Below are 72,089 nucleotides of genomic sequence, written 5' to 3'. Positions count from 1 at the left end.
GTCTGTGCTGAATTCATTGTTCATGAATACTCAAAAATTCTTTTTTTGTGTCTGGCAATATTTACTCCTCTATATCTTTCAAGTATTTGTATATTACCTTTTGTAAATGTTGCTGTTGATGATGTGTCGTATTTGTAGGATTGCCGTATAATTTTATGTGCAGTAGATCGTTTAAAACTTAAATAAACTTTTAAGTGTATTCCTTTTTGTTTGTTTGTTTACCACCAATAGTCTGTTTGTGTCATTTTGACTGAAATTACAACTGGTTTCATTGTGAACAAGCATGACCTTCATGTGAATTAAAAGGAAGATATCTAACCCTAACTAAAAAATAGATTCATCTAGGGGAAAAAAAAAAAAAAAAAGTCTTTTACTTTTATGGTCTCTGATGGTTATGGTGGTCTCTTATTAGGTCACATAGGAGCTCATGCGGTATGGCTTGCCATTGAGATGACCATACAAGGTTTTTGTTTTGTTTTGTTTTTAGATTAAGAACATATTCCTTAAGCCATCAAAAAATTCAGAGTGGCTTTAAAGGTTTAAAACTTAAAAACAATTTTGGCTCTTTTATTTATTGTTATATATATATATACCAACTGTTTTAGAGATGTCTTTTTTTCTTTTTTGAAAAGGTAGTTTATCATGATCTTTAGGGTTCTTTCTACCTTGTAATTTATTAACTTTTTTACTTCTAATTAGTTTTTAAAATCCAATATAATGGTTTACTATCTTAATTCTTATATCTACTCACTAAAATACTCACATGAATACTTTGCTAATACTGTAACTTCAGACTCATTTTCTATTTGACAAAATAAAACAAAACCTTTGTGAAGTTGGATTTTTTATTCAGTAATAGTCTTAAAACTTGCCTCCTCCCCCCCCCCCCGGGGCAGTTATTGACCTTTCTTACAAGAGATTATTAGCTAAAGGTCACTGCCTTTGTATTTTGTTACCTTAAAGCTAAAGAATTTATTATCTCATCCTTAATACTATGGCAGATCATTTTCTTCATGGGCTGTGTAGTACATAAATAATGCAAGATTTAAAGTCTCAGAATTCCTTTATCAGCAGATAGCAGAGTACTTAAAAAAAATTCTTTTCTGGCTTGAGGTAACAGCCTACTTTTATGCTGAATCCACTCAAGGATTTGTGAACTGCTTATGTATGGGAGGCAAGCCACAGATTCCAGGCGGATCTGAGGAGACACCCGCCACAGATTGAATCCACCCTCCATAAAATTCTCCAGAAAAGAGAACTTACTGAAACACAATTTCAGTTTTTAAGATTGTGAAAAATGACATAGGTAGAGACATTTTTAAAATAGAGCCAGAACAGCCCTTTCAAAGGAGCTGCCTTGCCCTTCTATTTTGTAAACCTTCAAACTGGGCCAAACTGCCAACATTCCCAAGAAGTCAGCAAGCATGAGAAAATCCAGTGTGAAAAGACGAATAAAAGTGAACTTTTCCCAACTGACCACTTCACCAGACTAATCAGTGAAGAACTAATCTAGATCTCCTTGTCAGCACAAATATCCTTTTTCTTAAAAAACACTCATCTAATCTTTTTCTTTCTCCTCAAAACCCTGAGTCCACCTCCTGTGAGGTACACTATTCAGGTTATCACCTAAATCTGTCTACCCCTAATTGCAATTCTTTGATCCCAAATAAATGCAATGCTTTTTGAACAGCTTTCTGATTCTTAAGTTGACAAAAATTACTGGATGAAGTTGCTTGTTTTGTTTTGTTTACCCATTGCTGGTTTTCTGGCATGACTGCTAGAACAGGAAAGAAAGAAATTGGAAAGTGGAGATGGAACTGTGCAGTAAGAATGGGAAAAGAGACTGTATGACTGTGATCCCAGTAGAAACAGTTTTGCAATCTGAAACAGAATGGCCACATACACTTTTCCTTAGTAGATTTTAAATAAAATAGGAGAGAGAAAGTCCCTGACTGACAGAAATGTAACACATTTCTCAAATGTTGCAAGTTCCATTACCACCCAGAGGAGGAAAAATAAATGTCATTGTTACACTTTTCCCAAATGCCTGTGCTGGAATACTGCCAAATAATTAGGTGGCAAATTTTGACCTGTTTCAAGATGCTTATCAACAGAAAGTTCAAAAGACCAGCAGTTCTGCCTCTAGAAGTTCAGAGGCCTTATTAAACTTATTTATGTAGTCTAAAAATAATTTTTTATTTTTAAAGTACTATTAAAAATTCGCTTACACATTTGATTCCTAAGCCTTCCTAATTTTGACAGATGGATGTTAAACTGCTATAACCCGGAAAAAAAATAAAAATCTCCAATTAACCTGGATCGTTTTTTGTGTTAAATGTTTGAACATCAAAATAATTCTATTAGCTGGTATTGAACAGTAACAAGAAGGGGAACAAAATTTCAGTGTGAAATAGTATAAATTAAATGTCCTGCATGAACTATACAATGATTAGAAGTATTCAAACACAAAAATTTGTAATAAAATTTTTACAAAACTTTTTTCTTTGCTTGTTTTTATTTCATATCTCATTATAGATCCAGCTAACAAAACAATAGACTACTGCTGATGTGTATTTCAAAAATCTTCAAGAAATTTTAAAAATGAACAAATAGACTCTAGTAAACTGTAATTGAGACACAACATTCAACCAACAAAATATCACAAAGTGTAAGATGGATATGATACTTTGAATAATTTAATACAATAAAATTAAATTGATATTATGGAGACAAATGCTATGAAATCCACTGATACTTAATTTACTGAAAGTAATATAACAAAATAATTATTTAGCACTTAAGATAGGAAGACGAGGCCTGGCAGATAAAATAAGTGTTGGGGTTAAAAAATAATTCATTGATGACAGATATCTGTAATATTAGTAGGAGATAAATAAAGATACATATAATGTCCCTCAAAATTCCTGAGTGAGACACAATTTTATAGACATGGGCAGGCATGCATATAACTGTTCAAATAGTTTTGTGAATATTGACTAGCTGGGTATATTTAATTTATGCATGAAGAAGGAGTACACTATGGTGAAATACACTAAGGGACAAAATGATGGACTGAAATATGAGCTTTATGGTTTTCAGATAAACACATATGTATGTTTATTTAAACATGGAAATATTATCCTACCAATATGAAAATATCTCCGTGGGCCCATTAAAATTTATTGTGTCAGTCTTTGTTTCACACATTACTGACAAAATAGGACATAACCCCTCAGCTCTAAAGGAAATACATAGTGAGACCTGTTTAAAAAAAATAAAACAACAACAACAACAACATGATTTTGAATGTAAATATGCTCTTAAACATTCTGAAGAAACAGATCATTGACTTGGTGCAAAAGCTTTTCCAGCCTATCATGGAAATACATATTTAACGAGTTTTTAAATTTCAGGTCAATGGTCCGGTAGACCAAAAAGTCTTGGAGTTGTTACAATATATCCTGTGAATGCACATTTAGGGAATTTAAAAATCACAGATTGTTGACTTGATTATTGATGCAAAGTAGCCATTACAGTTAATCAGGTAATTAAATAACCTATCATAAGAAGTACATTTATAGGATGCAGTCATAATTTCTGAAGAGAATTAAATGTAATATTCCTTTCAAAATACTTTGATCAATTTTGATATTCTATTTTGGTACCTCTTCTCTTCTTCCTTGTTACACGTTTTCTTCCATGTGTAGTGGAGGAAAAGCTTTTCCTTGACACTCTTACAGTCCCTGCCTGGACCTAAAAATTAAACTGACAAAGACAAAATTAATGTGAGAAAAAAATACAAATTTATTTAACATTAATTTTACATGACACAGGAGACTTCAAAAGGAAATAAATATACCTGTTGTTTTGTTACATTAAGTTTGATGAAAAGAGTGAAGTCCTATATAAACAGAATAGGTTAAGTAGTATGATGTAAGTGCAGTAAACTGGAGGAAAATTAGTAAGGGTGTTTGGTAAGATTTTTCTTGGTGTCTTTTGTCTTTGGAGATAAGGATGCTCCTTTTCTTTGGGTGTAGAGACTGCGTCTCTCACATGTGGCTTTTTTGATCTGTTTCAGGGGAGATGTGCAAGGCAAGGTGGAGGTCAAAGCGACCTTCCTATTTCTGCCATTTTCTGACATTGCTTCAACTTAAATTCAATATGCCAAGATGCCATATTTCGGGGTAATATGTCCTGAGCCCTGTAACATATATAAATACACCTATCTCTAACAATGATACAGGTTTTTGAAAATATTTGTAAAATTTCCAATAAACTACACAAGCGAATACAGTAAAAAAATTTTCATTACATTGCGACTTTGTCAGTTTTAATCCAGGTCATGATTCTGAATGTATTTCTCTAATAAGAAATACTTTAAAATTTCAATTTTTCCTCAAAAGATATGTTTTAAAGTTAATGAAAGATTTGAGGCTGGGCACCTCTGTGGCTCTGAGGGTGAAGCATCTGCCTTCAGCTCAGATGCTTCATAATCCCAGGACACTAGGATCAAAGCCCCATGGGCACTCTGCTCAGCTGCTGGGGAGGAAGAGGGAGAGTCTGCTTCTCTCTCTTCCTCTGCTCTACCCCTCCCCCTTGCCAGTGTGTGCATTCTCTCCCTTGCTCAAATAAATAAGTAAAATATTTGAAATAAATAAATACAGGGTTTGAAGCTCATCACCTCTGTACTAGTTGAAACTTTGCTATGCTTTCCTATTTATGGCACCCATAACATTTATTTAACCCTGTCTGGATGGAAATATATATGTATATAGTTAGTGATAGTTGCAATTTTATCTGTTAAAAAAGATCTAATTCATACATTTGGATGAAAATCAGTCATTTAACTAGAAACCACAATATTTACCAGAAAACCTCTATTGGTAAAAGTAAAATTAAGGTGTGCTGTTTATCTAAAATGTCCTTTTAGGATAACATTTGGTATTCATGTAAATTTTATTTTTTAATCCACACTTAACTTTGGGACTATTGTGTACAAGCTCTGAATCATGCCATGTCTAATTTTTGTACATGTATTACATATATATATGTATTATATATATGTATATATTATACATATATGTATATATGTATATTATATATATGTATATCTATATATATTATATATATGATATCTATACATATATATATTATATATGTGTGTGTATGTGTGCTTAAGTATGACAAAAATTACTTTAGTCAAAAATTTGAATTATGTGTTAATCTACAAATGTTTCGTATACTCTAATTACACAAAAGGAAAATATTGGCATTTTCAAAACAAGGAACATCTTAAATGTACTTGTTAAACACTTTCCTGGACTTTAAAAATCAATTCTTAAAATTTCTATGTGTTCTACTTGAATCAATACTTGATAGTAAAATGGCACATCTTCCATTCCTTTTTTTCACACTTGAACTATAAATTTTTTTATAAGATTTATTTATTTATTTGAGGGAGGGAGAGAAAGAGAGTGTATGTAGAGGAGGGGCAGAGGGAAAGGAAGAGTCTTCAGACTCCCCACTGAGGGTGGAGCCTGACTAGAAGAAGCTGATCCTAAGACACTGAGATCATGACCTGAGATGAAATCAAGAGTCAGATTCTTAACTGACTGAGCCACCCAGGGGCCCCAGACTATGAGATATTTTTTTCCAAAGTTAGATAATCTGAATTGTTGCCTTTTGTTATGTTCAGGAAGGACTCCAAAACTTACAGAGGTCTCAATTATCTGAATTTCTTCAATAACTTCTTCTTCAACTTAGCTTTCCTGACTTTACTTCTTTACAGGTCCCATAAAACCTGTGCAGAATCAGCAGGTCCCTGAAGTTCCTTGCTCTCTTATGGCATCTGTGTCTGCCTGGAATAGTCTTTATTCCATTTTTCAGCTGAAGAACTCTTCTCAGATGTGCTAGACACTGATGATTCAAAATAAATGAGACACAATTACCATTCTCAAAAAGCCTTACTCTTCTTTCAGGGCTCTGTTTGGTCATATTTTCAAATCATTCTTCACATCTCAAAATAAAGTTAAGTACATCTTCTGAATCTTATAACTCCTTTCTTATGCCTCTACAGTAACTGCAAACTCTTATTATTCTGTAATGTAGTAATCTACTTATATCTTCCCATTCATTGTTCGTTTCTTAAAAACAATGGATGTTTTATTCCCTTCTGTATCCTAATCTGGCTAATTGCACTTTAATAAATTTTGGTAAGTGAATTGCTAATGAATTATAAATTCAAGGCTACTAGTTCTAAAATAGAAAATACATAGTAGGTCATGTGTAAAAGGAGCATTGTTTTATGTTTTTCCTATATTTACATTTATTCAAAGATGACTGTTAAAACCTCTTTCATCAGTTAGCATTTTTTAAAAAAATTTTCAATTCAGTTCTGTTAATTTTTGCAGTATACATTTCAGGGCTATATTAATGTCATACAAATTTAGCATTGTTAAATATTCTTGGTAGATTGATTATTTTGTCATTTAAAATTTTTTCTTTGTCTCTATTAATGCTTTCTGCTTTAAAGTTTGCTTTACCTGATATCACTACAGTTAAACCAATCATGTTTCTGATAGTGTTGACTGGTACATACCTGTTTATTTTCAACCTTTATTCTTAGTATTTAAGAATTTTCTTGTTTAAGCCGGATATAGGTGGTTTTGTTTTTGTATTCAGCCATACAGTCTTTGTCCTTCAATTGGAATATTTAATCTGTCTCCTTTTAATGTAATTGCTAATACATTTTGGTTTAACTCTACAGACTTACTACTGATTTTCTTATTGTACCAAATATTCATCATAACTTAAAAAAAAAGATTTTATTTATTTATTTGAGAGAGAAAGAGAGAGAACATGATTGGATGGGTGGGGAGCACAGGGAAAGGGAGAAACAGATGCCCCACTGAGCAGGGAAGCCTAACATAGGGCTCAATCCCAGGAACCTGAGATCATGACCTGAGTCAAAGACAGATGTTTAATCCATTGAGCTACCCAGGTGCCCCTCACCTTAACTTTTGATTCCATTTTTTATTTACTTTATTTCTGTTTTCTACTTTATTACTTTCTTAATGAAACAATATTTTATTTTTACTATAGTGAAAATAATAGGTATTATAAAATGTTATATAAATCTATTGAAGACTAATGATCTACTTTTACTGTCTTTCAAACAATATAAAGACCTTTGAGTATTTTACCTGTAATTACTACCACCTGCATATATGCTAATATTGACATGTAATGCATATATTAAATACAATGACATATATATATATATATATATATATATATATATATATATATTAGAAAGAAAGAAAGTGCAAGCAGGGGGAAGGGCTGAAGGAGAGGGAGAGAGAGAATTTTCAGCACACTCCCTTTGGCTTGGAGTCGAATGCAAGTCTTGATATCACAATGCTGAGACCATGACTGAAGTCCTGAGGTGGAATCAAGAGTTGAATGCTTAACCAACAGAGCCAGCCGGGTACACCTATACATATAATTTTAAAACAAAAAAATTCATTATTTTAGACATCCACTATCTACGTATTTAACTTCATTTTGTTCTTCATTTTTTTTTAATTTTATTTATTTATTTGACAGAGAGAAATCACAAGTAGATGGAGAGGCAGGCAGAGAGAGAGAGAGAGGGAAGCAGGCTCCCTGCTGAGCAGAGAGCCCGATGCGGGACTCGATCCCAGGACCCTGAGATCATGACCTGAGCCGAAGGCAGCGGCTTAACCCACTGAGCCACCCAGGCGCCCCTTGTTCTTCATTTTTAACTATATATTTCTACGTTTAATCTGTCTGATTTTTCTTTATGGTGATGGATTAGCTGTAGTATTTTCTTTAAGTTTCCTAATGATAGTATCTCTCCATTTTTATTTGTCTTAATGTCTAAAATATCATTATTTACCTATATATAAACATATAAAACTATATGCAGACATATATAAGTATTTATAATTTTTAATAATTATAACTTCTGATTTGAGTAGTGTAATTTTATCATTCATGGGTAGAATTTTGATTATATTAATACCACAATCCCAAGTACATTTCTATTCAATTGGTTTCTTAGTATCAATTTATTTGCTTCAAGGTAGAACCTTTCCTTTAGTAAATTCATGCCCTGACACCATGGTAAATAATTTTATCCTCAATATTGATAAATTTAACTTAGTTTGCAGTATTATTTGCAATACTCTTAGATCTTATACTTAAAAATTAATTTCCAATGTTTCATTTGAAACATTTTTTTAATTAGATGAAAAAGATCAAACCATTCTTGAAATTAACTTGACTGATTTTCTACTTAAAATATCAAGTGACACTAATAAAAATAAAATTGGTATAACTTAACTATTTGAAATTTCTTTCTACACATGAATCAAAACTGTAAAAAAAAAACTATTGCTTTACTTTTCTAGGTGCAAAAGAAAATCATTAAATGTACTCTCAAAAAACAATTCTTTAAATCAAAAGTCACTATTCATAGAGAAATATATAAATACATTTCCTAAAGCCGTAGATTATCATGTTCACTTATTTTTATAGCAATTATTTCATATAAATTATTGTGATGCTTTTAAGCAAAAATAGACATTTCCATTTTATGGTTTTCATATAATCACAAATACCATGAAGTCTCTTTGGTAGAAGGAAAATTCTGGCATCTAGTTTGTGTAAGTTACATATTCATCATCAAATTTGGAAAATGAAAAGCTGGTAGTTTTTTTTTTTTTCCACCGGACATGTAGCTTTAATTTTTGTTTAACAAATTGCTAATGAAAAGGATTATTGTATATTTTTAAAATGTACTGATAAAAATAAGGTATTAAATAGTAGTCTAAATTTTACACCATATGCTAAATGGCAAAGTTACCGTAGCAAGAGCCTTCAGACTATTCTCTCCAAACACTATTGTGGGAAGTCTCAGTCTCTGTTTTCTACCTGTTTCACATACAACTAACTAGTATCTACTCACATTTCTCAATGACCTTGCCAACCAATAGCCTAGCAACTTTGCATATGACAGACCTGACAATATTCATCTAGAGAATTCCAGAATTACTTTTGACCAATAATTACTATATCTATTGTATTTTTTTTTCATTCACAAACCTCCAGATCAAAAGAAGCCTTATAATATCTAGATTTCAAGTCTGATATCATGATGAGATAAAAGTTTTAGAGGTCTGGGGATGGGGGAATTAATAAGTAATAAGAATGAGAATAATTGTGTTAGAGGGTAGCTTGTATAGACTGTAAAAAATAATCTCATTCGTACCCTTCCCTGCATCTGTGAACTCTATCATGTAACTTTGTAGTAATCTTCCATGTGACTTAAGGTTTGTAAAGCACCAGCATGTACTCCTGTTCTTCTTCATCTGCCTTCACCATGAGAATACGCTTTAACAACCCTGCCAGAGAGGTGAGAAGAATAGAGCAGAGACCAGTCATCTCAGCCTGAAACCAGCTGATCCACAGATGCTTGAGTCCCAAGCCTTGAGTCAGCTGAATCTCAAACATATAAGGAAGCCATTTGAGACCCAAACCACCTAGCTCTAAGTCTTTGAACTTCAAACACATGAGCTTAAATAAATTATTGTTGCATGTCACTAAGGTTTTGTGATTGTTTTTCACACACAGTTATTGTTGTAATACATCACTGATACTGAAATAAGGAATGCCAGATAGAATTTTTCAAGTCAGGAAGCATGTAAAAGGTCTTCTAAATATGCCTAATTATGAAAGGAGAACTAGGGATAAACCAACATTCTCTTACCCCCAGAGAAGTGCTTTTTATTATTAAATGTGTAAGCAATCTTCTTGAATTTTTTTGTGAAATTATTTTAATCTATCCGTTTGATATTTAAAGGTAATTTTTCGGGCGCCTGGGTGGCTCAGTGGTTTAAGCTGCTGCCTTCAGCTCAGGTCATGATCTCAGGATCCTGGGATCGGGTCCCGCATCGGGCTCTCTGCTCGGCAGGGAGCCTGCTTCCCTCTCTCTCTCTCTGCCTGCCTCTCCATCTACTTGTGATTTCTCTCTGTCAAATAAATAAATAAAATCTTAAAAAAAAAATAATAAAGGTAATTTTTCTACAGGGACCTAAAATCACAACTTTCATTTTCCTTTCCTTTGTAAATCCCTTTTAAGTTCATGTAATTTTCACATTTCTTTCTTACCATTTCATTTCATCTTCTAGCATAATATAAGGAATAAAACCTGGATTAAAAAATTAAAAGATATTGGAAGAATAGGGACACTATTTCAACTGGTCCCATGAATTAATCTGGTTATCTACCAAACCATTCTGAACACCTATGAAACCAGTCTTACATGTAAGAAGACACATCTGGATCTCTACAAACAGAATATCTCCTGTGACGAGTCTCAGGGTATGAAGCAGGGAGCCCTGATTCTGTGGGCAGATATCAGAAGTTAAACAGAAAGGGGAGGGAACCTCCATAATCTTGTGCTGGGAAGGTGAGAGAACATCAGAGCACAAAAGTGTCCTGTGCTGGGACAGATTCACAGACTGGTAGTGGTGGGGAAAGAACTTTAAGGCAGCACCCCAAACAGGAACCTGGAGCTGTGTAACATGTGAAGGGGGGTGGCTTGTGGTTTTAGAAGCACAAAAGACAGAGATGTGCCTGGCCAAGGAAGTGACATCTGGGCCTGCTGCAATGGGGTGCATAACACAGGAGACTGAGGTTTTTAGCAGCACAGAAAGAAATGGAGACAGTGTGGCCTGGAGTGGTCAGAAGAGCAGACTGCAATCTATCTGTTCTGAGACAGAGGTTTGGATGCAGTCACTTCTCAGAAGAGATGCAGAAAGCTACCAGGGAAAGCTATCAGAGAACAAATGCTCCCAGAAAACAGTTTTCACTGAGTTTATCCCCCCCCCACCTCCCAACACACACACAGGTGGCAGGGTAACTCTGCCAAACAGGGTTGCCTGAACAACATAGTGGCAGGCCCCTCCCCCAGAAGACAGGCTGGAAGAACAAGAGAATGACAACTTTAAGGTCCCTATAAAACGGGTGCATCTTGCTTGGGTTGTAGTTAATACTTTGGATTCTGTACATTCCCTCACCATATATCAATAGAATGGCTAAAAAGAAGAACCCCAATAAAGAAAAGAATAAGAGGCTGTGGCCTCTGCTGCAGACCTATGGATACAGATATAACCAAGATATCAGAAATAAACTTCAGAGTAACAAAGATGAAGTTGATATCTAGGCTATAGAAAAATATTAATGACAATATAGAATCCTTAAAGGAAGAAATGAGATTTAATTTTAATAGAATTAAGCATTAAAAATGCTACAAATGAAATGCAGTCTAAACTGGATACTCTGCCAGGGAAACAAGGCAGAGGAATGAATTAGTGAGATAGAACATAAGATGATAGAAAAGAATAAAACTGAGGAGGCATGGGAAAAACAGATTAAAGCCAATGAGAGAGATTAATGACTCAATGAAACATTCCAGTATCAGAATTGTTGGGATCCCTGGGAGGGTGTGGAGTGGGGGAGTGGGGAAAGAGAGAGAGGTCTAGAAGATATATTTGAGCAAATTGTAGCTGAGAACTTCCCTAATCTGGGGAAGGAAATGAGCATTCATGTCCAAGAGGCAGAGAGGACCCCTCCCAAGATCAATGAGAACAGACTGATACCACAACATATAATATTACAATTCTCAAATCTTAGATCCAAGGAAACAATCTTGAAAGTGGTGAAGGGGAAGAGATTTCTCACGTACAGAGGGAGGAACATCAGAATAATATCAGACCTGTCCACCAGATAATTGGCAAACCAGAAAGGACTGGCAAGACATATTCAGGGTACTAAATGAGAAGAACATGCAGCCAAGGATACTTTATCCTATCATTCAGAATGATAGGCTATCATTCAGAATGGATGGAGAGACAAGGAGCTTCCAAGTCCAGCAGAAAGTAAAAGAATATGTGACCACCAAGCTGGCCCTACCAGAAATATTAAGGGGGTTTTGATAAAAGAAGGATCCCTGCAATGTATAGAACAGAAATTTACAGAGACAATCTATAGAAATAAGGACTTCCCAGGCAATATGATGACAATAAAATCATATCTTTCAATAATCACTCTCAATGTGAATGGCCCAAATGCTCCCATAAAATGGCACAAGGTTGCAGTTTGGATAAAAAGGCATGACCCATCCATATGCTGTCAACAAGAAACTCATTTTGAACCTAAAGATATATCCAGACTGAAAGTGAGAGGGTGGAGTACCATTTTTCATGCCAATGGACCTCAAAAGAAAAGTTGGGGTAATAATTCTCATATCAGACAAATTACATTTTAAACTAAAGACTATAGTAAGAGATACAAAAGGACACTATATCATTCTTAAAGGCTCTATCCAACAAGCAGATCAAACAATTGTAAATATCTATGCCCCCAATGTGGGAGCAGCCAATTACATAAACCAACTGCTAACCAAAGTAAAGAGATATATTGATAATAATACATTAATAGTAGGAGAACTCAACACTCCAGTCTCAGCACTAGACAGATCATCTAAGCAGAAAATCAACCAAGAAACAAGAGCTTTCAATGACATACTGGACCAGATGGACTTTGTAGACATATACAGAATATTTTACCCTAAAACAACAGAATACTCATTCTTCTCAAATGCACATGGAACTTTTTCCAGAATAGACCACATACTGGGTCACAAATCAGGTCTCAACTGATGCCAAAAATTTAAGGTTATTCTTTGCATATTCTCAGACACAATGTTTTGAAATTGGATTTCAATTACAAGAAAAAAATTTGGAAAAAATTCAAACACTTGGAAGATAAAGATGACGCTGCTTAAGAATGTTTGCGTCAACAAGGAAATCAAAGAAGAACTTAAACAATTCATGGAAACCAATGAGAATGAAAACACATTTCTCTAAAACCTATGGGATACAGCAAAGCAAAGGTGGTCCTAAGGGTAAGTTCTTAGCCATCCAAGCCTCACTGAAAAAATAGAAAAATCTTGAATACACAGACTAACTTTACACCTTAAAGAACTGGAGAAAGAACAACAAATAACACCTAAGCCAAGCCATAGAGGAGAATTAATTAAGATTAGAGCAGAGATCAATGAATTAGAAATCAGAAATACAGTAGAGCAGATCAAAGAAACTAGAAGCAGTTCTTTGAATTAATAATATTTATAAACCACTGGCCAAACTAATCCAAAAGAAAAGAGAAAGAACCCAAATTAATAAAGTTATGAATGAAAGGGGAGAGCTCACAACTAACACCAAGGGAATAGAAATGATTATTACAAATTATTATCAACAACTATATGCCTATAAATTAAACCACCTGGAAGAAATGGATGGCTTCCTAGGAACCTGTAAACTACCAAGACTGAATCAGGAAGTAACTGATAATCTGAAAAGACCAATACCCAGTAATGAAATTGAAGCAGTGATTAAAAACCTCCCAAAAAACTAGAGTCCAGGGTCTGATGGATTCCCAGGGAAATTCTACCAAACATTCAAAGAAGAAAAAGTACCTATTCTCCTGAAGCTGTTTCAACAAATAGAAACAGAAGAAAAACTTCCAAACTCATTCAATGAGGCCAGGATTACATTGATCCCAAAACCAGTCCAAGATCCTATCAGAAAGGAGAATTACAGACTAATATCCCTGATGCACATGGATGCCAAAATTCTCACAAGATCCTAGCTAATAGGATCCAATAGTAATGAAAAGGATTATTCATCATGACCAAGTGATGCAAGGGTAGCTCAACATTCACAAATCAATCAATGTGATAGAGCACATTAATAAGAGAAGAGACAGGAATCATATGATCCTCTCAACTGATGCATAAAAAGTATTTGACAAAATACAACATCCTTTTCTGATTAAAACTCTTCAGACTATAGGCATAAAGGAAACATACCTCAATTTCATAAAAAACATCTATGAAAAGCCCAGAGCAAATTTCATTCTTAGTGGGGAAAAGCTCTCAGCTGAGAGCTTTTTCCTTGGAACATGACAAGGATGCCCACTCTCACCACTATTCTTCAATGTATTACTAGAAGTCCTAGCAATAACAATTAGACAGCAAAAATAAATAAAAGATATTCAAATTGGCAAAGAAGAAATCAAACTCTCTCTTTGCAGATGATGTGATACTTCATGTGGAAAACTCAATAGACTCCACCCCCAAATTACCAGAACTCATACAGCAATTCAATAATGTGGCAGGATACAAGATCAATGCACAGAAATCAGCTCCTTTCCTGTGCACTAACAATGTAACTGTAGAAAGAGAAATTAGGGAATTTATTCCATTTACAATAGCACCAAAAACCACAAGATACCTTGGAATAAACCTAATCAAAGAGGTAAAGGATCTATACTCAAGGAACTATAGAACACTCATGAAAGAAATTGAAGAAAACACAAAAAGATCAAAAAAACATTCTATGCTCACAGATGAGAAGAATAAATACTGTTAAAATGTCTATGCTGCCTAGAGCAATCTATATTTTCAACGCTTCCCAATCAAAATACCATCGACGTTTTTCAAAGTGCTGGAACAAACAATCCTAAAAGTTGCATGGAACCAGAAAAGACCCCAAATTGCCAAGGAAGTGTTGAAAAGAAAAACAAAGCTGGGGTCATCATATTGCCTGATTTCAAACTTTATTATAAAGCTGTGATCACCAAGACAGCATGGCACTGGCACAAAAACAGACACATAAACCAATGGAACAGAGTAGAGAGCTCAGATATGGACCCTCAACCTCATGGTCAAATAATCTTCAACAAAGCAAGAAAAAATACCCAGTGGAAAAAAGACAGTCTCTTCAATAAAGGTGTTGGGAAAATTAGACAGCTATGTATAGAAGAATGAAACTCAACCACTCTCTTACACCATACACAAAGATAAATTCAAAATGGATGAAAGACCTCAACGTGTGACAGGAATCCATCAAAATCCTAGAGAACATAGGCAGTAACCTCCTTGACATCAGCTGTTGTGACCAGACAGCAAGTTGATAGGGTCTTTGCAGTCTTAGGGCCAGGTCAGGGACCATCCCTAACCACCACAGTTCAGCCCTAAAGCACTGTCATAACAGCACCTTGTAGAAGCACATGAACCACATGGCAGAAAGTAGGCATGGAAAAATAGATTTGCCCTTAAGCTAGCTGCTGACAGGATTCCATGTTGTTCTGATCTGATGTAATGTAGTATAACGGCCCAAAATGAGGAAACTGCTATTTAATCAGTAGATTGTCCTGTTGATTGTTCTATTGAATTATCTATGCAATGATCATGGTGACTCCCACATGATTGTATTGTGCTTGAATCATATAAAACTACTGTAAATCAATAAATGGCCTTTCAGAATTAGCTGCAACCCTCCCAATCCCATTCTTCATGTCTTTTTCTTTCTCATTCCCACCCCTAAACTCAGGTTTCTCTGTTCTGTCAAGACTGGTCCTTGGCAATTGACCATGGAAACTTTCTTTCTTTCTTTCTTTCTTTCTTTCTTTCTTTCTTTCTTTCTTTCTTTCTTTCTTTCTTTCTTTCTTTTCTTTCTAAAACATTTTATTTATTTATTTGACAGAGAGATCACAAGTAGACAGAAGACAGGCAGAGAAAGAGGGAGAAGCAGGCTCCCTGCTGAGCAGAATTCCCAATGCGGGGCTTGATCCCAGGACCCTGAGATCATGACCTGAGCTGAAGGCAGAGGCTTAACCCACTGAGCCACCCAGACGCCCAGAAACTTCTTTCAAGACACGTCTCCAAAGGCAAGAGAAACAAAAGCAAAAATGAACTTTTTGGACTTCATCAAGATAAAAAGCTTCTGCACAGCAAAGGGAACAGTCAACAAAACAAAGAAGTAACCCCCAGAATGGAAGAAGATATTTGCAAATAACACTACAGACAAGAGACTGATATTCAAGATCTATAAAGAACTTCTCAAACTCAACACCCAAAAAAACCAGATAAAGTTAAAAAATGAGCAGAAGACATGAACAGACACTTCTCCAGTGAAGACATACAAATGTCTAGCAGACACATGAAAAAATGTTCATCATCATTAGCCATCATGGATATTCAAATCAAAACCACACTGAACTGCCACCTTACACCAGTTAGAATGGCAAAGATTAACAACGCAGAAAGCAACAAATGTTGGAGAGGATGTGGAAAAAAGAGAACCCTCTCACTCTGTTGGTGGGAATGCAAGTTGGTACAGCCACTTTGGGAAACAGTATGGAGGTTCCTCAAAAAGTTAAAAAGAGAGCTACCCTATGACCCACTAATTGCACTACTGGGAATTTACCGCAAATATACAGACATAGTGGAAAAAAGGGGCACATGCACCCCAATTTTCATAGGAACAAGTTCACAATAGCCAAACTATGGAACGAAATGACATGCCCTTCAACAGATGAATGGATAAAGAAGATGTGGTACATATATACAATGGAATATTACTCAGCCATCAGAAAGGATGAATACCTGACATTTGCATCGATGTAGATGGGACTGAAGGAGATTATGCTGAGTGAAATAAGTCAAGCAGAGAAAGACAATTATCACATGGTTTCACTTATATGTGGAACATAAAGAATAGCATGGAGGACATTAGGAGAAGGAAGGGAAAAATGAAAGGAGGGAAATCAGAGGGGAAGATGAGCCATGAGAGACTATGGACTCTGGGAAACAAACTGAGGGTTTTGGGGGAAGGGGATGGGTGAGCCTGGTTATGGGTATCAAGGAGAGCACTTATTGCATGGAGCACTGGGTATTATATGTAAACAATGAATCATGGAACACTACATCAAAAACTAATGATATACTGTTTGGTGACTAACATAACATAATAAAATAAAATAAAATAAAATCTTTGGAAAAATTTCAACAGAGGTCTTATCTACTTTCCTCTAGAAATGATGCATCTTGATTTTACATTTAAGGATTTTAAAAACAGATATTTGAACTTACTATAAATTCAATGACTTCTTATGTTTGATGGAAGAAACAAGAAATAGTTCTTTGAATCCCCAAGGTGACTATCTTCATTTGAAACATTTGGACTTTAACTGAAAAAAAATTTGAGGTTATTTATAGGTACTGATGTTTAGTGACACACAATATTGTAACTTGGGCTGAACACTAGTTAATGCTGTACTACAGAGGATATCAATAATCATATTCAGTAATTAAGGTCTTTCATGCCACTTAAATAAAATAATAGCTTGCATTTTAGCTTGCATTAGAATCACTTGGGGGAACAGAGTCACCTATAATTGGCTTTAGAATTAAACTTGCTCAAGCTTCCCAAGTGGGTTTATTGTATGGCTAAAGGTGGATATAAACTGTTCAAATTTTTTTAATTGTATTTAAGTTAAAATTCTTTGTCACTTCGTGAAAAACTTTGAATTTGAACATTATGGCATTTTATAGCACTTTGTGAGTGGTTTTGCTTACTTCTGTCTCCAAAGCACATATAATACTTTGTACATAATGAATGTTCAATTAATTGATGTTGAGTTTAAAAGTTTATGAATGAATAAATGAATGAATGAATGAAACACTCATACTCAAGCTTTATCTGTGGTAATTATTCTAGCAAGTGACAATATCTCATAAAACATTAACAGTGTCATGTTTCATAACTTTGTGAATCGGTCTTTTGTTTGATTCCTTTAATGCAATGATTCTCAGTCTTCAGTACATAATCATTTGGAGCTTCAAGTTTTAACGTTCTTAAATATACACTACTGGGGTCCAACCTGAGAGTGTCTGATTCTCAAAGTCTAAGGTGAGGCTAGATAATTTGCATTTTTAACAAGTTCCCAGGGGATGCTAACACTGCCTGTTTGGGTCCAAGCTTTAAAAAAATTGTTTCTCAAATTTATAAGCAATCCCTCTTTCTAAAATCACGGCAGTTTATCCAAAGGCCTTTACAAAAGTCTAACATATCCATTCTGCTTGATATGCTGGCATCACTTGGCTCTTATCATATTGCCCAGTGTGAATTGGAATGCCAGGAACCTTGTAATGATACTCTGGTTACTGCTATGCTGTGACTAATGCCATCCTTTGTCTCTGACCCAGGGGTCTCATGTCTTCTGCCAGTATTCATTAAATTGTGAATTTGAAAGTAGGCTAAAATCTCTGATCAGTCACAATTCTTGACAGTACATATTAAAATGTAAAATCAGTTTCAGGACTTCTTTACAGCCTGGTGAACAGCAGTGTTCCTGGCATGCTGTAACATTGACATTGAAAAGATCTATAGCACTTTTGTATTAGAAGTCCTGAATAGAGAACTTCTCTTCAGACATTCTCAACTTTTCATTTAAGTGGGATTCTTAGAGCTTAGGGGGAAAAAGAAGAAAGAAAAAAGAAAAGAAAAGAAATTGTGAATTTGGTTCAAATTGAACCAGAATAAAAAAAAAAAAGTGCTATATCTGATTTTTTAAAAGCTAGTCATCCATTATTTCAGACTTTATTCTATAAACAAACAGTAAGAATAAAAATACATCAAAATTGTGTAAGTAGTCTTACCAAATGGCTTGGCATCCCCAAAGTGTTTATGGCTATCTTTATGGATATACTCAGCACAGAGTATGTGTATTACTATCTCTCAAGATTTAGATGAGAGCTGGTGTAATTTTTCTCCCTATAATTTTTAATAGACTTTATTTTTAGAGCAGTTTTGGAATCATAGCAGTATTGAACTAAGAGCACAGATATTTCTGATATACTCCTTACCCCAATACATACATATCTTCTCCTGTTGCCAACATTTCCCACCAGAGTGGTACATCTGTTACAACTGATGAACCTACATTGGCATATTATTATCACCCCAGGGACCATAGTTTACATTAGAGTTTACTCTCTGTGTTGTACATTGTATGAGTTTTAACAAATTTATAATGACATATGTCACCATTATAGTGACACACAGTAATTTCACTGTCATAAAAAGAAAGCCTCTGTATTTTGCCTGTTCATTCTTTCCTTCCCCTGACCAGTGGCAACCAATTATGTTTTCATTGTTTTTCAATATTTTTGCCATTTTCAGGATGTCATATAGTTGGAATCATATAGCACGTGGTCCTTTCAACATGGCTTCTTTCACTTAACAATATGCATTTAGGTTTCCTTCATGTCTTCTAGTGGCTTGTCAGCTCATTTATTTTTAGCACTGAATAACATTTTATTGTCTGAATGTACCACAGTTTATTAATCTTTTCACCTGCTGAAGGGCATCTTCAAAGTTTTGGAAATTATAAATAAAGTGGCTATAAACACCCATGTGCAGCTTTTTGTGTAGATGTTAAGTTTTCAGCTCTTTTGGGTAAATACCAAGGAGTGTAATTGCTGGGTAGTATGGTAAGTGTATGATTAGTAATTAGTTTTGTAAAAAACTTCCAGACTATCTTCCAAAATCCCTACATCATCTTCTATTCCCACAAAAAATAAACAAAAGTTTCTGTTTCTCCACATCCCTGCCAACATTTGAATTTATAGGTGTTTCAGATTTTGGCCATCCTAAAGGTGTGTAGTAATATCTCATTGCTGTTTGAGTTTGCAGTACCACAACGTCACGTGGAGCATCTTATTATGCCACCTATATATCTTCTTTGATGAGGTGACTGTTCACATATTTGACTCATTTTTTAAAACTTTTTTGCATGTAGATGTCCAGTTGTTCCAGCACCATTTGTTGAAATAACTATCTTTTCCTCTATTATATTTCCTTTGCTCCTTTTTTAAGAACAGTCAATTGTATTTATGGGACTCCATTACTAATCTGTTCTATTAATCTCTTTGCATATTCTTTTACCAATACCACATTGTTTCAGTGACTGTTGCTTTATAGTATGCCTTGAAGTCAGAGAGTGTTAGTCCTCCTTCTTTGTTCTCTTTCTTCGATATTGTGCTAGCTATTCTGGGTCTTTTGTCTCTTTATATAAACATTAGAATCAGCATGCCAATATCCACTAAGTAACTTTCTGGAATTTTTCTTGGGATTGCCCTGAATCTAAAGATCAAGTTTGAAAGAACTGACATCTTGACAATATTTAGTCTTTCAATCCATTGACATGAAATATTTTTCCATTTAGGTACTTCTTTTTTGATTGCTTTCATCAGAGTTTTGTAGTTTTCCTCTTATAGATCTTCTGTTTTCATAGATTTATGCCTAAGTATTTCTTTCTGGAGCATGCTAATGTAAATGATATCTTTAATTTCACATTCCATTTCTTCATTGTGAGTATATAGGAAGCGAATTAACATTTTACATTAACTGTATATTCTACAACCTTGCTATAATTGCTTCCAGGTGTTTTATTCAATTCTTTCAGATTTTTTACATAGACCATCATGTTATCTACAAACAGTGTTTTATTTTTTTGTCCCCAAGTTATATACTTTGTATTTCCTTTTATTGTATTAGTATGTTAGCTAGGACTTCTGGTATGATGTGGAAAAAAAGTGATGGGAAGGAACATCCTTGCCTTCTCCTAACCTTAGTAGAAAAGCTTCAAGTATGTATGTAGTTAGGTGTAGATTTTTTGTAGGTATGTTTTATAAAGATATGGAGGTTCCCACATGATTTATCTTTCTGTCCTTTCTTGGTATATTAGTATACTTCTTCTTTCATTTTTTTTAGTGGTAGCCCTAGGGTTTGTAATATACATTTATAAGTATCCACATCCATTTTCAGATAACACTATAACATTTCACAGGTACAGTAAGTATCTTTAATAACAAAATAGTCCTAAATCCTTCATCTTGTCCCTTATATCATTGCGGTCTTTCATTTCACTTATATGTAAGTATACATAAGTATACATACACTTATGTAATATGCTTACATACACATAAATAATTGTATATATTGTTGATACTATTTTTGAACAAACTGTTATCTGTTAGGTTAATAAAGAATAAATAAAAAATTAATTTTGCCTTTATTTATCCCTTCTCCAATGTTCTTCCTTTCTTTATGTAGATCCAAGTTTCTGACTTTTATCATTTTCCTTCCCTCCAAGGAATTTCTTTTTTTAAGATTTTATTTATTTATTTGTCAGAGAGATCACAAGTAGGCAGAGAGGCAGGCAGAGAGAAAGGAAAAGAAGTAGGCTCCTTGCTGAGCAGAGAGCCAGATGTGGGGCTCGATCCCAGGACCCTGTGACCATGACCCAAGCTGAAGGCAGAGGCATTAACCCACTGAGCCACCCAAGCGTCCCCCTCCAAGGAACTTTTATTTAGCATTTCTTATAAGAAATGGTGGCCAGTAGGCCAGCAAAATCTCTCGAATTTTTTTGTCCAAGGAAGTTTATATTTATTCTTCACTTTTGAAGGACAATTTTGTAAGGTGTAGAATTCTAGGCTGGTAGTTGTTTTTTTGTTCTGTTTTTGTTTTTCCCTCTCAACACTTCAAAAATTTTACTTTGCTCTCTTCTTTCTTACATGGTTTATGAGAGGAAGTTGATTATAAGATATAATTCTTATCTTTCTCCTCTATAGGTAAGGTACATTTCCCCCATCTTACTTCTTTTAGAATTATTACTTTATCTTTGATTTTTCTGTTATTTGAAAATGATATATGTAATTACAATTTTTTTTCTTTTCTTTTGGCATTAATCCTGCTTCATGTTCCCTGGCCATCCTAGCCTGTGGATTGGGGTCTTTAATTTGGGAAAATTCTCAATCCTTACTATTTCAAATATCTTTCTTCTCCTTTCTTTCTTCTCTTCCTGGCTTTCCCATTACGTGTATGCTACATCTTTTGCAGTTGTCCCATCCTTAGATATTCTCTTCTGTTGTTGTTGTTGTTTTTAAATCTTTTTTCCAGTTGCTAACCAATTTTAGAGGTTTCTACTAAGATATCCCAAACTCATAGTTTCTTTTTTCAGCCATCTCAGTCTAATAAGCATATAAAAGCATTCTTTATTCCTGTTATTGTTTTTAATCTCTAGCATTTATTTTTGGTTCTTTCTTAAAATTTCCATCTCCCTGCGTACACTGTCCATCTGTTTTTGTTTGTTTGTTTGTTTGTTTTTCCCATGCTGTCTACTTTAACCCATTAGAGCCCTTAGCGTATGAATCATTGTCTTTTTAAATTCCTGGTCTTAAATTCCAATATCCCTGTCATAACCGAGTCCAGTTCTGATGCTTAATCTATCTTTCCAATCTGTGTTTTGCCTTTTTCTGTGATTTTTTTTTTTTCCTTGATAGCCAGGCATGATTTGCTGGGTTTTTAAAAAAAATGTAAAAAGGCCTTTAGTCCTGTGGTGGTAATATGTAGAGGAGGAGAGACATTCTAAAGTCCTATGATTAGGTCTCCATACCTTTTGGTAAGCCTATGCTTCTAGACTGTGAACTTTGCATGTACATTTCAGTTCCTTCTTAGGTGGGGTAGGATGGTTAGAATGGATGGAATTGGGTATTCCCCTTCCTTCAGGTGAAAGGCTAGAGCTAGCTGGGATTGAATATCTCCATTTCCCCAGGTTGGTGAGGCTGTGATAAAATGCCAGCAGTTAGGCTCCGGTTAAATACTTTCTCTTAAAGAAAAACTTTCTTAAGAAAGAAGTAAAGATAGAAAGATAAGGAAAGAAGGAAAGAAAAAAAGAAAGAAAGAGTGAGTTCGGAGGTATCTCCAGTGCAGACCCATGAGAGAATTTTTATCTGATATTCACTGTGAGAACCTGATAGAACTCCAGGAGGTAAAATTCATAAAAGTGTAAAAAGTATCCCATAACTGCATCATCCTGAAGTTCTTAACTCTTAGAGTTGTCCACACTGAGCCTCCAGCAATTCAACAGTTACAGTTCAAGTTTCCCTACCCCTACACTGGTGCCCAGAGAGGTTTCAGGTCATGAATTTCTTTTCTAGTAAGTTGCACTTCTTTGTATTCACCTGTCTGTTTCCAATATGGGGACAGTAGCTTGCCCTTTGACCTAACTGTTTTTACACATCAAAAAATGGTTGTTGACTTTTTACTTTTTTAATTTTTTCTTTTCTTTCTTTCTTCTTTTCTTTTCTTTCTTTCATTCTTTTCTCCCCCCCCCCTCATTGTGTTGTTGAATTTTCAACTTGTTCAATGTTTATTTGTTGTTAGGATAGGATGGTGACTTCTAAGCTTCTTATATACCAGACCTGAGGTATTTCTTTTTGAAGTAAACAAACCATTTGAAGCTAAAAAAGATGGTGTCATTTTTCCCCTATTATTACATTCCCATGGTACATTCTAATAAAAAAGGAGATAAATCTCTTAATTTTTTTCTTGCACTTCATTCTTCATTTTTCTCTCATTAGCCATTCACAACAGCTGGCTTGATCAGCAGGAAATGTTGTAGCTGACAAATAAAAATGGTTAGACATATTTTCTTCATTATTTCCTTACTGGTCCCACCCCTTTTCCTTTTCGTTGTGATGAATGATCACCAGAAAAGCAAGTTTTTAACTCATGTTTAAGTATCCTTCTTGTGCTGTCTTGCTGATTTTAGGAAAATGTGACTTTGCTAATGGTTTTTCATCTCACAGTTATGCTAATATTTTTCATCCAGAAGTATAAACTTTTTACTCCAGGAGTTTTGAGTATTTTGCTCATTAAAAAAAAAAAAAAAAAAAAAAGCCTCACCATTTAGATAAATTGGGAAGCTTAGAAATATGAAATTATAGCATATATTATTTCTAACTTCAATGGAGGGACAGAGGGATAAGGAGACTTCTCTCTGAGCATGAAGTCACACACAGGGCTTGATTCCAGGACACTGAGATAAAGACCTGAAGCAAAATCAAGAACTGGATGGTAAGCTGAGCACGAAAGTGCCCAACTTCTCCTTTCAATACCAATTTCTCTTTTGTCTAGGAGTCTATATACTTATCTCTCTCTTCCTTTCTCTCTCTCTCTGTCTCTAAGCACGTTATTTCCAAGACTCTTTATTCAGGATTTTAAATACTTTGAGTTATTCAAGCACATGTCTTGAAAGAGTTTCCAGAAACTTTTTCTGCATTTTGAGCAACAAGAACAAAGAAAGGGGTCTGGCAAATAAGCTTCTATCAATAATAAATGTGGTTGAAGAAAATTTTAGACTTTATTTGTTGCCATGAATGCTATGATGCAGACCATTACAACATGTCTACCAATATGGTCATGTAAATTTGCATCCTTAATGATTCTGTTGCTACAGGTTGATAAATATTCCACAGTAAAAACTTTGTTTGCTTTGTAATAAAATTATAACCAGGCAAGATAAGAGCTTCTAGGGCAATAATTGGTTCACAGTAGGGGGCATCTACATCTCAAATTGCTCTGCATCTGGCCTCTAAATCATCTGTACAGAAGATAGTACTGCCAGCCAAGAAAACGGGAAAAGCAAAGCTTGTTTATCAACATACAGAATACAATGTATTTGGGGTATCTATAATTTATTAATATTTTTCTAACAAAACCAAAGGAAACTAAACCAGGCTTACTAGTTCTTTTTATTATTTTTTTAAAGATTTTATTTATTTATTTGACAGAGAGATCACAAGTAAGCAGAAAGGCAGGCAGAGAGAGAGGGGGAAGCAGACTCCCTGCTGAGCAGAGAGCCTGATGCAGAGCTCTATTCCAGGACCCCGAGACCATGACCTGAGCTGAAGGCAGATGCTTAAACCATTTAACCACCCAGGCATCCTTAGGCTTACTAGTTCTAAAAGGGAATGCAATTTATGAATCTGGGACTGTGCTAGAAAATCAAAGTGCTGTTGTTACTACAAGTAAATATTTCTGTCTTAGAAATTTTCTAGATGAAGGTAGTATCATAACAAGAATATATAAATAAGAGATAACCCATATTTTTGTCTGCCATATTCTAGGTCCTCAGTTATGAGCTTTAGGTTAGATATAACATTTTATTCTCACTCTAATTCTGTGATATTGATTGCTCAGTGTATTGCTCTAATTTATAGGAGAGAAAACTAAGCCTCCAAGAAGTAAGGACATTTGTTCAAACTCATAACTAGTATGTTGCCACTAGGGAAATCATACTGTTTTTTATCTAATACCTAAGTTTATTTCCTTAATGTTTGGGACATTTACTTTATTTCTAAATATGCATGAATTTTGGGTGGCTCAGTGGGTTAAAGCCTCAGCCTTCGGCTCAGGTCATGCCCCGCGTCAGGCTCTCTGCTCCGCAGGGAGCCTGCTTCCTCCCTTCTCGCTCTCTGCCTGTCTCTGCCTGCTTGTGATCTCTCTCTCCCTGTCAAATAAATAAAATCTTTAAAAAAATAATGGATGAATTTTATATCTATTCCAACATTGGCACAGCTCTCAAGAATCATAAACAAATAAACATATAACAAATTCAGCTCCAGTTTCAGGTTTTTACTGATATTCAAGGAAGAGTGGCCATTCCAGAATTAAGAAAGGCATGTTATTGGTCAGCATGCTTGTGCATTTGCAGAAATCAGCCGGAAGACGGAGCTGGCCAAGTTATCTTCAAAGCAGCATTCCCAAGCATCCGTGGACCCTGACACCTCTATACCAAACATTACCCTGTTTCATTCATCATTAAGTGAAATTGGTATGTATTGACTTATATTTTACCCTCTGTCTGCCTCTTCTTACATGTAAAGACCACGAGAACAAGGTTCTTGTTATGGTGTTCTCAGCCAAATCCTCATAGCTTAGAACAGTCATGGAAACATAACAGCCACTCTATAAATACATGCAGAATAAATGAATGAGTGAAATAATTCTTGGAGAAGCTATTGTTGTGTATATGGAAGTGAAGAGCGGTAAGAAATCATTTCAAAGGACTTACTGGGTATGTTAAACCTACTCAAAAAGTGGAAGGAAACAAAAGAATGTCAAGATATTGACAGAGAGGCTTTCTCTCTTAATTACTGAAATTCTATACCATCTAAAGATATTTCTACCAAGAGCAAATATAAATATGGCTTTTCTGAATACATAATACTTCATATTTCACATAAAAATTCAAAACTTTAGAAATTTGGCAAGGCTTGAAGAATACTTGTAAGAGGAGATCAAATATGAAGATTGCTCATTTCTTTTCCAGAAGCAAACAGACTCAAGGCTAATTGGTTGACAGGCACTGTTCTATTTTCTCAGAACATGTGACTAATATGTGAGAGAAATTTTTCCCAGGACTAAGAACAAAAAAGTCACTGACCTTTTACCCAATTGGGCTGAAACACAGGAGACTTATACTGGAGCTTAAAAAAACCCTAGAGTCTGTCATTACTGGTTTTCAAGTATTATGTAGGGAACTGAAAGGCATGGAGTCCAGGTGGTTGTTCATCTTTTCTCCCTATTTGAAGGTCATACCTTTGGAATAGAAATGCAGATATGAGAAATGAACAGCTGGTTGCATAAATGACATCAAAGAACAGGATTTGGTTCTTTAGAACATAATTATGCTAACAAAATCCCTAATTCCTGCAATTACAAAGAGTATTTCATGGGTCTTCAGAGGACATATTTTTCCGGACATTCATTGACTTAATCAAGATTCTTCAATCTCAAGAGGGAAAGCAATTGCCATGAGGAAAGGCCGATAATAAATAAAATGATGTATATCAAGTAAAATATGGAGAGGAAAAACAGTGGTGTAGATATCTATTATTTCTAAGGAAAAGCCAGTAAATGCATTTAGAGTTTAAGTTAACATCTTTATATTTCTAAGTAACAATACTGAGTTTAAGTATAATAAGATATATATATAAGATCTTAATGTAAAGAAGGCAAATATGACATAGGATGTAGATCTAAATTGTTATAATGAAAGCTATACCATCCCCAGGACTAACAATCCTAATGCCAAGAAAAGAGTAGAATTTTATGTCAAGATTATGAATAATTATTTGTAAATTCACCTAAACGGAAAATCACTTAGGAAAAAAATATTGAAATATATTTTATAATATACTTATATTTTATATAAGTATATTTTGAAATATACTTTATCTATCTGTCCAACCACAGTGATTTCCTACTAAAGGTTACAAAATAAGTGAAGTAGCAGAGGTCTTAGTAATAGGGTTTAAAAGGAATTCCATTTTAAGAAAACTCAATATATGATCAATTTTAATTGTTTTACTTTGATAATAATTTTCTCTTTAAAATATTTTAGGAAGGGGCGCCTGGGTGGCTCAGTGGATTAAGCCGCTGCCTTCGGCTCAGGTCATGATCTCAGTGTCCTGGGATCGAGCCCCGCATCGGGCTCTTTGCTCAGCAGGAGCCTGCTTCCTCTTCTCTCTCTGCCTGACTCTCCGCCTACTTGTGATCTTTCTCTCTGTCAAATAAATTAATAAAATCTTTAAAAAAAAAAAAATAAAATAAAATATTTTAGGAAGAAACTGGAGGATGTTTTTATGCAGATGTAATATCCTATAGAGAAAATGATATTGTAAATGAAAATAACTTTTTAAAAGAGTATCACACCTTCTGAAGACTTTTGCCAAAGAATAGAATGTGATTGACACTATCACCAGAGATCTGGGAACATTAGGAAAAAGAAAAAAGGTGTGAATTTTGTAAAACAGTGGTTCTAATCCAGGGGCAATTCTATTCCTAAATGACAGTCACCAATGTCTGAAGATATTTTTGAAATTCCCAACTTTGTGATGCTATTGGCATCTACTGAACAGAGGTCAGGAATGATGCCAAATATCCAACCATATACAGAATTTCCCCCTGGTCCCTTGCTCCAGCACAAAATCTCAATAGAATTCAACTTGAAAAGCCTGCTCTATATAATAACATAGTTCCATGAATATGTGAGATTAGTTTTTTTTTTTTAATTACAAATTACTACAAATGAGAAAAAGGTGAAACATCAAAACAGTGTATCATGGCTATATGTGAAACACCCTGTTGAAAGCGGAAAGTGATGCTTATACCTTAAAAATGCTGGATTTGGATTCAATAGGACTAGTATCTAGTTCTGTTTTAGCTACAACCTTTTATAATATTGAGATAGAAGAACTCTGGTAGTCATGAGTTGGAGTTACAGAATAACAAAGTGGGATTCAAATTTTCAGTTTACAAGGAAACAATGACTTTGAGTGACACATTGGACCAGATGGACCCAACAGATATATTCAGAATATTTCATCCTAAAACAACAGACTACACATTCTTTCATGTGCACCTGGGACATTCTCCATAATAGATCATATATTGGGTCAGAAATTGGGCCTCAACAAGTACAAAAAGTTTGAAATCATACGATGCACTTTTTCTGACCCCTATGAAACCAGAAGTCAACCATGGAAAAAACTTAGAAAGGCCAGGAATACACAGAGGTTAAACAACAAGTTACTAAACAATGAATGAATCAACCGGGAAATCAAAGAAGAAATTTAAAAAAATACATAGAAACAAAAGAAACAAAAGAAACAAAAGAAAATGAAAAAATACATAGAAAATAAATGAAAACGAATATCCAAAAGCTTTGGGATATAGCAAAAGTGGACCTAAGAGGGAAGTATATAGCAATACAGGCCTACCCCAAGAAACAAGAAAAATCTCAAATAAACAACCTAATCTGATACATAAAGAGCTAGAAAAAGAACAATAAACAGAGATTTAAGACATCAGAAGAAAGGGAATAATAAAGATTAGAGCAGAAATTTAAAAAAAAATTATCAATCTACCAACTACTAGATGATTACCTATGCAGGTTATCTTTATGAACCTCTTTATTTTTTAATCTATAAAAGAGGGATTAAAAATAATATCTGCTTCATAATATTTTTGTGGGTATTAGGTACTATAATAAAATTAAAACACATAATACATGGAATAGTAAGTGTGGGGTAAATAGCAATTTTTCTTTATTACTATTTTCTTGAAATGTATTTCCTCACCTGTAAATTAAGAACACTTGATAGGATGATCTTCAAGATAATATTTACGATCTAAAATTTCTTTTCAGATCTTAAATCCAGTGAAAAATTAGCTAAATTTAATAAAGTGGTTGATTCAAAAGATGCTATTTAAAATGAAGGAATATCTATTTAAAAGATCCTATTTAAAATGGAGAAATAGGGGCGCCTGGGTGGCTCAGTGGGTTAAAGCCTCTGCCTTTGGCTCAGGTCATGATCCCAGCGTCCTTAGATCGAGCCCCACATAGGGCTCTCTGCTCAGCAGGGAGCCTGCTTCCCTCTCTCTCTCTGCCTACCTCTCTGCTTACTTGTAATCTCTGTCTGTCAAATAAATAAATAAAATCTTTAAAAAAAATAAAAAATAAATAAAATGGAGAAATAAACTTGCAGTACACAAAACATTAAAATATAGTCAATTTTGAAAATAATGCAAAAAGAAAATAATTTTTACATTTAGTGCTGGATTTGAACATTAGAAAACACAAACTTGCAATTTGGGGAGGATTATTTCTACTCTAATTTAACTTTAAAAAAATCAATCATGATTAAGAAGCTAATGGAGTTTGAACAAAACTAAAATTAGTCTTTAATATGTTGAGCTAAAATCTGATGACCAAGGGACATTGAAAACCAACATAAGATACAAGATGCTAGACAAGAACCAGCAGACACCTTCTCAAAGTTTTGTTTCCAACCCTAGATGATAAATGGTTCAAGTTTACTAAGTAGTACTTCAGATAATTCAAAATGCAATTTTGAGAAACCTAAAGAAAGAAGACCTAAGAAGTATCATCCTGCTATTTCTAAAAGAAGAGGTAAGTTGATAGACTCTAGTACCCCAGAATACTACTTACTGGCTATAGGTCCATTGCATAACTGTCAGGACTTCCAGCCATTTCTGTGCACTATCTGTATTTGTGGAAGCAGAGTTAAGGGTCGCTAGAAAAAGACAGACACAACTTTCCTGACACTGGGAAGTCATCGTAGGCTGCCAGCTATCTTCTGTGGTCTATATCCTATTTGCCCAAGCACACTTCTTGTGGAACTTCCTAGGAGGTGTCAGAATTACAAAGAAAAGCAAAAATATCAGTAGTTAAAGATTTTAAGAGAACAAATGAACACAGAGACTGACAAAAATCTAGCTAACCATATCAGAGAGAGTAAATCAGTGATAAAAACTCCCAGTGCAGTTTCAAAAGTAAGCAAGACCTACAGTGCCTGCTGGCTCAGATGATTAAGTGACTGACTTGATTTAGGCTTCGTTCATGATGTCATTATCTCAGGGTCATGAGAATGCGGCCTGGCCCCTTGGTGGGTGTGGAGCCTGCTTAAGATTCTCTCCCTCCTTGTCCTTCTGCGACTCCCCCCAATCCTTTACCTTCCCCTCAAAAAAAAAAAAAAAAAAAAAAAAAAAAAAACTTAAGCAAGACCCTGGATTCCTTACCTGAGATAAGGAACCCAGGCTCTTGGAGCATGCCTATAGCCTCATCCCCTTGTCCGAAAGTTACCTTCACTTCACTATAATGTTAAAATCTCTGCCTAGGAGATTTTAGGCAGGATATATAATAAACATACGTATTTGTATACATGTATCTACATATTTTATATACAACGTATGCATATTCATGTTTCCTTAAGACGTACACATGACCTTATGCCCACCTCTACATTGATGACAAATCTCCCCTTTCTGAATATTCATTCTAACCCTGAACAAAAGAAATGCATTTGCTTTTGCTTGGGGAGTCACAGCTTTGGAAGCTATTCCTTGTGATCTACCAATTTACTGCTGATAAAATTTCCATTGTGTGACAACTCTACCTGGTTAGAGTCTGTACCTGCAATTCTCCAAGGAGTGAACTCATGTTAGTTTGGTCACATTTGTTTTATGAAGAGTGTTTTGATTACTTCTGCAGAGAGAAACCAAGTGTCACTACTATTAGAAATATTGTGATAAATTTTAAAACCACATTTTAAAACTCTTTCTAGATGCTTCTGCCTGCCAAAACTCTGTGTCCGAGATCTTCTTTTAAAAAAATAAGAATATCAGCAAGTGTTACTAAAAAGTGTTAAATAAACACTAATACCAAGTGGAGACATCCTTCTTGATGGAATATACTTTCATAATAGAAAAGGGAATGGTGCCTGAATGGCTAAGTTGGTGAAGCATCTGCCATTGGCTCAGGTCATGATCTCAGGTTCTGGGATCCAGCCCCAGTAGTAGTATGGCTCCCTGCTCAGTAGGGAGCCTGCTTCTCCTTCTCCTTTTGCCCCTCCCCCTGCTCATTCTCTCACTTTCTCTGTCTTTCTCTCTCTCTCTCAAATAAATAAAATCTTTTTTTTAAAAGAATTTATTTATTTATTTGACACAGAGTGAGAGAGAGATCACAAGTAGGCAACAAAGCAGGCAGAGAGGGAGGGAGAAACAGGCTACCTGCTGAGCAGAGAGCCAGATGTGGGGCTTGATCCCAGGACCCTGAGATCATGACCTGAGCCGAAGGCAGAGGTTTAACCCACTGAGCCACTGAGGTGCCCCTCAAATAAATAAAATCTTAAAAAAAAAAAAGAGAGAGAGAATGATTCAATATCTTTTAATTAACATAATTTATTTCATTAATAATCATTTAAGTTAGTGCATGACATGAAATAATTTGAAGTTTGGCTAAAGTCAACCAAAGGTATTGTGCTTTGCTTTGGGCAAACGTGCCCTAATAAACCACCATAATCACCTGGGGAATTTTTAAACTATATCAGTACTCAGGGCCCTCTAGCAAAGATTCAGATTTGATGAATCTGGATAGGCCTGGGCATCAATATATTCTCCAAACTCCCTGGTGATTCTAATACACACCCAGGATTGAGAAGTTTGTTCCAGAACAACACGCTTAATAGAGAATATTAGCAAATTTTTAGGGCATTTGGAAAATGAATTATCTAATACTAAGATATAACTTAATTTTGTGATAAAATTTGAAAACTAGTAATTTAGGCAAGATCACAGACATGCTGAATGCTGATTTCAGCTTGACATTTAATAAATCTTCATTATATTGCAGGAGATTTTTTAAATGAGTGCTGCATGGTAAGAGTAGTTTGAGTTTTATCTTTTTTTTTTTTTTTTTAAGATTTTATCTATTTGACAGACAGAGATCACAAGTAGGTAGAGAGGCAGGCAGAGAGAGAGAAGGAAGCAGGCTTCCTGCTGAGCAGAGAGCCCAATGCAGGGCTCAATCCCAGGACCCCAGGATCATGACCTGAGCCGAAGGCAGAGGCTTTAACCCACTGAGCCACCCAGGCGCCCCAGTTTTATCTTTTTCATAAAAGATTTCATGTATTTATTTGTCAGAAAGAGAGAAAAAGAGAGTAAGTGAGAGAGTACAAGCAGAGGCAAGAGCAGAGGGACAAGCAGGATCCCACCCAGCAAGGAGACCAGTGCAGGATCCAATCCCAGGACCCGGGATCATGACTGGAGCTGAAGGCAGAAGCCTAACTGACTGAGCCACCCAGGTGTCCCTGATTTCTATCTTGTTGAACTATTGCTCAAAGTATATCTAAAGCTCTGTGTGTGTGTGTGTGTGTGTGATGTTTTCTACACTGTCTAATTCTCCATTTTGGCAGTTTAAAAATTATAGTGTCATGATATTAGGAACCACATATAATATTTGGCATGCCAATAGTCTACTTTTAAAATAGTCTTATTACTAGAATAGTAGTGATAATGTTTAATAGAGGAAAAAGAGATCGCTCCTGGATCTTGAGTTAAAGATTTGACTATGAAAGTACAAGATAGTGGTCTTGTGTTTTAGCCATTTATGTGTTAAAATATGTAGGAATTTAACAGTTTGAATATACAATATAAACCATTGGAGTATTGTGGCTACTAAAAAACACTTTTTTTTTTTTAAACACACAAAAAACTCTCCAATGTAATTTTAGCTGCATTAAAGGTCTAGTAGTCACCATATCAAAATATGTGTTATTCTCACTCTGTTCAAATCATACTGCACTTGGAATTGCATATGCCAATTTGTTTTTAATACTGTTAAACAAGGAAAGGAAAGGATTTTGAAGTGTGGTGATATGAAAAAAAGATTCAATAAGTCAGAAACTTTTAACATGGAAAATAAATGTGTGTGAAAAATCCATGACCGCTGTCTATGATAATTGTCTTTAAATATTCGAAAGGCACTCATGCCAGAGAGTTTTTGATAGATTTTTGTGTGGGTGTAGTGAACACAGCTAGCGGAGATCTACCTTCAAATCAAGCCTCAGATTATTCACACCCAATGAATGGCTTGACCTTAAGATAAGAGTTCTCTTACAACTAGAAATTTTTAACCAAAGGAAAAGGGATCTCTTTTGAGAAATAGTGAAGATTTGGGTGCTGACAATGCAGTGAGCAGTGGACAATGTTTCCTCTTAGCTTCCTTACAGTTCTGCAATCTATTTAACACAGTTCAGAAGAGCAAGTAATTTAAGATTATGAAGGTACTTAATATCAGAAATGAAATTATAAGAAGGGCCTTCTAAACCTTCATCACATATGCCAATTTATATATTTTTATCACCATTCCCTTTCTAAATTCTATTTCATATGGTCACAGATGATGAAAAATGGAAAAATGTTTTCTGCCTTGCAAGGAGAACTTAATATACATTGTTAATTTTCAAATCATAACCAATTCAATCTTAACTACTGAACTTGAACTGAGAGTCATGTATGTATATATAAAGGGTAAAAAGTACATCTTACGCCATCTCATAACGGGTTATATTTGACAGTTGAAAGAGTGCTTTAAGTTCTATTAGAATATATTAGTCTGTCACAAAACTAGCTTTAGAAATGATAGCCTTAAGCAAGTTCTTCTTTCTTTGGATGAATTAAATATAATATTGTTGAAAAGAACTCCTTAATGACTTCCATTTGTTTTTGAAGTCTGTAAATATGTTGTGAAAGAGAAATAAGCTTTGGCATTTCCCTACTAAAACAAAACATACAAACAACAACAAAAAAACCCCCAAAAAACCCTCTTCGAATTGTGGGTAACTTCGTATACAGATCGCCTTCGTAAACTGAGCAGGAAATAGATGTTCTTTCCATGGCTCAGGACCTCCTGACCATAATCAAATTGAATGAGTGAAAGATCTATATCCCACATCAGATTTTAAGTCATCCAGCTCTCATAAAATGCCTGAGATGTGATTATAAAATGAATTAACCATAATCTTTACAGAGGTGTCAGTTGCACATATTTAGTTTTGCATATTTTTAAAGGCTAATAAATCAGGTGAACAGAAATATATGCCAAAAGCCATATCAATTTTTATGCACAGTTAGATGAGGTATTTTTTGTTACTTTAATAAACACTCATGTAGCCAAAGTTTTCTGCCAGTGAAACTCTATAGTTATGCAAACACCCTAAATAGAATAGTGACATTTCAGTATTTAAAGCTAACTGCACCTCTCAGATTGTCACTATATATTATTTAAAATCTTTTTTTTTTTTTTGATTTATTTATTTGACAGAGAGAAATTACAAGTACACTGAGAGGCAGGCAGAGAGAGAGAGAGAAGGAAGCAGGCTCCCTGCTGAGCAGAGAGCCCGATGCGGGACTCGATCCCAGGACCCTGAGATCATGACCTGAGCTGAAGGCAGCGGCTTAACCCACTGAGCCACCCAGGCGCCCACACTATATATTATTTAAATAAAAGAATGAACAAAAATAAATGCTGAAAAAAGATGCATTTTATATATTCACAAATATAAAATCTTTCTGTGGTTCTCTCTGTTATTAGCCAAGTGATTGGGCATGTTACTTTTTGTTCATATTTTCTCATCTGTAAAATTAGAATATTACTAATAGTATATTCTGTACTGGATCATTATGATAATTAAATAGAATAATGAATGTAAAGTGCTTAAGATAAGCCTAGCACATGGAAAGTGCTCAATAAACCTTAGTTACTGCTGCTGGCAGTGTCATTATACTATCATGTCTTCTTTTGACTCTATTTTAAAAGTTTAGAAGATACATATTTGGTAAAAGAGCCAATAAAGTGGAATCTCCCTTTGCTTTCTTACAAAAAATTATAGACCATTCTTCTCAAATCCATATCTTAAAACCCTAATCACCAGTGTGATGGTATTTGAAGGGGGGCATTTGAGAGGTAAAATAAATTTAGATGAGGTCACAAAAGTGGTGTAGTCAAGATGGGATCAGTGCCCTTATAAAAAGAGGACGAGACATGAAGAGTTCTGCCTGGTCATACGCTGAGGAGAAGCAAACTGAGGACATAGCGAGATGGAGGCACTGTCTATAAGGCAAGAGACCATACCTCAGGAGACACCGAATCTGCTCACATTTTGACCTTTGACTTTCCAGCCTCCAGAACTGTGAGAAATAGCATGGCTCTGAATATGTCCAGTCTGTGGTATTTTGTTACAGCAGCCCAAGTTGACAAAGACACTTTCATTCTCCCACTTACTTACACATGTACATTCTTATACTATACACAAAAACAGGTATCCAAAAGACCTAGAGGACACCTTTTGTAAGAACAACAATGATTCATTTTAGGTAAATGTGTCTTCCTCTGACAATGCAGTGTGATCTCAGGAACTATGCTTCTAAGACAGCCCTACCCTCAGGCAATATCCTAAAACATTTCTTGTTGTAGGGATGCTTTGAAAAAATAAAAAAAAGCAAATAAAAATAAGATTTTGATGTCAAATAAACTTGAGAAACAACACCTACAAAAATATTCTTGGGAATCCCATGTTTTAGTGAGCTTTCTTATATTTAAGGTTATCCAGAATTCCCTTCCTTTGGAAAATAGCACCTTGATTTATTTTCTGCAACGACTTCTCCTCTGTTATGTGCAGTCTTGATGGAATTGTAAATAAAAGGGTCCTTTTTTTTTAAAATTTTTTATGAAAGGGGTGAATAGGTAACCCAAACTATCCAAATGAAGCCTATCTCCTTGAGTTTAAAACTTAACCTGAATACCTCAAGGGCTGAAACCAAAAGACTATTGGAGCTCATGCATTTTGGTGGTTTCCTGACAGGATTTTTGACAAATCCCTACTACCCCAGTCCTAGTTTCTGTATTTTCCAAACCCATTCTCCGTCCTTGTCAATTCTGTGACTATAAGATATTTTTTAATTATATTCCAGATCTGCTTAATTTAAGGCAATGTCTTTCTCTTGGCTTGCAATGAAAGTAATCTAAATGACAAACTTAAACACAATGAACGAACAAAAAATGCAAATGCACAACCTGTCAAGCTTCCAGAAAAGAACTGGTGTGTGTGTGTGTGTGTGTGTGTGTGTGTGAGACGGAGAGAGTATCTATACATTTCTATCTCTACCATTCTATCTATTTTATTTCTCTCTGTCAACCTATCATCTATGTAATCTATGTTTTACCCAACATTTCTCTACGTGATCTGACCAAACAACTCTTTCCCCTCTGCCTCCCTGTCTTGTCTCCTGAACATTTTTAGCTCCAGTTAGCATAATTTGAGAAACATGTTCTTATGCATTAACTGTATCCATGAGAATGTGTTAAATCTGGGGAACTGACATTCCATAGTCGATTACTGCTTCCGTAACAGTCATTTCCTCCACCTCTTCATATCATCTCCATTGCATCAAACTGGTTGCATCATATTTCTAGGTATTGAAAAAGTCACACTTACACAAGAAAACTCATTTTAAACCATAGCATCTGGACTTTTGTACAGAAATGTAAAGAAGTGCTATCTTTCACTAGGTTAAAAAAATGAGATCAGAAACCTACCTAGGTTACTGTATTTTACCCCTGCTTTCATCAGTATTGGCTTAAAGCAATTAATCAATAAGCAAGGACAAGAGGTGAAAACATATGGTCTTTGATATTTAATAAATGAATTAGTGGTGTTCCTAGCTTAAGCATATAAATTAATAAGCATTAGGTCCTTTACTTAATGAGGAATTTCCCTTTTAAAACCTGAATGAATTATCGAAAAGACCGTGGCATAAATTCAAAGGCATTTTCTGACCTTCTTGTATTCTGGCTGGCATGAATTTTTAACAAGCACTCTATATCTGTAAGTCTATTAGAAATTGTTCATATGAAAACTTTGCTTAAAACAAAGCTAAACTAGTGAAACAAGGAAAGCACCTAAGATAGCAAGAGAGTATTTAACTTGTGGGAGATTGAAGTTTTGAAAAAAGTGTTTACAATTTCAGATTTTCCTGCAAAATATTAATGAAGAATGATAAAGCTTTTTATTTCTATTGATGATTTTAATCTTACATTTTAAAATGTTTAGCACTGGAGGAAATAATGGGATTACTGTTAATGTGTATTTTAAGAGTAAAAATCATGGGTAAAGTGAAAGTTTCTATGTTTTTGTGTGTGTGTAATGCTTTCCAAAAGTTCTGTAAAATGTTTTCCAAGGTTTTTAAAGTCAAAAGAAAATTCCTACACTAAAATATGTTATGAAATATAATAATTTTAAATTAAAATATTTTTAATGACAGCAAAGGTCAAAAGGCTACATGTGGTCTCCTAACACTAATTCTAAATGTAGTCATTTACATCTCAGCAAAGATATTACAGATATTTTATTAACCCTGGGACAAAAATAGTCAATAGACAGCTAGTCTTGCTGTGTATTCTGGGATTTTGATTAAAAATAGTCTAGAATCTATGAAACTATTTAATTGTGTGGGGCTACTTACTCTAATGATTCCTCAGAAGTCTTTCAGTAGGCAAATGTATAATTTCTCACCATTTCTCTCCCAAAGGGAAAAATAAAAATAATATAGTAAATTGCTTATGAAGCTAAGTTTACTCAATATAAAGGATTGATCTTTTTCTCTCATATTTTTGCTTATTACATTTTTAAATTTGAATGATAGTGATAACTGATATTGCTTTGTAGATGAAATTAGTTGTTTTCCTAATGTTTCTAATGGCAAATGAGAACATTGGTGCCCTTGATTTTTTTAAACTGACTTTGAAATTTGGAAAACTTAAAATCATGGATTGAAAATTTTTGTCCTGTAAGATTTAAAAATTTTATAATTTTTTATAAAATTTTTAAAAGATTTTATTTATCTATTTGACAGACTACAAGTAGGCAGAGAGGCAGAGAGAGGGGGAAGCAGGCTCCCCGCCGAACAGGGAACCCAATGCAGGGCTCGATCGATCCCAGGACTCTGAGACTGAGCTGAAGGCAGAGGCTTAACCCACTGAGCCACCCAGGTGCCCCAAAAGTTTTATAATTTTAAAGTCTATATTTTCACTGAATATAGATAACATTTTAAATAAGGTAATTTCTAAAATACTTAAAATTAAATATTAAAATATTTCTTTCCAACTCTGTACAGAAATAAACTATTTCAGAGAAATAAAAATAATTAATATAAAAGATCCCTAATAAATCAGTTCACAATGGCCTATTTTATTGATTTTCAACGAGAAAAGGCATATTCATTCCTTAATCATTGATCCTTCATTCAGTGTGAACATTGAGTATCACAATAAATGTTCCTGTCTTTTCTTCTTACTTAGAAAATATGGAAAGCACTCTCTCTCTCTATATATATATATATTTTTTTTTTTTATTTTACTTTTTATAAATATTTAATATATTTTTATCCCCAGGGGTTCAGGTCTGTTAATAGCCACGTTTACACACTTCACAGCACTCACCACAGCACCTACCCTCCCCAGTGTCCACAACCCCACCCCCCTCTCCCAAACCCCCTTCCACCAGCAACCCTCAGTTTATTTTGTGAGATTAAGAGTCTCTTATGGTTTGTCTCCATCCCAATCCCATCTTGTTTCATTCATTCTTCTCCTACCCCCTTAACCCCCCATCCCCCATGTTTCACCTCCACTTCCTCATATCAGGGAGATCATATGATAGTTGGCTTTCTCCCATTGACTTATTTCGCTAAGCATGATATGCTCTAGTTCCATCCACGTCGTCACAAATGGCAAGATTTCATTTCTTTCGATGGCTGCCTAGTATTCCATTGTGTATATATGCCACATCTTCTTTATCCATTCATGTGTTGATGGACATCTAGATTCTTTCCATAGCTTGGCTATTGTAGACATTGCTGCTATAAACATTCGGGTGCATGTGCCTCTTCGGATCACTACGTTTGTATCTTTAGGGTAAATACCCAGTAGTGCAATGCTGAGTCATAGGGTATTTCTATTTTCAACATTTTGAGGAACCTCCAAGCTGTTTTTCAGAGTGGTTGCACTAGCTTGTATTCCCACCAACAGTGTAGGAGGGTTCCCCTTTCTCCACATCCTGGACAGCATCTGTCATTTCCTGACTTGTTAATTTTAGCCATTTTGACTGGTGTGAGGTGATATCTTATTGTGGTTTTGATTTGTATTTCCCTGATGCCGAGTGATGAGGAGAAGTTTTTCATGTGTCTGTTGGCCATCTGGATGTCTTCTTTGCAGAAATGTCTGTTCTTGTCTTCTGCCCATTTCTTGATTGGATTATTTGTTCTTTGGGTGTTGAGTTTGCTAAGTTCTTTATAGATTTTGGACACTAGCCATTTATCTGATATGTCGTTTGCAAATATCTTCTCCCATTCTGTCAGTTGTCTTTTGGTTTTGTTAACTGTTTCCTTTGCTGTGCAAAAGCTTTTGATCTTGATGAAGTCCCAATAGTTCATTTTTGTCCTTGCTTCCCTTGCCTTTGGCAATGTTCCTAGGAAGATGTTGCTGCGGCAGAGGTCGAAGAGGTTGCTGCCTGTGTTCTCCTCAAGGATTTTGATGGATTCCTTCTCACATTGAGGTCATTTATCCATTTTGAGTCTATTTTCATGTGTGGTGTAAGGAAATGGTCCAATTTCATTTTCCTGCATGTGGCTGTCCAATTTTCCCAACATCATTTATTGAAAAGGTTGTCTTTTTTTCCATTGGACATTCTTTCCTGCTTTGTCAAAGATTAGTTGATCATAGAGTTGAGGGTCTATTTCTGGGCTCTCTCTTTTGTTCCATTGATCTATTTGTCTGTTTTTGTGCCAGTACCATGCTGTCTTGATGATGACAGCTTTGTAATAGAGCTTGAAGTCCGGAATTGTGATGCAACCAACTTTGGCTTTCTTTTTCAAAATTCCTTTGGCTATTTGAGGTCTTTCTGGTTCCATATAAATTTTAGGATTATTTGTTCCATTTCTTTGAAAACAACGGATGGTATTTTTATAGGAATTGCATTAAATATGTAGATTGCTTTAGGTAGCATAGACATTTTCACAATATTTGTTCTTCCAATCCAGGAGCATGGAATATTTTTCCATTTCTTTGTGTCTTCCTCAATTTCTTTCATGAGTACTTTATAGTTTTCTGAGTATAGATTCTTGGCCTCTTTGGTTAGGTTTATTCCTAGGTATCTTATAGTTTTGGGTGCAATTGTAAATGGGATTGACTCCTTAATTTCTCTTTCTTCTGTCTTGTTGGTGTAGAGAAATGCAACTGATTTCTATGCATTGATTTTATATCCTGACACATTACTGAATTCCTGTATAAGTTCTAGCAGTTTTGGAGTGGAGTCTTTTGGGTTTTCCACATATAGTATCATATCATCTGCGAAGAGTGATAGTTTGACTTCTTCTTTGCTGATTTAGATGCCTTTAATTTCCTTCTGTTGTCTGATTGCTGAGGCTAGGACTTCTAGTACTGTGTTGATTGCAGTGGTGATAATGGACATCCCTGCCATGTTCCTGACTTTAGTGGAAAAGCTTTCAGTTTTTTTTCATTGAGAATATTTGCAGTGAGTTTTTCATAGATGGCTTTGATAATATTAAGGTATGTGACCTCTATCCCTACACTTTGAAGAGTTTTGATTAGGAAGGGATGCTGTACTTTGTCAAATGCTTTTTCAGCATCTATTGAGAGTATCATATGGTTCTTCTTCTTTCTTTTATTAATGTATTATATCACATTGATTGATTTTCAGATGTTGAACCAACCTTGTAGCCCTGGAATAAATCCCACTTGGTCGTGGTGAATAATCCTTTTAATGTACTGTTGAGTCCTATTGGCTAGTATTTTGGTGAGAATTTTCGCATCTGTGTTCATCAAGGATATTGGTCTGTAGTTCTTTTGTGGTGGGATCCTTGTCTGGTTTTGGGATCAAAGTGATGCTGGCCTCATAAAATGAGTTTGGAAGTTTTCCTTCCATTTCTATTTTTTGGAACAGTTTCAGGAGAATAGGAATTAGTTCTTGTTTTCTTTCAACGTTTGGTAGAATTCCCCTGGGAAGCGATCTGGCCCTGGACTTTTGTTTGTTTGGAGATTTTTGATGACTATTTCAATCCCCTTACTGGTTATGGGTCTCTTCAGGTTTTATATTTCTTCCTGGTTCAGTTGTGGTAGTTTATATGTCTTTAGAAATGCATCCATTTCTTCCAGAATGTCAAATTTGTTTGTGTAGAGTTGCTCATAGTATGTTCTTATAATTGTTTGTATTTCTTTGGTGTTAGATGTGATCTCTCCTCTTTCATTCATGATTTTATTTATTTGGGTCCTTTCTCTTTTCTTCTTGATAGGTCTGGCCAGGGGTTTATCAATTTTATTAATTTTTTCAAAGAACCAACTCCTAGTTTCATTGATTTGTTCTATTTTTTTTTTTTTTTTTGGTTTCTATTTCATTGATTTCTGCTCTCATCTTTATGATTTCTCTTCTCCTGCTGGATTTAGGGTTTCTTTCTTGTTCTTTCTCTAGCCCCTTTAGGTGTAGAGTTAGGTTGTGTACTTGAGACATTTCTTGTTTCTTGAGAAAGGCTTATATTGCTATATATTTTCCTCTCAGGATTGCCTTTGCTGTGTTCCACAGATTTTGAACCATTTTGTTTTCATTATCATTTGTTTCCATAATATTTTTCAATTCTTCTTTAATTTCCTTATTGACCCATTTAGAAGGATGCTGTTTAGTCTCCATGTATTTGGGTTCTTAGAAAGCACTTTTTAAAATCCTTTTTACTATTATTATTTTTAAGGTTTATTTATTCATTTACTTATTTGACAGAGAGAGAGAGAGAGAGAGAGAGAGAGATCACAAGCAGATGGAGAGGCAGGCAGAGAGAGAGGGGGGAAGCAGGCTCCCCGCTGAGCAGAGAGCCTGACATGGGGCCAATCCCAGGACCCTGAGACCATGCCCTAGCTGAAGGCAGAGGACCAACCCACTGAGCAACCCAGGCATCCCTATTTTATTATTATTTTAAATAGACTGCCATACTTATTGTGCATACTTAATGTGTTTAAGCTCAATGCTGTTGAGTGGAAAGTTTTTATGAATAGCATTAAATCTTCACAGAAGTCATTAGGGTCATCCCTCCTACTATCAAGTATGGCAAAATTCAGGTTGGGTCTCCAGTACACTACTGAAAGTGGCAAATTAAATGTCAAGTAGAACATGATGATTGATTGAAAACATAATAACCTATAGAACCACCTAAGCCATGTTCCTGATGTGTAAGTGCAGATCCATTTGAAAAGGACTTCTTAAAGACTCCTACATGTATGTAAGTATTTAAATATGTAATGGGTTTAGTTTTGAGAGAGAGAGAGGCCATGTACACAAGCATGAGCAGGGTAGGTACAGAGCGAGCAAGAGAGAATTTCAAGCAAATTCCACATTGAACACATAACCTCATGTGAGATTGTATCTCATGACCCTGAGCTGAAATCAAGAGTTGGAGCTTAATGAACTGAGCCACCCAGGTGACCAAAGACTCTTACATTTAACTTAATCATTTTGGATTAACTTTATGTGAGTATGTATAAACCTAAAATGAATTACAAAGTCATACTTACAGTTTTAAAGAATTCTAGAAATAAAACAAAATTACAAAATAAATATAAAATGTTTAAAATTAAAAACTGAATTAAAAGTAAAAATACTAATCAGCTCTGGTGGATGATATTGTTTAACTAAAATCAAACAGTTGATTACACTGTAAATGTGGTGCTGACTATGGTCCAGTTTCCTTAAAAATTACAGGGCCTACCTATGTATATTATATGAAATTCAGTTTATCATTCCATACTATTAGTTGAACTAGTGAAAACCTGTGTTAATACACTGGGTTGAAATCTTTTTCCTTCTCTTGGCATAAAGGCATATTTTATTTACTTATTAAGTAACCCTGGTTCTTACCGATTAATGCTCAAAAGTTAGAGAAGAGCTACATTTGGTATAAATTGGATCTCAAACCTGCATCCAAACTGTGACTAAAATCCTGTGGCAGTATATGGCTTTTTGTTTTCAAATTTATGAAGAAATTTCCCTTTTAAACTTGAATAGAGATTAACATAAAAATTAAATAAATTAATTAATTTACAGTCCCAGAGAAAATATTTGTGCAACCACTTTGAAAAGGGTGATTGGTCCATCCATTCATATCCCCTGTCTTATGTTATCAGACCTGCTTCAGATGCCTTCAACCAGGAATTTTCTAGAAAACCTAAACAAGAGTGGGGAGCTAAGCAAAAAATAATTTGATAGTTACAATGTGGAGGCACTGGTGGAAACTTTGTAGTACCAAAGGTCATCAAAAAACAAGCAAACAAAAAACCCACAGAATAACTAGGAACAGTTAAATTGTTTGAAACCTTGCTGTCATATTTAAGTATCTATCTATACTCAATTGTGTGTCTACACAGACATGTGCACACATATTCCTGCACATACACATATATAGTATGTATGAATAAACTTAATTACTAAAACCCTTATGTTTGTCTGTCATGAATGGCAGTAAGTCCTTAAAACCAAAAAAGACCCAGAAATTTATTTCTGGAGCAGCAAAGGAACTGGAACCATTGCAAGTATGAAAAATAAAACAACAAATACAAAACAAACAAAGACTAACAGCTAACCTCGGGCCACACACACACACACACACACACACACACACACAGCCATACTTTGGCTTCTGTTAATTCACGGTCATGTAAGAGAGATTATAGAAAGAATATTTACATGATACATAGTGGTAAATTTGTACCAAAAAACAGGGAGGGGGGATGTATATTCACTACCTATAAAGGCTGCTGCATTTTCAGCTATAAGAACTACCGAACAAGCAAGTACAATTCTGTAATAAGATTAAAAAAGAAAAGCCCCTTTTTATTGTCCCTGCCAATCCCAATTACCTCACTACAAGCAACCAATGTTAACAGTTAGTTGATTCTTTGTAGCATTCTTTTTGGTATTCACTTATGTGTGAGGTAATAACCCACACTATTTTTATTTTTCAAAAATTTCTTAACTTTTTACCTGCATACTCATCCTGATATCCCTTAGCAACAACTGAATTTATGAAGTATTTCAGGAAAGAACAGACAGTTATATTTTGTCTTAACATCCAGGTGACTCTTTTTCTACATTTTCAGACCTTTTTAATTAAAATTTTTTTGTGGCTATTCTTCTCTTAACTATTGATTTTTGGTACTATTCATAGGCTCTAGATGTATTTTATCAAATATAATGAAAAAGTTTCCAATCTTGTCATTTTTCATTTAGTATCATTTATGCTGTCTTTTATCAAAAAAAGATACATTGTTATATAGTTACACTGTGAAATTTTCCTATTGTATATTAGGTTTCTGTCATTGTTGGAAAGTCATTGTAACCTTAATAATTATAAAAGTGGTCCAATTTTAAAATTTAATCATTTTATATTTTATTTAATATATTTACATAATTTATTGATGTGGAACTCACTTGGTATCATCTGAGAGGCAGAAATATAACTTTATTTCCTTTTCAGTGCTCCGTTCTTACTCTTATTTTTTTTCAGTTGTTCCTAGAACAATTTAGTAAATAGTGCATTCTTTCACTTTTGATACTAAATGTCACTTTCATAATTTATCAATCCTACATTATTGGAATTATTTCTGGACCTTAAATTCCACTGATCTATTTCCTTCTTTGTGGACCATTATCATGTTATCTCCGTATCTATTGCTATGTAATAGACTATGGTATCTAACAAAACAATTCCTTAATTTTTTTAATGTCTTAGCATTTTTAGAATTTATACATTCACTAAAAATTCCAGAATTGGCTGAACTTGTAAATTCATTTGGGGAGACTTGACATCTTTCTAGAATTTTATAAATAATGGAATCATATAAGATGCATGCTTTTTCTTGTTTGCCTTTTTTTTACTCAACATGTTTTTGATATTCATACATACAATTATATCTATCAGTAGCTCATTCTTTTCCTTGCTAAATATATGGATACTCTACCTATCATTTATCCATTCAACCTTAAACATTTGGGTTGTTTCCTTTTATTTTCGACTATTATGTATAAACTTCCTATACAGATTTATGTATAAGTCCTTATGTGGGCATATATACAATTGACCTCTAAATAATACAGATTTAAAGTACACAGGCCCCCTTATACATGGATTTTGTACAGTACATTGCTATAAATGTATTTTTGCTTTTTTTTTAATTTAAAAAACAAAACAAAATTGTATTTATTTATTTGACAGAGAGAGACACAGTGAAAGAGGAAACACAGGGGGTAGTGGGAGAGGGAGAACAGTCTTCCCAAAGAGCAGGGAGGCTGACATGGGGCTCAATCCCAGGACCCTGAGAACATGACCGGAACTGAAGGCAAACACTTAATGACTGAGCCACCTAGGCACCCTTTCCTTATGATTTTCTTTATAATATTTTTTCTTCCTCTAGTTTATAAGAATAGTTATAAGAATACAGTATACAGTACATATAACATATAAAATATATGTTAATTGACTGTTACCATTATCTGAAAAGCTTCTGGTCAACAGTAGGATATTAGTAGTTATGATTTTGGGGTCCCAAAACTTATGCATAGATTTTCAACTGTTAGGGAGTCAACACCCTAACTTTCTGTGTTATTCAAGGGTAAACTATATTTTTGTTTCTCATGAGGGTGTATCTAGAAGTAGAATGGCTGGACTATAATATGGTAGGTGTGTGTTTAATTTTATATTCTAACCAAGAGGTTTATCAAAATGACTGTACCATCTCACACTCCCCCTGTGTGCATAAGAGTTCCTGCTGCTACATAACTTCATTAAAACTCCTTATTGTCAGTTAAAAGTATTCAACTCTTTTAGTGAGAAGACATACTTATTGTGGCTTACTTGTTATTTTCTTGATGACTAATGGTACTGAGCATATTTTCAAAAGCTTATTTGTCATTCTTATTATCTTTTTTTTTAAGTGTCTGTTTAAATATTCTATTTTTAAATTGAGTTATTTGTGTTCTTACTGCACTCCAAGAGTTCTTTATACATTCTGGTTACAAATATTTGACAGATAATTGTATTATAATGATTTTTCCCAATTTTTGTATTGACTTTTTGTTTTGTTAAGAAACTATTTCAAAGAACAAGTTTGTTTGTTCGTTTGTTTTAAGATTTTTTTATTTTTTATTTGACAGACAAAGATCATAAGTAGGCAGAGAGGCAGGCAGAGAGAGAGAGGGAAGCAGGCTCCCCGCCGAACAGAAAGCCCGATGCGGGGCTTGATCCCAGGACCCTGGGAACATGACCTGAGCTGAAGGCAGAGGCTTTAACCCACTGAGCCACCCAGGCGCCCCAAAGAGCAAGTTTTTTTTGTTTGTTTGTTTGGTTTTTTGTTTGCTTAATTTATGTCAGGGGTTGACAGGGAGAGCAGGGGGAGGAGCAGTGGGAGAGGGAGAAGCAGGATCCCTTTTGAGCCTGGAACCCACACGGGGCTCCATCCCAGGACCTTGAGATCATTACCTGAGCCAAAATCAAGAGTCAGATGCTCAGCTGGTTGAAGCACTTGGACACCCCCAAGAGTTTTAATTCTGATAAAGTTCAATTTATTAATTTTGCAGGGTGTGTTTTGTATCTTATATAATAAATATTTGCCTACTCCAAGGTTGCAAAGATTTTATTCTATGATTCCTTCAAGAAATGATACTCTTGTAGCTTTCAAATTAGGTGAATAATACATTTCAAATTAATTTCCCTGTATGATGTGAGGTAAGAGGTCAAGTTGATTTTTATTCATATAAATAGATAGTTTTCCTAGCACCAAATATGTGAGAGTCTACTTGCACATTTTCAGTTCTCTTCCGCTGATCTAAATACTTGACTTTTTTAAATACCAGGCTCACTTTAGAGTAATTCTTGAGATTGGTTAATTAAAGTTGTCCAAGTTTGCTCTTATAAAAAGGGGTTTAGAATAGTCTAGACTATTTGCATATTCAATTGTAGGAGAGTTGGTGTCTCATTTGAAAAGATTCAATATTGAATCTTTAGAACCTCGAATATAATATATCTCTCCAGTTATTTAGGGCTTCTTTAAATTGCCCTCGTAATGGTTGTATAGTTTGCAGTATCCAGGTATGACAGATATTTTGTTACATTTCCATTTGTCTGTGTTTTTCTTTTTGGTTTCTGTTTCTCTTCTGACAATTTCTAGCTTACCTTTCATTTTAGAGTGTATATTTTACCTTGATAACTTTTCCTTTAAGAATGTTTTTGTTCTTTGTACGTTGATGAACTTTGGATTATGTCTCAGACAGATCTGGTATATTGTGAAGTCTCTGGGTTCTGTTCAATTCTCCTGACCATGGTGAGTCTTTTGTTTTTGCAAACAATCTACCCAGTTAGGTAGTAATTGAGAGTTGTCTTGCGCTTCTTGGGTTCTAATGTCACATCATGTTTCAAAGCTTCTCCTAGACTACTTTGAATTTGTCTTGTACACACACAGCTCAGGGGGTAAACTTAACTTCTGTTGTTTCATATACTGAATTAGGGGGATCCCTACACACACATTCTGAGTCCCAGAAGTAGCTTTTCCTGATCCTACAACTTGGAATATAGGGTTTTTGTTTGTTTGTTTGCTTTGTATTGTTTGTTTGTTTTTGGAGTTGTAGTCATGTACCTTCAGTACCTTCCATGACTGGGGACATCTCTGGACAAGCACCAAGGAAAAAATGGCAGTTTCTCACATACAGGGATGACAGGACCTCTTTTTTCTACTCTTCTGGCCAAAAAGATGTTTCTCCCTCAGGGATTCAGGAGCCTGCAAAGCCACCACTAAAGTGCAGCTCCATGGGAGGGTGGGTCACCCATAGGCAAGACTAGTAGGTTTTAGGTGACTGTTTGCCCAGTCATAGTTTATAATCTGTTTCTTAATCTTGCTATTGATGTCCAGTTATACTTTTATTAATACTTAAACACTTATTTTCTGTATTTGATAATTTTCCCATTTTAAGTGTTTGCATATTTATTGCTTTTGCTTCTTTCTTGATCATTAATGTTTGTTTTTAATAATGAGCAATACATTTTGCAACTTAAAATATCATTCTCTAAGAAGTTCTTTGAGATGTTTGGTATGACTTATGTGTGTTTCTCCCAGGTACCTGAGGGAACTAGGAACTTAGAAACAGTTTAAAATATATTCTCAGCTTAAAGAGTTTCAGAAGACTTGAGTAGTATAAATTTGGATAACAAACTTACAGGAGGGCAGACTTTAAAAAAAAAAAAAGTTAAATCTTGCTTATGGACACAATTTTAGGAAAAGCTATTTTTCTCTTTCATCCTTTCACTAGGAGTTTTCCTTCTGGAAGACTTGTTTGTTTCTTTGTTTGCCTGCTTGCTTGTTTGGTATCTTTAAAGCACATGAATATATTAAAACAAAATCTTTATCACTAGTGATTTCCAAATGGCCTCAGGGCTGCTGGCTGCTTCAATCCTCCTATACCTTTTTGGATTTTGAGGGTCTTTGCTTACATTATATTGCCTGTACAGACCAAATATCAGAATTATTACAGTCCATGAGATAGTCTGGTTTTTGGAAACCTGAGGTCGGCCTACCCTGCAAACACTATGAATACTTTACCTGCTCTTAAATGATTTTTCTTAATCTTTCAGCAAATCATCTTGTGTATTAAAAAATGTCAAGGTCACATTCTTTGAGCTGGAAAATAAATACTTCTAACAACAGCACAGGAGGGTAAGTGTGTGATTCATATCTTCTTCAATATCATTTAAAAAATGTCCATAGTTATATCTGTACCTTTCTTAAAGGTCTAGAAAGAGGAAAACAGAGAAATAGAAAACAGAATTTTTGTGCCTCCTCATTTGTGTAACTGTCTGTGAAGTGTGGTTATAACTTTATATGGTCATATTTAGGACACTTTCATGTACACAATAAATGTAAGGGAAATATATACACAGTTTAATAAGTATTCCAAGATCAAAGGACATAAGATGAGTGCTTTGGGGAATAGAGAATGAAATGAGGTCAGTGCTAAATTTTTATTTAGAGAGAGGTTAAGGAATTCAAAAGTAATGATTTTCAAATGTATTTCAAGGAGTTTTTTGAAAGATAAGTGAAGGTAGATATGTTGAATTTTTCTGCTTTTTTTTCTTTTGATATCCTCCTACTCTACCAGTTTGCAATTTATGAATATAAAGTGAGGAATCACACACACACACACACACACACACACACACACACACATACCTCATATGTATTTCTGTTGAAAAGTGTAAGTTAAAGCTCATTGCAGAGAAATTGTCTTTAAAAGAATTATGTGCTCTTTAGCTTTTCTCATCAAAGTTTGAAAGTTCTTAATACTCATATTGAGATAATACCTTATCCCATTATCTAGTGTAGGCAATTAAGTAATTGAGCTTTACAGAGTTTATCTGTCAGAATTTCACTGCTTCTGAAAAGAACTCAGTATCACCCCAATTTCTTCATATAAAGCTGAAAATCATCAAAACAACTTAAGATGTCCTATATAAGCTGATGCTTATTTAATTCTTCAGCCTAATCTTTGGCCAATTCTCAGTGTACTCCAGCAATATTGAATTTTTTTTTGTAGTTTCAAGTTTTTATATTTTTTTGTAGTTTCAAGTTTTTAAAATTCCAGTTAACATAGTTTAAATTCCAGTTTAAATTCCAGTTAACATAGAGTGTGATATTAGTTTCAAGAGTAGAATTTAATGATTCATGACTTACATGCAACACACAGTGCTCATCAAAACAAGAGTCTCCTTAATACCCATCACTCATTTAACCCCCCCCACCTACCTCCCATCCAGCAACCCTGTTTGTTTTCTTTAGTTAAGGGTCTGTTTTAACATTTACCTCTCTTTTCTCCTCATGTTCATTTGTTTTTCTTAAATTTCACATAGGAGTGAATTCATATGGTATTTGTCTTTCTCTGACTGACTTACTTCACTTAGCATAATAAGAATAGCTCCATGTTGTTGCAAATGGCAAGATTTCATTTTTTGTGGCTAAGTAATATTCCACTGTATGTGTATACCACCTCTTCTTTATCCATTCATCAGTGAATTGACATCTGGGCTCCATCCATAATTTGGCTATTGTTGAAAATGCTGCTGTAGATATATCTTGGTGCATGTATCCCTTCTAACAGTATTTTTGTATCCTTTGGGTAAATACCTAGTGGTACAATTGCTGGGTCAAAGGATAGTTCTATTTTTAACTTTCTGAGGAACCTCCATACTATTTTCCACAGTGGCTGCACCAGTTTGCATTCCCACCAACAGTGCAAGAGGGTTCCCCTTTCTCCACAGCCTCACCGACAACTGTTGTTTCCTGTGTTGTTCATTTTAGCCATTCTGACAAGTGTGAGATGACATCTCATTCTAGCTTTTGTTTGTATTTCCTTGGTGATGAGTGATATTAAGGATCTTTTCAAGTGTCTGTTAGCCATCTAGATGTCTTCTTTGGAAAAATGTCTATTCATGTCTTCTGACCATTTTTAATTGGATTTTTTATTTTAACATAACACCCTCTGGGAACACATGCTGTTTCCTTTTGTTTTGTGTGCTCATTATTATTATTTTTTCTCATTAAGTATTGTCATCTATCTCTTAAGAACCACACAATCCCATGCTTATTAAAATACAGTATTTTATTTGTGATAAGGAAATAAAAATTAAGTATGTGGATCGATATGAGTATGTGGATATTTGCTAACATCTGAGAAGCTTCCCTAAGTATAGATTTTGTGTTCTACAATGTGATCACATAATACCCCGAGCTTCTCTTGCTCTTCTGTTTCCTAATTTTTTTCTGTTTATTACCTATTACTCTAATAATCTGTTTGCTAGTCTGTATTTTCTCTCTTCTGTGAGTAATAGCTACCATTTATGGAGCTCAAACCATATTTTAAGCTCTAATAATTGCCATATATATGGCAATTACATGTATATATATATACTTTATTTCATAGAATATGATATATCTTCATTTTGTATAGAAATCACTATGAAATATAATCAGAAGACATCACTGATTACATGTTACATTCTGATTTCAAGATATTGAAATGTGAGTAAAAAGGAGGCTCCTTGAAATCAATGGGTAAGCTATTTACATGTATTCTTTATTTTTAAGGTTTTTATTTATTTATTTAAGAGAGAGAACAAGTGGAGGGGAGAGGCAGAATGAGAGGGAGGAGGAGCAGCCTCCCCAGTGAGCAGGAGCCCTAAGTGGGACTTGATCCCAGGATCCTGAGATCATGACCTGAGCTGAAGGCAAGTGCTTAACCAATTGAGCCACGCAGGTGCCCCACATGTAATTATGGCAACTATACAAAAAATATACATTAAACCTACTCTATGAGATAAGAAATAAAAACTTAAAAAGATTAAATAACTTTTTCCAAAATAATAAGATTGGAATTTTAACATAGGTAAGTTTGATGCAAGCTCATTTTCTCAACAACTTTATTTAAATTATAAAATATGTGAGAAAAAGAGTCACACACAGCACAAAATAACAACTCAATGAATATTGAATGAATTAAATAATAAACACATATAAAAAGTAATTTATTAACTGTGGTACTGCTAAGACAAGAGACCAGGTTTTCTGTGTCAGAACCTAGTAACTTTGGTACCCTATCATGATGTTCAAAAGCATCCCTGTGATTTTCTCTAGACTGAGCATTAATAACTTTCTGTACTCAATCATTTTATAAGTTTCATAAGTAAATAATATTATTTTATAAGTTTCATAAATAAATAAGATTAACACTTGCTAACTAACACTAACTGATAAGGGGAAAGATGGCTACCCATGATTATGATTATGTTAGGCCTGTATAATCTGGGAAGGGAATCAAAGTAGGAAGCAGAATTTGACTAGTCAGAGGTCCTAGGAAAGGTATCTTCCTCTAGGCTTGGGAGAATTAATAAAGTAGAGGGTCAGTGGCACAAAAAATGAAAATAAAATTTGTTCATTAATCCATTGATTTGAATTGAATATTGGAATTATGGAATATTAGAGTAAGAATGGCTAAGTAGGAAAAGACCATGATCCAAAAAGCTTTGTAAGACAAACAAATCAGTTTATATTTGATAAGCTAGAACAAAGCTTTAAGTCCTTCAAGGTTTAATGAAAGAAAGAATTTGGAAGATTAATTTGACAGGAATTTACCTCCTAGGTTGGAAAAGTGCAGAACCTGGAGCCAGAGGGTCAGTTTTACAGCTCTTGTAAAAATCAAGGTGTGAACAGTTGAAAATGATAAGGAACAGAAATCTGACCATGATTTCACCAATACAGTCAAGTCATCTCATACCAAAAAGTAAAGAATCTAAAATGTCTGGGATTGGTGAATATGGCAGATAAAAATTGAAGTGAGTAGAAGATGACTCACATTTTGGAATCAGAGACTAAATCATTAATAGTCAGAAATCTAGAAGAGTGAGAGGAAAAAAAGGTCAATATTCTGAGTTGTAGTCAACACAGGTGAAACTGAACTGTTCAATAATGGTCCTATCTATCTAACATCTAGCTAATCCACCCATTGTCTATCTAAAGTGTTATTTACTATTTGAAACTTAAAAATCACTACTTTGATGTTATCTACCATAAGCCCATTGATGCCATCGGAGTTATTTTTAACTATATGAATAAATGTGTTCTGTGTTTATTAGAATCCTGTGATTTATTTGTGATTAAAAAACCCCTGAAAATCCAGTATGTGGAGGGGTATGAGTATGTAGATATTTGCTAACAATATCTGAGAGACTTGACCTTAGGACTTAATGTGGTCATTTTAGAGTCATAAACATAACCTCTGATATACAAATGCCAATTTTCTCTTATATGAATTTGACATTCAATGATACAGTGATTTTTAGTAATGTCTAACCAATAAGTATATTCAATGGGTACAATCCCTGTTCCTCTGTTTCTGTATTGTAATCCTCCTGACCAATAAGCATATTTAATAAATTGAGTGAAAAATAATATTATACAATGTCTAAAGTAGCCCTTTTAGATGGTATTTATTTCTCTAGAGCTAAAGTTTTGCTTTGGACTTCATTTAACTATCATAAGGAAATATAATTATAAATGAAATGTTAGAAGTTTAAAAATATCCTTTAAGGAAGTTGGCCAATAATTCTCTCATCTTTACTCCTCCTCTTTGACAGTCATGTACTGGTTCACCACACATGGACAAGCTCAATTTTCAGCAGAGGTTTTTGGTTTAGTCTGCACTGCACCTATAAATCGTGAATGACTCTTTTTATGGGCATGCCCTTTATCAGGCACTTTAAGAATGAGCAGCAGTAAACCTGTGTGTTCAAAAAAAAAAAGGAAAAGCAGAGTTTGCTTTTGGAGTATCCATCCTGTTTTTTCCCTCCATGTTAAAAACTATTATTAGTTTTTGGGGTGCCTGGGTGGCTTTGTCTTAGGGTTGGGCCTCTGTCTTAGGCTTGGGTTATGATCTCAGGGTCCTGGGATCAAGTCCCGCATCGGGCTCTCTGCACGGTGGGGAGCCTGCTTCCTCCTCTCTCTCTCTCCGTCTGCCTCTCTGCCTACTTGAGATTTCTCTCTGTCAAAAAACAAAAACAAAAACAAAAAAAAACTATTATTAATTTTTAAAGATTTTTATTTATTTGTAAGAGAGAGAGAGCAAGCACATGAGAGAGCATGAGCAGCGAGGGAGGGGCAGAGAAAAAAGAAGAAGCAGACTCTCCCCTGAGGAGGGAGTTCAACAGAGGGCTCCATTCTAGTATCCTGGGATCATGACCTGGGCTGAAGGCAGACACTTAATCAACTGACCCACCAAAGTGCCCCCAAAATTATTTTTTAATAATCTTCGACCACCCTAAGGTGATACGAAAGTAGTACACCCAGCATACAAATAAAATATAAGTGAAAACACGCAAAAAATATTTTGATTATTTCCCTTATTGATCAGAAAATGCAAATCACCGTTTAACCATAACTTAAAGAATTTTCTTGAGGCATAATGGGCATACGATAAACTATACATATTTAAAGTACAAATTTGATGTTTTGACATGTTTAGGTACCCATGAAAGTATCACTCTAACCAAGATAATGCATGTATTCATCAACCCAAATATTTCTTCATACCCCTTTCAAGCTCCTTTATACTTCCTCCATGCCCTGCCTTCCCAGAAACAAATGATTTGCTCTTTGTCATCACAGATTATTTTTTGTTTTCGAAAATCTTATATTCATGGAATAATACAATATGTTTTATTTGACCCATGGGTTCTTTCAGTCAGCATAATTATTTTGAGTTTCTTCCATATTGTAGTGGAGGGGTCAGCAAACTTTTTTTATTTTTTCAAAAGGGCCACCTAATACATTTATTAGACTTGGTGGGCCATATAAGATTTCTGTTGCATATTCTTTATTTATTTATAGCTCTTAGAAATGTAAAAAATTTTCTTAGTTTGTGGACCATATAAATACAGTCCATAGACCAAATTTAGTTCAGGGCCATAGTTGCCAATCCCTGTTAAAGTTCTTTCCTTTTCACAACTGATCAGTTTTATGGAAGAATCACAGTTTGTTTATCCACCTACCTATTGATGGATAACTGATTTGATTCTAGATTTTAGCTATTAAAAATAAAGCTCACTCATATGAACATCCACATGAAAATCTTTTGGACATTTCTCTTTTTCTATGATAAAAACTTGATAGTAAAATGCCTGACAAATATATGCTTTCTAGAAAATTCCCATTTGTTTTTCAAATGCTTCTTCCTTTGCACCAATAGTGTATGAAAGTTCCAATAACCTCTACATTCTAGTAAATAATTGATCAGATCAATTTTTAAAATGTAAACATTTTAGTAGGTAGGTAGGAATATATTATTGTGATTTTTATTTTTATTCATCTAGTGTTTGATGATGTTAAACACTTTTCATGTGCTTATTTGCCATTTATATATCTTCTTTAATGATGTATTTTAACGTTTTGCTTTTTTAAAAATTGGGTCATTCATTCTCTTATTGGATTTTAGGAACTCTTTATATATTCTAGGTGCAAGTTCTTTATCATATATGTTATTTATAAGTATTTATATGTTATTTATAAGTTATTTGTTTATATGTTATTTATAAGTATTTATATGTTATTTATAAGTATTTTCTCAGTCCTCAGTCATCTTTCCATTCTCTTGATATTGTCTTTTAAAGAGAAGAAATAATTTGGTGACAACAAACTTATCTTTTTTTTTTTTTCCTCTTATGTATCATGGTTTTTAGTCCCTTACTTGTAAGTATTTTTCCAACCAAGACACAGATATATATCCTATGTTGTCTTCTGAAAGTAGTATATCTAAGTTTTACATTAAGTCTGTAGTCAAATTTGAGTTAGTATTTTGCTATACAATGCAAAGTATAAATTTGTTGTACTGCAGGTATACTGCTGATGAGTTACATTGGCTTTTGCATGACTGAACACATCTGTACTTTGTCACTGTTTTAGGAAGAATTTTATTCAGTACAGAGTCTAGGTTGTCAGATTTTTTTTTTCAGTATTTTGTTACTTTACTGCCTTCCAACCCACATTATTTACAAAGAAAAACCCCCATTATTCATATCTTCCTTTCAAATATATATATATATACTGATCTGAATATATATATATTTATGTACATAAATATATATAAATATATATATATATATATTTAAGATTCTACTTATTTATTTGTTTGAGAAAGAGAGTACACACATGTGTGCCCATTCAAGATGGGGGGGAACTGCAGAGGAAATGGGGAGAGAGGGAATCTCAGCAGATTCCCTCTTGAGCCTAGAGTCCAATGTAGGGCTCAATCTCACAACCCTGATAGTTGACCTGAGCTGAAATCAAAAGTCAGAGCCTCAACTGACAACCACCCAGGTGCCCCTCCATTTATATCTTCTTTAAAAAGCTTTAAAGATTGTATATAAATAATGTTAGGAGATTTTACTTGATGTGCCTTAGTGTAATTTTCATTTGGTTTCTTATATTTAGAATTTGTTGAACTTCTAATACATGTAGGTTTATAATTTTATCAAACTTAGAAAAAGTTGTCTTATTTTATTTACTTATTTATTTATTTTCAGCCTTATTTTAAAAATATGTTTTCTGTCCTTTTCCCCTTTGTTTCTTCTTTTGGTACTCCAATTGCTTGTATATTGACCTTTTTAGGCTTTCCTACAGTTCCAGGATGCTGTGTTCCACTCCCCCCAGTCTTTTCCCAATTGGGTTTCATATTGTTTTGTGTTTGTGTTCAAGCTTATTAATTTTTCTTTTTTTCAGTGTCCAATTTACTGTAAATCATACTCAGTGTTTTGTTTATTTATTTCTCACCGTGGACACCATTGTTTTCATCTCTGTAAGTTTAACATCACATTTAAAACAATGTTCCATGTGTCTAACTTATCATCTTCAGTATTTGTTCCAGCTTCTTGAACATATGGCATAGAGTTAGAAAGACTTTTTTAATGTACTTGTCTATTAATTATATAATCAGGGTTATTTCTGGGTCTCTTCTGAATAACTGACTTTTCTTATAATTATGGGTTCTATTTTCCTTGATTTTTTTACATGCATATGATTTTTGATTAAACATAAAACATATATTTTTAACTTCTTATGTGCTAAATACTTTTAATTCCCATGATATTCTTGAGATTTGTTCTGGGATGCAATCAAATTATTTGGAAGTATTTTCATTCTTTCAAGTCTTGTTTTAAAGTCACTTTATGTAAGACCAAAGAAGCAAGTAGTCAAGGAGTCAATTTGCCCTCCTACTGAGGCAATACTATTTCTAGTATTCCAGGCATGAAGTAGGAGGTTTTTCCACTCTGCCTGATGGGAATAAGAATATATGCATTGATCAGTTCCAGCTGAAGACTCAAGGAAGTCTCTCCATAAATTCCAGAGTTCTTGGTCTATGTATCTGTCTTTTCTTCTATACTCTATCCTGAGGACACTAGCTTCCTTAGCTTCTCCAGGATATTAATCCTGTCTTTTCTACCCAAGGACAATATTGTATATTCCTGTTTCCACACTCTGTGTCACAGCCTGGAAATTCTCCAGGCTCTGAAGTATATCAAGTATATCAGTTACAGGGCCAATCTCATTTGTTTTCTAAACTTTAGGTTCCTTTGACCTTTTGGCCTAAAATATAATACCTTAAAAAACATTTTTTCATATGTTTTATCCTTGTGTGTGTGTGTGTGTGTGTGTGTGTATGAAAACAAGAAAGTATTTTTTGTGTCTATTACTCCATCTTTGCTGAATGTGGAAGTTCTCATTTTCAAATAATTTTACCAGGGTACTTATCTCTTTAAAGATGTGTTATAAAGAATTCATCCTTTTCGAAAAGAGGTCTATCCTTTGTCCTTGGCTTCTGGGAGATAATCTCTAAGCCCTTGGAATTTCATGAATTCTAGGATTGTCTTTGTTTTTCTGGTGGCTTTGGGTGATCAGATAGTCTAGCAATATGATCTGGTAGGGGGCAGGGAACTGTCTATGCCAAGAAGACCAAGTCTATGATTTATAGAGGGAGTTTGAATAGTGTAGTTTCAGTTGATCAATAGGGGGACTAGAGACTGACATCAGACATGTGGGCAATCAATAATGCCTATGTGTAAGAGTTCTGGCATAGTAAAGTAAATCTTGTGCAGAAATTAGCACAAAGAAATTCATGATATAAAGTTATTAAAGGTTTGCACTCAAATCATTTCTGAGTTTCCTAAAGGCCAAGGCAAAGAAAGAAATATGAGACATTATAAGATACAAAATGTCCATGGAATAAAACACACTGATTTTCATAAAACCTGAGATATTAGAGCAATGTGTACTATAACTCTTTAGGAGGGCAGTATTCATCTGCCATAAAGTTTGCACAATTTTGATATCTACCATGGAATGAATTGTGATTTCAAAACTGTGGCAATTACAAAGATTAAACTATCATCGTCCTAAATAAAATATGTTAGCACTTTGAGTCATTTTTAAGAATAAAATATTTATTACAACCCATGAAGTTTTAAAAACAGCCATTAATATTCAGGAATTGCCCTGAGGGAGAAAAAGAGCATATTACAGCAAAGAAATAAAAAGAGACAAAATCTGAGAAGGTTCAAAAATCCTGAAGAGAACTAATAGAAATGATTAAACAAATACTTCTTTATCTTAAATCTCCAAGTTCTTTGTTAATGAGACAAATTTCCCAATATATTTGCAACTTTGAGATAGAAAAAGAACAACTAATGAGCATAAGAAGAAAAACTATATAACATAAGAAAAGATCCTGCATATTAAATGTAACTTTGTTGCTTCACAAAGTCTAGTTTCATATAGAAGACCACAGTAATGGCATAAGGAGTAAGACTTTATAAGGAGAAGGGCTAGCCATTCTTCATATTTCCATCATGATTAGTATGAATAGACAAATGGAAGATCTGACATCTGGAATGTAATTCAAAAATGTCTGTTGAGATGAATAACACTTCTTCCAACTCTTGTCCCATTATTTCTTCCAAAATGACTCTAGACTGAGCAAGAAAGAGAGTGGAAGAAAGCAAAACAGACATTACAAGGATGGTGAGAGAGAGAGAGAGTTTTAAAAAGAACAAGAGAAAGGAATGAAAGTAACATTTCAGGACTGTGTAAGAAGAAGTATGTATCGATCCAAATACCTGCATTCTGACATGGTAGGTAAATTTTGCATTCCATCTGAAAGGTTGCAGCTCACTGACATACTAATATATGCAAATTATTTGTGTGAGACATTATGTTGAGAGAATAAATGAAGCAACAATTCTTCTTGTGGTCATCCAGGGGTAAATGTGCTAAATATAGGATCACAGTTGCTGGAATTACACGACTTGACTTGCAAGATGCTCTTTATCTGTCCCTCCAGATGCTTGAAATGTACTCCTTGCATATATTACCATGACACATGCCTCTCCTATCCTCCTCATACACTGAGAAATACTTTACTTATCCAAATACTACGAATTTTGAAAAATGAGTTCATGGTTTGGTCAAGTCTGTCAGATAGTAGAAACACAATTGAATCACTGAGCATAGCAAACACACATCATAAAATCACACATATCAAACAAATAAACAAACAAGCCAGATTCAGTTAACAAGTGGAGGCTAAGTCCTTACAACACAGTGATTCAGTCCTATGTTTGGTATCTGAACTTCTTAAAAACTTTCTGGAATATCACCAAGGCTGTCTCATCAGAATGCATTTCCCCTGCCAAAGCATTCCATAAGTGTGGAAGAGATAAAACTGCAACACAGAAACATATGGGCAGAAGATAAAAGGAGATCAGTGAGCAGGAAAATATGTTTCTTAAAATCTGTGCTGCAGTCATTTTTTTTCTCAGTTTTGTTGTTTGTTTTGCCATTGAATGCCCATAGCCAACATTAAGGATGTTTCTACACAACATCATAAGAATAAATTGATTCTGACCAAAAAGAGTCAATTCACTTAATAAAATAACAGCAATAACAACAATAGAAACAAATGGAAATAAAGTTGTTTGGTATTTTACAATAAATTGGTTGATTTGTTTGGGTGTTGTGGAGGCACAGCCCAAATGACTAGTAACAACGGTAAATTTTTCAAGTAGAATTTGCTTTGCCTGAAATCATGAGTCTGTTATTATTTTATTTTATTTTTACATATATATTTTTATGCATTATGTTGTGCTCACTACAAGTATAGCTACAATCTGTCACCATACAACCCTATTGTAATATCATTGACTATAGTCCCTATGCTCTACCTTTTATAACTGTGACTTATTCATTCTATAACCAGAAGCCTGTATCTCCCACTCCTCTTCAGTCATTTTGCTCATACCCCAATCCTTTTCCCTCTGGCAACCATCAGTTTGTTCTCCATATTTAAGTCATGAGTACTTTTAATATCTATGTTCCATTATGCTTTATGCAATGTTTATTATCATGAGTTCTTTGCTTCCTTCAAAGTATTATAGTGGGTATGTATCTATGAAAGGGAAAATGCTATTTGAGAACTGATCTAATATTCTACTGAGGCAGGCTCCTGTGAGTTAGTGAAGTGGCAAAAGATGTTTATTTCAGTGAAACATTTCCTAGATACACTTGTTTTCTGTAGTGTATGTCTTGGTCAAATTATTTATTTAAACTGTTTTTATAGTTAAATTTTTTAAAAAATAAATTTTCCATTTTGATTTTCTAAGCTCTTTTATAATGGTTTATATTGGCACAAACAGTTGGGACAGATTCTCTAACTCACTGATAGCCACTTGGGATAGAACTTGTCTTAAGTCCAAAGTTTCTAGGTTGAGCATACTTCAACTATTTTGTCAAACACTCCAATACATTCTGAAATAGTCTAAGCATCGAAATATAAATGAAATGAAGAACTGAAGAACTGAATTAATAAGCAAAAGCTTTTCTTAAAAATTTTTTTATTTATTTATTTTTAGCATAACAGTATTCATTGTTTTTGTACCACACCCAGTGGTCTATGCAATCCGTGCCCTCTATAATACCCACCACCTGGTACCCTGACCTCCCACCCCCCCGCCCCTTCAAAACCCTCAGATTGTTTTTCAGAGTCCATAGTCTCTCATGGTTCACCTCCTCTTCCAATTTCCCCCAACTCCCTTCTCTCTATCTCCCCATGTCTCCATGCTGTGAAATAAGTCAAGCAGAGAGAGTCAATTATCATATGGTTTCACTTATTTGTGGAGCATAACAAATAAGCAAAAGCTTTAATAGAAATGTACACATTAAAAAAGTTGCTCATTATAAAACAAGAAAACACTGGTTGAAAAAAATTATAACGAATAAAAACAAACAAACAAACACAGTCACTAATATTGGTTTAATTCTACAACTAAATACATACTTTGCATTATTAGTGGTGTTCGTCAGATTTCAAAAGAAAATTGTAAAGAACATACCTGACATTTCTTATATGAATGGTACTGATTGGGCATGACCTTAAAATAAATAATCCTTAAAGCCAATTTTAGCTCTTAAAATCTTAGCCAAAGTATGGGTGATTGGGAGATTAAAAGGAAAAAAATAAAGGGAAAAAAATAATGTAGCATTTCAAGAGAGCAGCAAAAATAATGCTATTTCTTAGTTTTTGGTTTTTAATTTCAGTACTTAAGGTTCAACTAGCAACTTGAAAATTTAAAATGGCTTGTCTTATGTATTGCAAAGGGCAGACCCTCAACAAACATCTCCTGACCAAATGAATGGTTTAAGAGTAAATATGCTAAAAGCTAAGCATGCAATAAATCAGCCAGGAAAATAAAAAAATTAAATTGAATTGAATTGAAAAAAAAAAAAAAAGCCCAACAACACTGTTTAAAGGGTTCTTTGGAATCGGAACTTGAAATACATTTGATAATAATACTTATTAATCAATCAATGTATATTTATTGAGACTCTAGTCCCATTGGTCCTAAAATATTTTGAAAATGACAAAGTAAAACAGAAAATGCATCTTCTCCCCACTTCACCACCCCAAAATGGGAATATATGAGAGGATATCAGAGAGACATAAAAGCTAAGCAGAGAATTAAGCCAAGATCATGTGTTATAGAATTGGATAGCCTTGTTGAAGTAGTGACATTTGAGGTGGAATTTAAATGATAAGGAGAAAATAGCTATCAAAAGATTGGGAAAATATCATGACAAGCAAAAAGAAAAGTTAGTAAAAAAGCCATTGAATTAAAATGTGTCTGATATATCTCATTGCCAAGCTGAGCAGAAAGTAGGCGAGTTCATCGAGAGGTTAAGCGGATAATTTATTAAAGGGCAAACAAGATGACGGGTTCAGATCATTTAAACACTTTTCAAGAAAAGAGATAGGTGGGGCAATTTTCCTCAAACAACTGGAGGAGTTTAAGAAAAAGAATGTCATTGATATTATATATTATAGAATATTATACTACTATATACATTCAAATAAGTAAAATAAATGTCAGCATACTTTCTGATTTAATTCTGATGTTTTCATTAATTGAGAAATTGATTATTTAAGATAATATGGAGGAGACAAGACTGTATTTCAAATTGTCTATGTGAATTGTTTATAGAATTATCTAACTTAGACACACCAGATAGATTTGGTCAGTAAAGGCATGTAAAATTTAGGTTGATGCTTTTTTTTTTTTAAAAGGTGCTTATGTGTTCAAATTGTCTGAATAGTAAAAAATTAATATTATGGCCAATTTTATCTGACCTACTGATTTTTTTAAAGATTTTATTTATTTATTTGACAGAGATCACAAGTAGGCAGAGAGGCAGGCAGAGAGAGAGAGGGAAGCCGACTCCTTGCTGAGCAGAGGATCATGGGATCGTGATCCTGGGATCATGACCTGAGCCGAAGGGAGAGGCTTTAACCCACTGAGACACCCAGGCACCCCTCTGACCTACTGATTTTTAATTGAAATATATTTAGGACTTGTTGAATATTCTCCCTTGATAAAACTTCTAAATCACTTGTGAAGGGAACCATGCAGTGCAGTAGTTCTCCCTTATCCATGGTTTCACTTTCGAAGGTTTCAGTTACCCACAGTCCACCACCATCCAGAAGCACATGATATTCCTTTTGACTGTGGTCCAAAGGTCAATAGTAGCCTAATGCTACATCACAGTGCCTGTGTCAGTCACTCACTTCATCTCATTTCACAAGCATTGTATCATTTCACATCACCACAAGTAGGGTGTACAATAAGTACAATAAGATATTTTGATATAGAGACCACATTCCCATAACTTATAATATTTTGCTATAACTGTTCTAATTTTTATTAATTATTGTTATTGATATTTAACTGTGCCTAATTTATAAATTCAACGTTATCAGGGGCACCTGGGGTGGCTCAGTGATTTAAGCCTCTGCCTTCAGCTCAGGTCATGATCCCAGGGTCCTGGGATTGAGCCCCACGTCTGGCTCTCTGCTCAGTAGGAAGCCTGCTTCCCCCTCTGTCTGCCTGCTTCCTCCTCTCTACCTGTTTCTCTGCCTACTTGTGATCCCTCTCTCTGTGAAATAAATAAATAAAATCTTTAAAATAAATAAATAAATAAATGATCCAATGTTATCATTGGTATGTATGCATAGGAAAAAACACAGGACATACAGGGTTTAGTACTATCTGTGGTTTCAGGCATTCATTCATGAGGGGTCTTGGAAAAGATCCCCCAAGGATGGGGGGGAAACTACTGCATGTCACATCACCTAAATGCTCAAGGTATATTTTCTCTGTATCCAGGTTTTAGTATAATTTGGAAATAACCTTGATATTTTAATCATATTTTTATTTTATATAAAGGAATGGTCTAATTTGGAAGTAAACTTAATCATTTCAAAAACAATACCTGGGAGTGCACTATACATATTTAATCATATTTGTTAATATGTTGGCTATTGTGCAATTAAAAATGAAATAGAAAATGAGAAGGCTGATTAAGCATACAGTATTTAAATTTCTGTTCTTTTTTTTTTTTTTTTAAGATTCTATTTACTTATTTAAGAAAGAGAGATAAAGATAACACCAGCAGAGTGGAGAGGCAGAGGGAGATGGAGAAGCAGACTCCCCACTGAGCAAGGAGCCTGACAGGGGTTTGGATCCCAGGACCCCAGGATCATGACCTGAGTCAAAGGTAGATGTTTTACTGACTGAGCCACCCAGGCACCATTTATATCGTATTCCATGTAAACAAGTTTAAGTCCACTGACATTTTAAAGTCTGCCATGGAGTATACAGTTGTAAGAGAACTCTCAAGTCCTCTAAACTTATTTTCAAAGTATATGAAGCTCTCTTCTGCATCATTTTTGCTGCAGATCTACACCTAGTCCAGAGCTGAGTAACATCAAGTGGCAGAAATGTTTTTGGTAGAGTTGTTCAGAAATTGGACATTTGGCAATTTTATCCTTGCCTTTCCAAATTGATTAAATAAGATTTTAGCTTGTTTTTAACTTCCTTTTGTTTAAATTCACACTGCTTAGAGTTTTCTTCTGAGGATCTTAGAATGTCAACTTTACATTGTAACTCTACAGAAATAGTGACTATTAATCATAATTTTAAAAATGGAAAGGAAGCTTTAAGATTTTTTATATTTTTTGTGGTTTTAATTTTGTGTAGGATTTTAATTTTTTCTTCCTTTCTGTATTTGTAAAAGATAAGAGTTATGCTGTGTATAGTCTAAAACGTATTTCTATCTTCACATTTGTATCAATGTCTATAAAATGACTGGATATCTAACTCTAAGGATGTATAAACTCATTATTTAAATAGTGTTTAACTTTTTTAAAAGACTAGAGTTGATTTAAACTAATGAAATTTGTTTTTTAAAACCACCCGTTTATTAGATTCCTGGCACTTAAACCTTGCAAATGTGGGATCATGCTGATATTTTTTTTAATGAGGAAGTTTTACTTCCTGATTTATTGGCTATATCATTAAAGAATAGATGAACTTCCATGTGGAACAGATTACATTTTATTCTTAATTTTATATTTTTGAGAATTAGCAGATTTTTAAGCTCCCAAGAGTTTATGCATTCATACGTCAATAGCTATAAAAGAAATAGCTCTTGCAGCTCTACATAAATGGGTTTATTTACGTGTTTAGTATTCAGAGAATATAAGGCTATTGTGCCAAAGAGCTATAATATTTCCAGAGAAAATTTAGTGGTTTTTTCTTGCTGACTATTGTAATTGATGTGATAAAAATAGCAAGCCTCAACTTCAGCTTATGTACTCTGAGGGAATTCTTCCACAGACTTATATTCAATGAGGCTTGAGCTCAGCATATCGACTGTCATGGTAGTATGAAGAAATGTCCATATTCCTGCTCTTATTAGATTACCAAAATGTGAGAGTCAGAGCATTTTGTTGTATATCCATCCGTCAAGCCGTCAAGGGGCTCAGAGAAGAAATAAACACATAGAACCCAGATATTGCAATAGCTTTTCTACAGTCCATACTTGACACATCCTTGGGGAAGGGCAGGAAGGAGAAGTGAATGGAATGATATCATATTTTAAATCAAGAGCATCACAATTTGTTAACTATACCATGGGCTCTGTATTAAAATTAGTGATCTTACTCATGATTTTCCTGAGGACAATTTCAAGATTTTATTTTTAAAGTTAGAAACATCTTAATACTTTGTTTTTATGTGTATATGTTTTAATGCAGATAAGATTCATGAGCTTGTCTGATCTAGGAACATATTTATTTATTGTTTATAATGTTTTCATTATCTGATCTTATTCACCAAATTATTTGTATTTATGGGTGTGATATGCACTAGATTTAGTTATTTAATTATGATGGATGCTTGGACACTTTCAAATAATAATTATTTCACATGTTCTTCCAATACCCAAATAAAATGTGAGAGATATAGACAGTTTGTCATAATGATGAAGAAACATTTAAAACAATGAGTTGAAGAAGTAATCAAAACATTCCAAGGATGGGAGCATCTGGGTGGCTCAGTGGGTTAAGCCACTGCCTTCAGCTCAGGTTATGATCTCAGGGTTCTGGGATCAAGCCCTGCATCAGGCTCTTTGCTCAGCAGGGAGGGAGACTGCATCCCCACCCCCCACCCTCTGCCTGCCTCTTTGCCTACTTGTGTTTTCTCTCTCTGTTAAGTAAATAAATAAAATCTTTTTAAAAAATTCCAAGGGTGAAAAATATCTCTAAATATGTTTATAAATAAAGATCACTGGTCTCCAATAAAATGTGTACCAAATGCTTCATGTTTGATGATGAAAAACGTTTGCATCTCATCTGAAATATAGATAAAATTGGTAATTTTGTGTATTTTTCCTGTGACTTTCTGACACCAGGACTTTGCATCTGGCCAGTTCCCAGAATGAGATTCAGCAGAGAGTCCATGCCATTAGGAACAAAGAACATTTCTGCAAATTGGTTCTTACCTACCAGTCTCGTGATACTATTATTCTAACAGAACTGGGAGAGAGATCTTGTGATTCCTCTCATGTATTTATGAGGATACCAAATGTGGTGAGATTTAGTGAATTCTTGTAGAATACCACAAAGAAATAGTGGACTTGTGATTCAAACCAGGCTGTTGAACCTGGAGTTAGCATATTCCTTCTTCTAGCACTGGCTTCACTCTCAGCCAGTGATATCTAACTTGTCAATGCCAGGCAAAAGGAGGTTTTCTGAGGGTTCCTGGGTGGCTCAGTGGGTTAAGCCTCTGCTTTTAGCTCGGTCATGGTCTTGGAGTCCTGGGATCAAGCCCCACACCAGGCTCCCTGCGAAGCAGAGAGCCTGCTTCTCCCTCTCTTTCTGCCTGCCTCTCTGTCTACTTGTGAGTTCTTTCTGTCAAATAAATAAACAAAATCTTAAAAAAAAAAAAAAAAAAGGGAGGTTGAGGGAGCTCCTTTAGCTTAAATTCTTATCATCACTCACCATCTGTTTAAATGCTTAGTATGTTATAAGAAAGCTATTTTTTCCCTTAAGGAGGGAAAATGAATGTCAGTTTTGGCTACAAAATTATGTGAATAATTGTAAGCAAACAAAGAACATTTGAGGTAGGCTTTTGTCAATGTCTTTTCTTCAAAACACTAGGAACATACCAATAAGTCAAAAAGTTGGATTTATTACTTGTCACACGAAGCAATTAAATTCCGTGAAATTTTGTGGAAACAGGAAGTTATTATGTATATTAAATATATTATATTGCATTATTTTATTGTATTATATTTATATTATATATCTCATAGAAAATTACACAAGGAAACATGTATTACCACAGTTCAATGCTTTGAAATCAATTAAGGTATCAAGGAACTAAAGACATATTTATTACAGCCTATGCTTCATATACTTAAATCCTGACTATCTATCTATTTATCTGTCTGTCTATCTATCTACCTATTTATGATCTATCTATCTATCCCTACCTATCTACTTACCTATAACTGTTTTGGTTTAAAATATTAAAAAACTTCCTGACAGATTTTATGTATACATTTTGACTTGATATCTAAAATAATGGCAAAAATTTTGTGCATCTTTACAACTCTTTGTATAATCAACACCTTACAATTTTGTCCACGTGTCCTCTAATTTCTGTAATGGTGAAATCACTGCATTACAGAATTACAGTCCTACTTTCACAATAGCAATAGTTCTCTGAGATTACAAAATTAAAATATAGTAAAGACATTGATCTTAAAAGGGTAACCGACATAGCATATACATTAAGAAGCCCAATTAACAAAAAAACTAAATAACCTGACAAAGAAAGCAATAAAAACTACAGTAGCTGTGGGGTAGTAGGTATTTGACACTCTGGTTAATTTGCACATTCCCAATTTAATTCTGTGGGTATGGGTAATTAAAGATAAGCTGGGGGCAAATTTCTTTATCCTTTTATTCTAAATCATCATGAGGCAAGTCTCATTATTTCTATTGTCCTTCTCTCCTGGTCTACTACACTTATTTTTACTACTCTAATCCTTACAAAGTTAACCAAATCATACTTGTAGGCTGATAGATAAATTTTTAGTTATTTTAAAATAGGCAGCATATTTTAAAATATCAACAAATAAAAAATATCAAATAACAAATAAAATATCAACAAATAAAAAAAATCTTACAAATAAAAAAAATCATTTTCAATGATTCCAGAAAATGATTCAAGAAAGAGATTGCCAAAATAAATAACATCACAAGAAGTGACATCTAATGTTTCTGAAATCCTGTCTTAAATGATCAAAGAGCTATAAAAGTAGAGGAAAACTTATACAGGGGAGGCTATTATCCATCAGAGACAGGCCTTGAGAATTCCTTCCACATACAGTGCAGATAGATCAGACGGACAGGAACAGTAAGCATCTATTCACAATTGGCCTTCCTGAGAAGATGGTGCTTTAGCCACAGGATGTAAACAGAACACAATTTGGTCAAAGTGTTCCATACCTAGCATTTTCTTTTTGGCAGGGTGTGTTTGGCTGCTGACACTAAAGACAGACTAAAGGAAAGATAAAGGTCACTTTCCTTGCAACCCCACACTGGCATGAATAAGCAGCTGTATTATGCTTTCCCAAAGCAACCTGACCACTTCTAATACAAAGCATCCGAGGTGCAACGGTTTTGCCTCAAAAGGCTTTGTACCAAGTAAAGCTGAAAATGGCCTCATACAGTACCCAGTATAGATTCTGAACCAAAGAGAAAAAAATACCTTAAGTACATAAATAAAAGCTCTGTCCTGGCGCAGTGGCTTCCCTAGACCTCAAAAGGAAATTAAAGAGAGAAATTCCACGCCTGAAATGGTACAGCCCATGTTCTCAGCTTCACTGGTGTATGGATTACAGATCTGGTAATGGACTCTTTCAGTAACTAATCAGCTAGCCATAGACGCTGAGGGAAAAAAAAAAAATCAAAACAAAAAACAAACAAACAAAAAGACACAAAAAGGAATGGAGGTCATGGATACACTGAAAAAAGTAATATATCCACAGTGAATTTTGAGTTTTATAAACAGAGTACAGAATATAATTCTTTTTTATTTCTCCTAGAACATTACCAAATTTTAGTTACATTACTTTCATACATACTAAAACTCAATAAGTTTGAATAATCAACCCAATAACTCATGTATTTTGGTCAAAATGTAATAAAACTGGAAATTAATAGAATAAAATATGAAACACAACTCAGATATATAAAAAAATTACTTTAAAAAATCTAATAAATGATAACTTACTTTGGTAATTGAATTCAATGAAAACAATACATAGAATAATGTATGGGATATAGCAAAAGCTATAATCAGCATAAATAATCAGCTGTAAACAGTTTACTTATTAAACATAAAAGTATAAGTATTCAACTCAAAAAAAATTTATAGGGGTGCCTGGGTCGCTCAGTGGGTGAAGCCTCTGCCCTTAGCTCAGGTCATGGTCTCAGGATCCTGGAATCGAGCCCCGCATCGGGCTCTCTGCTCAGCAGGGAGCCTGCTTCCCCCTCTCTCTTCCTGCCTCTTTGCCTACTTGTGATCTCTCTCTGTCTGTCAAATAAATAAATAAATTTTTTTAAGAAAAGTTTATAAACCTTATAAACATGGCTAGATTATAAAGGATAGACTTGATAAATAAATTCAAGGACTGGATGAACTATAAATTGTAGAATTAATAAATATACATAGAAATATTGAAAAGGCCAATATAAAACACACACACACACACATCAATGAATTAATCAATGAAAATGAATAACACAACACTGAGAATGAGAAAAAGCTGAAAACCTCAAATAAAGAAGCAATGAAAAAAATCTTTAAAAACACAATTTCTACTTTTGGTACTATGGCAGAGCAGATACCCACAAAAGTCCTTCTGCAAAGTACACCTAGGTTATGGGTATGTTACAGCATTTATGCATTTTAACACTCTTCTAGACTTTCTAGAAAGTAATGAAACCTTTCTTCCCGCCCAAAAAAGACGGTGAAACTAAACAAAACAACAAGTGCTAAGGGGGAATATAACTCAAAAGATGGGTTTGCCTTGTAAACAAATGTCTACCTCTCAACTGACATGGAATTCTATGCTTTGTGCCCTTGGGAAGGAGTTGGGGTGGAATCTTAGATTCCTTTGGACTTGAAACTTCATAGATGGAAAGTGGTCAATAGCAGTTCAGGAGAAAACAAAAAGTCTTTGCTGGGAGATCCTCAGAATTATCACAAATATAGCTCATAACCAAAAGAAAAAAAAAAAAGAGCCAAACAGGCAACAACAAAGAAGCCACTTTAAGTGACCATCCCTAACTGAAATCTGAATGTTACAACCCCTTGTGAGATGAATACGGTACCACTTATCAAAGTTGCATAGTCAGGTACCTTTTACTCAGTCTACTTCTGGTGTCCATATATCTCAAAGATATACTAACAAAAATACACAATAACACATAAACAGAATATTTTTTTTTATTTTTTTATTTTTTATAAACATATATTTTTATCCCCAGGGGTACAGGTCTGTGAATCACCAGGTTTACACACTTCACAGCACTCACCAAATCACATACCCTCCCCAATGTCCATATTCCCACCCCCTTCTCCCAAACCCCCTCCCCCCGGCAACCCTCAGTTTGTTTTGTGAGATTAAGTCACTTATGGTTTGTCTCCCTCCCAATCCCATCTTGTTTCATTTATTCTTCTTCTACCCACTTAAGCCTCCATGTTGTATCACCACTTCCTCATATCAGGGAGATCATATGATAGTTGTCTTTCTCTGCTTGACTTATTTCGCTAAGCATGATATGCTCTAGTTCCATCCATGTTGTTGCAAATGGCAAGATTTCATTTCTTTTGATGGCTGCATAGTATTCCATTGTGTATATATACCACATCTTCTTGATCCATTCATCTGTTGATGGACATCTAGGTTCTTTCCATAGTTTGGCTATTGTGGACATTGCTGCTATAAACATTCGGGTGCATGTGCCCCTTTGGATCACTACATTTGTATCTTTAGGGTAAATACCCAATAGTGCAATTGCTGGGTCATAGGGCAGTTCTATTTTCAACCTTTTGAGGAACCTCCATGCTGTTTTCCAGAGTGGCTGCACCAGCTTGCATTCCCACCAACAGTGTAGGAGGGTTCCCCTTTCTCCGCATCCTCGCCAGCATCTGTCATATCCTGACTTGTTGATTTTAGCCATTCTGACTGGTGTGAGGTGATATCTCATTGTGGTTTTGATTTGTATTTCCCTGATGCCGAGTGATATGGAGCACTTTTTCATGTATCTGTTCGCCATCTGGATGTCTTCTTTGCAGAAATGTCTGTTCATGTCCTCTGCCCATTTCTTGATTGGATTATTTGTTCTTTGGGTGTTGAGTTTGCTAAGTTCTTTATAGATTCTGGACACTAGTCCTTTATCTGATATGTCATTTGCAAATATCTTCTCCCATTCTGTCAGTTGTCTTTTGATTTTGTTAACTGTTTCCTTTGCTGTGCAAAAGCTTTTGATCTTGATGAAATCCCAGTAGTTCATTTTTTCCCTTGCTTCCCTTGCCTTTGCGTTGTTCCTAGGAAGATGTTGCTGCGGCAGAGGTCGAAGAGGTTGCTGCCCGTGTTCTCCTCAAGGATTTTGATGGATTCCTTTCGTACATTGAGGTCATTTATCCATTTTGAGTCTATTTTCGTGTGTGGTGTAAGGGAATGGTCCAATTTCATTTTTCTGCATGTGGCTGTCCAATTTTCCCAGCACCATTTATTGAAAAGGCTGTCTTTTTTCCATTGGACATTCTTTCCTGCTTTGTCGAAGATTAGTTGACCATAGATTTGAGGGTCTATTTCTGGGCTCTCTATTCTGTTCCATTGATCTATGTGTCTGTTTTTGTGCCAGTACCATGCTGTCTTGATGATGACAGCTTTGTAATAGAGCCTGAAGTCCGGAATTGTGATGCCACCAACGTTGGCTTTCTTTTTCAATATCCCTTTGGCTATTCGAGGTCTTTTCTGGTTCCATATAAATTTTAGCATTATTTGTTCCATTTCTTTGAAAAAGATGGATGGTACTTTGATAGGAATTGCATTAAATGTGTAGATTGCTTTAGGTAGCATAGACATTTTCACAATATTTATTCTTCCAATCCAGGAGCATGGAACATTTTTCCATTTCTTTGTGTCTTCCTCAATTTCTTTCATGAGTACTTTATAGTTTTCTGAGTATAGATTCTGTGTCTCTTTGGTTAGGTTTATTCCTAGGTATCTTATGGTTTTGGATGCAATTGTAAATGGGATTGACTCCTTAATAT

Source organism: Mustela lutreola, chromosome 2, assembly GCF_030435805.1.
Source record: "Mustela lutreola isolate mMusLut2 chromosome 2, mMusLut2.pri, whole genome shotgun sequence".
In the NCBI taxonomy this organism is placed as follows: Eukaryota; Metazoa; Chordata; class Mammalia; order Carnivora; family Mustelidae; genus Mustela; species Mustela lutreola.
This window is presented reverse-complemented; position numbering follows the sequence as displayed.